Here is a 72089-nt window from a genome sequence, read left to right on the forward strand (position 1 = left end):
AGTAGATTCTAATAGATAAATTGTAAAAGACAGTAGATTGTAAAATACAGTAGATTGTAAAATACATTAGATTGTAATAGATAGATTGTAAAATACAGTAGATTGTAAAATACATTAGATTGTAATAGATAGATTGTAAAATACAGTAGATTGTAATATACAGTAGATTGTAATATACAGTAGATTGTAATAGATAGATTGTAAAAGACAGTAGATTGTAATAGATAGATTGTAAAATACAGTAGATTGTAATATACAGTGGATTGTAAAAGACAGTAGATCTTAATACTGCGTTCATCCACCTCTGGCCTGCTCGCCTCCCTACCTCTGAGGAAGTACAGTTCCCGCTCAGCCCAGTCAAAACTGTTCGCTGCTCTGGCACCCCAATGGTGGAACAAACTCCCTCACGACGCCAGGTTCAGCGGAATCAATCACCACCTTCCGGAGACACCTGAAACCCCACCTCTTTAAGGAATACCTAGGATAGGATAAAGTAATCCTTCTAACCCCCCCCCCCCCCCCTTAAAAGATTTAGATGCACTATTGTAAAGTGTCTGTTCCACTGGACACAAGGTGAATGCACCAATTTGTAAGTCGCTCTGGATAAGAGCGTCTGCTAAATGACTTAAATGTAAATGTAATGTAAATGTAATAGATAGATTGTAAAAGACAGTAGATTGTAATAGATAGATTGTAAAAGACAGTAGATTGTAATAGATAGATTGTAAAATACAGTAGATTGTAAAAACTAGATTACAATAGTTAGATTACAGTAGATAGATTACAATAGATAGATTACAGTAGATAGATTACAATAGATAGATTACAGTAGATAGATTACAATAGATAGATGACAGTAGATAGATTACAATAGACTCCAATCCAAATGATTGAGTTTACAGGGAGACGTTATGGAAACGATTTCAACAGGCACTAGAAGAGCCAGCTGGATGTAAGTCATATCTGGACAACAATGTGTAAATAAACAAATAATAAACATTGATTAGTTCTGATGAGGCGCTTATTGATCAGAGTGGTGTGTGATTTCTATCAGATATTCATCAGTCAAAATAACAGCTTGAAGCTGAGCAGGCTCACAGTGCTGACATAGATAACACACACACACGCGCACCAGCGCACGCACGCACACACACACACACACACACACACACACACACACACACACACACACACACACACACACACACACACACACACACACACACACACACACACACACACACACACACACGCACGCACACACACACGGAGGAGCAGAGAGAGAAGCGTTCAGTGCAGCAGAAGCAAACAAAGAGGGATCAGATTCACTGACCCCTGCAACCTTGTACCCCTGTCGAGGTCAGCCACCACAGCACTCACTCCCTCTCTCCCTCACTACCTCACGCCCTCCCTTCCTCCCTCTCTCTCTCTCTCTCCTTACCTCCCTCCCTCTCTCCTACCCTGTGGTAACACTAGACTGACCAGCGAGGGTCCGTTGCCATGGCAGCTGTTCCCCAGAGCCACCTAGAGCCGGTCCCTCTCTCTCCCGTCAGTGTGGCCTGGCAGCTCTTCGGGGCAAAGAGATGAGATGCTCCACAGCAACACACACACACACACACAACCACACATACAGAAACACACACTGGTGAGTTTTGAGAAGCTGGGTGGATGCTGGGAAGGCAGAGGTCCTCTGTGGGCTGGTTGGAGAAATGCAAAGGGATGGAGGGATGGATGGAGGAGGATTCAGCTCCCTCCCACCCTGGGGGTTTCCACTCTGTCTGCATTAATTATTCAGCCCTGGGGCGCAGGCAAGCAGGCAAATAAAAGCTGCTCCTAACTTCAACCTCCATGTATTCTATTTATGGAGCTCTGAAAGTAACAAATACACAGTCTCTCTCTCTCTCTCTGCTGAAAATAAAAGAATTATATTACATGACCCTGGGAGGGCTTCGGCACCTACTAGACCTGTTTCTAGGAAAGGACACAGAGACAGAAGGAAGGGGTGAGAGAGTCTGGCTCAGTGGCAACTCTACTTTCTTTCTGTCTGTTTCTCTCTTTCTGTCTGGAGGCTCCAAACGTTGAGATAAGTGAGAGGGGAACAAGTTAACCCCTATCCTCTGGTATGTTCTCGCACCAAATCACGGTATGCCTCTTCTCAACCACTAGATATGATACACACACAAACATGACAACTCATTTTAGTGGTGAGTACTAGGGGTGTACCGACATCACCATACTCATATTCGTATCTTTTAGGAAACGTTGAATTATTTCGTTTTTTTCATGTGTTATTTCTTACAATGTTAGCCCGGGAAATGTTTTGTGTTACTACAAACAGCCGGGAAAAACTTTTGGATATCAGAGCGACGGTAACTCACCAGCATTACCAGCATTACGACCAGGTATACGACTTTCCCGAACCGGATCCGCTGTTCGTACCCGACAGGGCAATTGAACTGATTCCAGAGGCTGGTCCAAGACGCCACCGGCAGAGAAGAAGTACTCAGAGGGGACTTCTAGTCCTACTCAGGAAGCGCACATACCACCCAACACTTCTGAGTATATTACTCGTTAATGTTCAGTCTCTGGATAATAAAGTTGACAAGCTCAGAGCGAGGATCTCCTTCCAGAGCTACATCAGGGATTGTAACATACTCTGTTACACGGAAACATGGCTCTCTCGGGACATACTGTCTGAGTCCGTTCAGCCAGTTGGGTTCTCATTTCATCACGCAGACAGGAATAAATATCTCTCATTAGGAAGAAGAATGATGGGGGTGTATGTGTCATGATTAACCGCTCATGGTATGATTGTGATAACATTAAGGAACTCAAGTCCTTTAATTCACCCGAACTAGAATACGTCACAATCAAATGCCGACCATATTACCTCCCAAGAGGATTTTCTTCGGTTATAGACACAGCCGTGTATATTCCCCCTCAAGCCGATACCATGACAGCCCTCAAGGAACTTCACTGGACTTTATGCAAACTGTAAAACATATATACTGAGGCTGCATTTATTGTAGTTGGGGATTTTAGCAATGCAAATTTGAGGAAAACGCTACCGAAGTTCCATCAACATATTGACTGTAGTACTCGCACTGCTAAAACACTCGACCACTGCTACTCCAACTTCCTGGATGCCTATAATGCCCTCCCCCGACATCCCTTCGGTAAATCTGATCACGACTCCATTTTTCTCCTCCCTTCCTATAGGCAGAAACTCAAACAGGAAGTGGCAGCATTTGCCAAAGTGCGAACCATCGCATTTAACCATGGCAAGGTGATTGGGAATATGGCTGAATGCAAACAGTGTAGCTTTTCCCTCCGTAAGGCAATCAAACAGGCAAAACGTCAGTATAGAGTCAAAGTGGAGTCGCAATTCAACGGCTCAGACATGAGATGTATGTGGCAGGGTCTACAGACAATCACGGACTACAAAAGTAAAACCAGCCACGGATCGGACACCGACGTCTTGTTTCCGGACAACCTAAACACCTTCTCCGCCCACTTTGAGGACAACACAGTGCCACCAACGCAGCCCGCTAGCAAGAACTGTGCTCTCCTTCTCCGTGGCCAATGTGAGTAAGACATTTAAGCACGTTCATCCACGCAAGGCCGCCGGCCCAGATGGCATCCCTAGCCGCGTCCTCAGAGCACGCGCAGACCAGCTAGCTAGAATGTTTACAGACATATTCATTCTATCCCTATCCCAGTCTCCTGTCCACACATGTTTCAAGATGTCCATCATGTTTTGTCAGTGTAGTTGTTGAGTAGATAAGCAATTTTGTTTTTGTTTTTCTTGTTTATGCATTGTCTTTATTGGGTGTAGCGATAAGTCGTATTACATACAGCCGGGAAGAACTATAAGAGCAACGTCTATTTACCAACATTATGACCAGGAATATGACTTTCCCGAAGCGGATCCTCTGTTTGGACCACCACCCAGGACAATGGACCTAATCCCAGTAGACGACCCAAAACAATGACACCGCAGAAGGGGTAGACGGAGCGGCCTCCTGGTCAGGCTCCATAGACGTGCACATTGCTCACCGCTCCCGAGTATACAACTCGCCAATGTCCAGTCTCTTCACAACAAGGTTAACGAAATTCGAGTAATACTCTCGACCACTGCTACTCTAACTTCCGCGATGCATACAAAGACCTCCCCCGCCCTCCCTTCAGCAAATCCGACCACAACGCCATCTTGCTCCTACCGTCTTATAGGCAGAAACTCAAACAGGATGTACCAGTGACGAGAACCATTCAACGCTGGTCTGACCAATCGGAAACCACGCTTCAAAATTGTTTTGATCACGCAGACTGGAATATGTTCCGGTCAGTCTCAGAGAACAACATCGACCTATACGCTGACTCTGTGAGGGAGTTTATAAAGAAGTGCATTGGAGATATTGTACCCACTGTGACTACTAACCAGAAACCGTGGATGGATGGCGGCATTGGCGCAAAACTGAAAGCCTAAACCACCGCATTTAACCATGGAAAGAGGTCTGGAAATATGGCTGAACATAAACAGTGTAGTTATTCCCTCCGCAAGGCAATCAAACAAGCGAAATGCCGGTACAGGGACAAGGTGGAGTCGCAATTCAACGGCTCAGACACAAGACGTATGTGGCAGGGTCTACAGGAAATCTCGGACGACAAAAAGAAAACAAGCCACGTCACGGACACCAACGTCACGCTTCCAGACAAACTTAACACCTTCTTTACCTGCTTTGAGGATAATACAGTGCCACCGTTGCGGCTCGCTAACAAGGACTACGAATCCCCCCCCCCCCCCTCCTTCTCAGTGGCTGACATAAGTAAAACATTTAAACATGTTAACCCTCGCAAGGCTGCTGGCCCAAACAGCATCCCTAGCCGCGTCCACGAACATGTGCAGACCAGCTGGCTGGTGTGTTTATGGACATATTCAATTAATTTACTATTTAGCAGTCTTATGGCTTGGGGGTAGAAGCTGTCTAGAAGCCTGTTGTTCTGAGAGCTAATGCTTCGGTACAATTTCCCCGGGAAGTAGCAGAGTGAACAGTCTTTGGCTTGGGTGGCTGGAGTCTTTGGAAATTTTACAGACCTTCCTCTGACACCGCCTGATAGAGGTCCTTAATGGCAGGGAGCTCGGCCTCAGTGATGTACTGGGCTGACCGCACCACCGTCTAACACTTTGCGGTCAAGGGCGGTGCATTTGCCATACCAAGCGATGTTGCATCCAGTCAGGATGTTCTCGATGGTGCCGCTGGATCTGAGGGCCTTGGTCAGGGTGAAGGGCCTTGGTCAGGGACCTACCTTACCTGACATCCTAGAGACCCACATCAATTTGCTTACCAATAAATCCACAGACAATACAAACACCATCACACTGCACACTGCTCTATCCCATCTGGACAAGAGGAATACCTATGTAAGAATGCTGTTCATTGACTATAGCTACAGTCAATGAACAGCATTGACTGTAGCTATAGGTCATTTTGTAGCTAGAGGTCATTTTGCAGGGCTCTGGCAGTGCACCTCCTTGCACTAAGGCGGAGGTAGCGGTCCTGCTGCTGGGTTGTTGCCCTCCTACGGCCTCCTCCACGTCTCCTGATGTACTGGCCTGTCTCCTGGTTGCGCCTGCATGCTCTGGACACTACGCCGACAGACACAGCAAACCTTTTTGCCCCAGTTCGCATTGATGTGCCATCCTGGATGAACTGCACTACCTGAGCCACTTGTGTGGGTTGTAGACTCCGTTTCATGCTACCACTAGAGTGAGAACACCGCCAGCATTCAAAAGTGACCAAAACATCAGCCAGGAAGCATAGGAACTGAGAAGTGGTCTGTGGTCACCACCTGCAGAATCACTCCTGTTTTGGGGGGTGTCTTGCTAATTGCCTATAATTTCCACCTTTTGTCTATTCCATTTGCACAACAGCATGTGAAATTTATTGTCAATCAGTGTTGCTTCCTAAGTGGACAGTTTGATTTCACAGAAGTGTGATTGACTTGGAGTTACATTGTGTTGTTTAAGTGTTCCCTTTATTTTTTTGAGCAGTGTATTATTGTTAGATATTACTTGTTACATATTACTTCACTGTTGGAGCTCGAAACACAAGCATTTTGCTACACCCGCAATAACATCTGCTAAACACATGTAAGTGACAAATACAATTTTATTTGAAGTTGACAGTTGATCGTCGGATTGGATGATACTCGTGATCAGAAAAAAAACTGTTTTAAATATGCTTAAATAGATGTTGACAAACTACCTCCCTGCAAAAAAAGGTGCCGATTAGGAGCAGCGTTCAGTGAGATCAGTGTGAGTCTGTGTCCTCAACTTGCAGCGGGCAGCCAAGTTTGCTGTCACTCAGTCAGAATGCGGATCCGTGTTTCATTTCTTTCCCCCTCCTAACCTTGCCCCCCCACTTGTTAGATATTATGCACATTAATAGCTTGGTATCAAACGTCCTCACCGTGTGATTTATCGTAGTATCCCGGGAAAAGTGATGAAATGATGAAGCGAGTCGGGCCGGAGAAAAACAGATTCTATCCAATCAGAGCAGCAGCTAATTTGCCTGTCTGTTTACAGAGTTATTTAGGCGACGTACTCAAAGACATCACGGTTTTACAATCTGTGTGACTGACTGGCACGAGAAAGATGCTTGCTGGAACCCGGAAATCCGATTCACGGATAATTACAAAACATACTCTGATCATAATCACATCCAGAAAACTGCCCGTATCCGTTTACGATACTTGTTTTGTCCGACTACTCGACACACCTCTAGTGAGAACAGAACTCTGTGTGCCGGGCTTGCTGGCTGGGCTGGGCTTGTTTCAGTACTTTGTCTAATTTCTTTAGCCAGTAAATAAAACCTGATAGCAGGGCCAGGCTAACCGCTGGGATGGGGCTAATTGGTTAATGCTTTGAGTGGCACGGCCACTCACATCGCATAGCAGACACTCACACCCTCACATCGCATAGCAGACACTCACACCCTCACATCGCATAGCAGACACTCACACCCTCACATCGCATAGCAGACACTCACACCCTCACATCACATAGCAGACACTCACACCATCACATCACATAGCAGACACTCACAACCTCACATCACATAGCAGACACTCACACCCTCACATCACATAGCAGACACTCACACCCTCACATCACATAGCAGACACTCACACCCTCACAACACATAGCAGACACTCAAACCCTCACATCACATAGCAGACACTCACACCCTCACAACACATAGCAGACACTCACACCCTCACATCGCATAGCAGACACTCAAACCCTCACATCGCATAGCAGACACTCAAACCCTCACATCGCATAGCAGACACTCACACCCTCACATCGCATAGCAGACACTCAAACCCTCACATCGCATAGCAGACACTCACACCCTCACATCACATAGCAGACACTCACACTCTCACATCACATAGCAGACACTCACACCCTCACATCACATAGCAGACACTCACATCACATAGCAGACACTCACACCCTCAAATTATTCTCACATCTCCAAACAGGAAGGGGGGGGGGGGGGGGGGGGGGGTGTGTGTGTGTGTGTGTGTGTGTGTGTGTGTGTGTGTGTGTGTGTGTGTGTGTGTGTGTGTGTGTGTGTGTGTGTGTGTGTGCGTGTGTGCGTGCGTGTGTGTGCGTGTGTGTACTCTAGCTCCCTCTACCTGTTTGAATGACATGTCTCAACATGATATTATACATATCTCCGTAAGCGGATAGTTCAGCAGCTCAATAACACAGTGAGGCCACCTTCTCTCGCTCTCACACACACACACACACACACACACACACAAACAAAGACACAGACAGACCACTGTGTGTATCTTTTACAGTGTTTCTATGCATTAAGACTCTCGGTGTTCTCACCGAGAAGCTCTGATGCTGTGAAACCTGGCATCTTTTGATTCTGCCCACTTTCAGTGACATCTGACCTGTGTGGTCAATAGCAGAGCTGTGTGTAAACAAACAAATCCCTCTCACCACACACACACACTCACAAATCCCTCCCTGTCTCAACGCCCACGCCACAGACGCTCAATTCAAAGGCCTCGATCAGCCGTTGCTATGGCCGATCCATTATTTCTCTCCGTGCTCTGCACCGTTTCTTTCATTCTTTTTCTCCTTCTTTCTTGTGTAAGAGCTCACAACCCCTCCACCCCACGGCTTTTGGTCTGTCGGACAAAGAGGAAGTAGGAATCAACAGTGTTTGTTGGACGGTGCTGTAAAGAAATGAGAACACATAGAAACAGATGAAGGAAGGCCAGCCGGTGTTTTCCCCTAGCGCCGGCTGTCGGCTCTACACACATTTTCAGTCGGGTATTTTTTTACACTTAAAAAATGAACTAGGCTACATTTTTACATTTCGCAAGTCAGAAGAAAAAAAAGTCAACAGAGCCTTCTCCGGTTAGAATGAACGATATGCATCTCCTAGCGATCTACTGATAGGACAGGAGCCTGTCAGTCACAAAGTGAGGGATGACAGGGAAACACTGCTGGTTTGACAGTCTGCTGTCTGTCCCGCCTCCGGGTACCTGGGTGTGTACTCTGTGGGAGAGAGCATGATGCTCCTTCATCGTCTATGTGAATTCATTTTCCAAGTCCCATATGTGGTAACGATGAACCGGAATCCACATAATCTATTTTTTTTCTGGAACATTCATTATTAAAACAATTGTTTGGTATAAATAAATATAAATACATATGTGTATATATGTGACGTTGCATGCAGAGGCAGTTTGGAAGTCAGTCGCGAGTGTTGCAACCCGAGAACAGACGATTTCAACGCTCTACCCGCTTCAGCACTCGCATTCTGTGAGCTTGTGTGGCCTGCCACCTCGCAGCTGAGCCGTTGTTGCTCCTTTTCACTTCCCAATAACAGCACTTATAGTTGACAGGGGGCAGCTCTAGCAGGGCAGAAATTTTATGAACTTGTTGGAAAGTTGGCATCCTATGACGGTGCCGCGTTGAAAGTCACTGAGCTCTTCAGCAAGACCATTCTACTGCCAATGTTTGTCTATGGAGATTGCATGGCTGTGAGAAATATATTAATTGGATTTCCGTGGGTCCGCGGAATTTGTAGGCTAAAGGGTTCAAAGGAAGCTTGAAGGCTGTGGAAGTCTGTAGGCTCTTACAAAATTCTTTAGGAGGAAATCTGTGTGTCATTTGTTCAATATGTATTTTTTTAAAGACACACATACTGCAATTTACAGAGAGAGTTGCAAACACTTGTTGAAATTCTTTCACTAATTTACCATATGTTGTTCTCTCTTTTCTCTTCAAGGAAAAGTCACCCCAAAAAACGATCTTTTGGTATTCGTTTCATTGGTCCATTGTTGACATAGTTCCAAAATGTTTTGCTTGTCAGCAATCAAATTTACAAGATATGTAACTTTCAAACTACAGAAATCATTCCTGTTCTGTTTCTGAAAAAGTGCCCATCAAACACTGTTTGATTTTAAATGTAATCTTTAATTTTTAAAATGATGTATTCAATCATTTCACTGTGTAGTTCGTATGGAATCAAGGCATTATAATGTACGAGAGGGCACCAAAATAGAGCTTGTGTCACGTTCCTGACCTGTTTTCTGTTGTTTTTGTATGTGTTTAGTTGGTCAGGGCGTGAGTTGGGGTGGGCATTCTATGTTATGTGTTTCTATGTTGGGTTAAATGTGTTGCCTGATATGGTTCTCAATTAGAGGCAGGTGTTTGACGTTTCTTCTGATTGAGAACCATATTAAGGTAGGCTGTTCTCACTGTTTGTTTGTGGGTGATTGTTTCCTGTCTCTGTGTTTGTGGTCTGCACCAGATAGGACTGTCTCGGCTTTCACTTTTGTTATTTGTTAATGTTCACCGTTTATCGTCTTATTAAACGTGTTGAACAATAACCGCGCTGCATTTTGGTCCTTGGGGGGGAGGGGGGGGGGGGGGGGGGCGACATGGCATGAATCCTGTGTGATAAGTGTATTAGAGGGGGAGGCCAGGAGAGTCACTGATCACTTCTGTCTCTTATTACGGGAACTGCATTTGGACCGGAGAAGGACTTCCAAGGCTTTGTTCTATTAAAACTGCTCACCTGATTTCTAGGATTTAGTCTTAAAACACCTTTAGTCGTTCACCGCAAAAAAAATGATGTGTATATATAATTAAAAAAATATTGAATATACATTTGAGTTCCTGTGATTACATATTGTTTTAATTACATCAATCTAATAGGAGTGAAACTGCAGTATTTTGTTTTTGACTTTATTCAGGAAACCCAGTTACCTGGTTTGATTAAAAGGGGACCTTGAAATGTTGGTGTTTCAAATAACTTTGCATCTTTACAACATCTATCCCAGTACGCACAAAACTGGTTGAAATCACCACAGTTTTTCAACCAGTTCCACCCCACTGAGAAGGTATTTAATACGAAAGTTAATTTAAGACAATTTGTCTTATTACTAATATATTATAGGATATGTTATCAATCGTGATATGTCAAGGTAAATTACTTTGATAATTACCTTTGGTAATATTAATTATTTGGTCTCCATGGCAACAGCACATGGCAAGTTGTTTTTCGTGAAAGGTTTTATTTATTTTGGTTCTATTTGTTTCTCCCACTTCTCTGACAACTTGCTATCAGTCTGCCAGCCAGCTTCTCCCTCTCTCCTGCTTTCCTCCGCATGCCATTCACTGTCTGCATGGTTTGAGGTCTCTGCCTGGCGGTGCCTGTTCACCAGAGGCCTCTCTCTCTCTCTCTCTATATATATATATATTTTTTTTTATGTATGTGAATAAGATGCGTATCATTGGTTTATGTTCAGTATCAAATACTCTCTTCCGCATTCATATGTTTAATATTTTGATAACATTAAAATAAATTACCCACAAGCTCCAGAGTCTTCTTTTGCTGTTACAGTAAGTTACTGTCTGGTTAATATTACTGTCTGGTTAATATTACTGTCTGATTTATATTACTGTCTGATTTATATTACTGTCTGGTTAATATTACTGTCTGATTTATATTACTGTCTGGTTAATATTACTGTCTGATTTATATTACTGTCTGGTTAATATTACTGTCTGATTTATATTACTGTCTGATTTATATTACTGTCTGGTTAATATTACTGTCTGGTTAATATTACTGTCTGGTTAATATTACTGTCTGATTTATATTACTGTCTGATTTATATTACTGTCTGGTTAATATTACTGTCTGGTTAATATTACTGTCTGATTTATATTACTGTCTGGTTAATATTACTGTCTGGTTTATATTACTGTCTGGTTAATATTACTGTCTGGTTAATATTACTGTCTGGTTAATATTACTGTATGGTTAATATTACTGTCTGGTTAATATTACTGTCTGGTTAATATTACTGTCTGATTTGTATTACTGTATGGTTATTATTACTATACTTTATATGGCCGTCACTGCTCTTCTATGCGACCGTGAACGGTCGTTGGTGTGTAAGAGTGTATGGTGTGTGTGTGAGTGTGTGTCGTCGGTGTGTAAGCGTGTATGGTGTGTGTGTAACGTGTATGGTGTTTGTGAACGAGAGTGAATATTTTGTGTGTCTGTCTACTGCCCCTAGGTCACTGTCGCTCTGTGACTACTGTGTAATTTCATAGTTTTGTTGTCTTCACTATTATTCTACAATGTAGAAAATAGTAAAAATAAAGAAAAACCCTTGAATGAGTAGGTGTGTCCAAGGCGAGCTCAGGAATATAAGCTTCCCACACACTCAACCTGTCTTTTCAAACTTCCGGGTAGTTAGCCATGAAAGAAAAATAACTTTGACTGCTACTGTATGTATGTTGTGTGTCTAATCTCTGTGTTTCTCTCTCCAGGTGAGAGAGGCGGCCCAGGCCCTGCTTCTGGCTGAGCTGCGAAGGATTGGTCAGTCAGGCAGGAAGGACAACATCGACCTGTGGGTCCCATACCTGCCCCAGTACGTGGACCAAGTCAGCTCACGTAAGGCTACGCTGTGTGTGTGTGTTTGCCTGCGTACATAATCTTTTAAGAAAGATGCTATTTCAAGCCAGATCTATGAGCCTGTGTGTTTATGTGTGGGAATACAGCCAGTCACATTCATATTCTATAGCAAACCTCAGTCAGAGCTGCCCAGTGTTGTCTACAAGCACATAGAAAATGTAGCCAGCCAGTATCCCAGGACCCGGGATAAGAATCTTTTGCCAAACAAGCTGTAACGGCTTTCTTCCTGGGATGAACTCCTAAGAAACTATTTGTTGCCTTCAACAGCATTAGCCCACTTTATTCCAATATGTGTGTCATTCAGTGCTATTTATTCCCACAGTAATTTATTATGGATCCATCCAGTAGTGGTTAGAAAACAGTGCATGTGTTGGGCTATGATGGGATGTTAACAGCCTAGTAACAGGCGCTGCCTAGCAACCCTCAAGAGAGTTAGTGCAGTAGTGCGTGTCAATGCCGCCTCAGCATTACGGCTACATTTCATACTAAGCCGTAGGCAGAACTTTACCACAATCATGACTAGGTCGCTTGGCGGAAATAAAAGTACAGGCTTTGTTACCAGCGACCCCTATCAGATAAAAGAAAAGGCGGGCAAAAAGTTGGCGGTATGGTAAAGTTGGCGGTATGGTAAAGTTGGCGGTATGGTAAAGTTGGCGGTATGGTAAAGTTGGCGGTATGGTAAAGTTGGCGGTATGGTAAAGTTGGCGGTATGGTAAAGTTGGCGGTATGGTAAAGTTGGCGGTATGGTAAAGTTGGCGGTATGGTAAAGTTGGCGGTATGGTAAAGTTGGCGGTATGGTAAAGTTGGCGGTATGGTAAAGTTGGCGGTATGGTAAAGTTGGCGGTATGGTAAAGTTGGCGGCTACACGTCTTGGTACATAAGGGTTATAAGCCCTTTTATGTTCCTTAAATGGCTGTGTGACAGTCGTAATGGCTGTGTGACAGTCGTAATGGCTGTGTAACATTATTTATTTCTCCACAGCCCTCCTCAAACAACAATCTGCTGCATGCTTTGCCTCTTACCACGCTGCTCAGAACACACACACAATGTCCCCCATGGCACCCTATTCCCTTTGTATATTCTGGTATAAAGTAGTGCCCTAAATAGGGAAAAGGGTGCCAATTTGGGACGCACCCCAAACAAGCCTTTATCTTGGCACCGGATTTAAAAGAACGACTCCATTAAAGAACATTTAATAACACAAGCGTTGAACAGTTTTCACAACCCGTTCAGATCAATAGAGCAGGAAACGAGCGGAGGAAGGAGAATCAACCCGTTCAGATCAATAGAGCAGGAAACGAGCGGAGGAGAATCAACCCGTTCAGATCAATAGAGCAGGAAACGAGCGGAGGAAGGAGAATCAACCCGTTCAGATCAATAGAGCAGGAAACGAGCGGAGGAGAATCAACCCGTTCAGATCAATAGAGCAGGAAACGAGCGGAGGAAGGAGAATCAACCCGTTCAGATCAATAGAGCAGGAAACGAGCGGAGGAGAAACAACCCGTTCAGATCAATAGAGCAGGAAACGAGCGGAGGAAGGAGAATCAACCCGTTCAGATCAATAGAGCAGGAAACGAGCGGAGGAGAAACAACCCGTTCAGATCAATAGAGCAGGAAACGAGCGGAGGAGAATCAACCCGTTCAGATCAATAGAGCAGGAAAACGAGCGGAGGAAGGAGAATCAACCCGTTCAGATCAATAGAGCAGGAAACGAGCGGAGGAGAAACAACCCGTTCAGATCAATAGAGCAGGAAACGAGCGGAGGAGAATCAACCCGTTCAGATCAATAGAGCAGGAAACGAGCGGAGGAGAAACAACCCGTTCAGATCAATAGAGCAGGAAACGAGCGGAGGAAGGAGAATCAACCCGTTCAGATCAATAGAGCAGGAAACGAGCGGAGGAGAAACAACCCGTTCAGATCAATAGAGCAGGAAACGAGCGGAGGAGAATCAACCCGTTCAGATCAATAGAGCAGGAAACGAGCGGAGGAGAAACAACCCGTTCAGATCAATAGAGCAGGAAACGAGCGGAGGAAGGAGAATCAACCCGTTCAGATCAATAGAGCAGGAAACGAGCGGAGGAAGGAGAATCAACCCGTTCAGATCAATAGAGCAGGAAACGAGCGGAGGAAGGAGAATCAACCCGTTCAGATCAATAGAGCAGGAAACGAGCGGAGGAAGGAGAATCAACCCGTTCAGATCAATAGAGCAGGAAACGAGCGGAGGAAGGAGAATCAACCCGTTCAGATCAATAGAGCAGGAAACGAGCGGAGGAAGGAGAATCAACCCGTTCAGATCAATAGAGCAGGAAACGAGCGGAGGAGAATCAACCCGTTCAGATCAATAGAGCAGGAAACGAGCGGAGGAGAAACAACCCGTTCAGATCAATAGAGCAGGAAACGAGCGGAGGAGAAACAACCCGTTCAGATCAATAGAGCAGGAAACGAGCGGAGGAGAAACAACCCGTTCAGATCAATAGAGCAGGAAACGAGCGGAGGAGAATCAACCCGTTCAGATCAATAGAGCAGGAAACGAGCGGAGGAAGGAGAATCAACCCGTTCAGATCAATAGAGCAGGAAACGAGCGGAGGAAGGAGAATCAACCCGTTCAGATCAATAGAGCAGGAAACGAGCGGAGGAAGGAAAATCAACCCGTTCAGATCAATAGAGCAGGAAACGAGCGGAGGAGAAACAACCCGTTCAGATCAATAGAGCAGGAAACGAGCGGAGGAAGGAGAATCAACCCGTTCAGATCAATAGAGCAGGAAACGAGCGGAGGAGAAACAACCCGTTCAGATCAATAGAGCAGGAAACGAGCGGAGGAGAAACAACCCGTTCAGATCAATAGAGCAGGAAACGAGCGGAGGAAGGAGAATCAACCCGTTCAGATCAATAGAGCAGGAAACGAGCGGAGGAGAAACAACCCGTTCAGATCAATAGAGCAGGAAACGAGCGGAGGAGAAACAACCCGTTCAGATCAATAGAGCAGGAAACGAGCGGAGGAAGGAGAAACAACCCGTTCAGATCAATAGAGCAGGAAACGAGCGGAGGAAGGAGAAACAACCCGTTCAGATCAATAGAGCAGGAAACGAGCGGAGGAAGGAGAATCAACCCGTTCAGATCAATAGAGCAGGAAACGAGCGGAGGAAGGAGAAACAACCCGTTCAGATCAATAGAGCAGGAAACGAGCGGAGGAAGGAGAATCAACCCGTTCAGATCAATAGAGCAGGAAACGAGCGGAGGAGAAACAACCCGTTCAGATCAATAGAGCAGGAAACGAGCGGAGGAGAAACAACCCGTTCAGATCAATAGAGCAGGAAACGAGCGGAGGAGAAACAACCCGTTCAGATCAATAGAGCAGGAAACGAGCGGAGGAAGGAGAAACAACCCGTTCAGATCAATAGAGCAGGAAACGAGCGGAGGAGAAACAACCCGTTCAGATCAATAGAGCAGGAAACGAGCGGAGGAGAAACAACCCGTTCAGATCAATAGAGCAGGAAACGAGCGGAGGAGAATCAACCCGTTCAGATCAATAGAGCAGGAAACGAGCGGAGGAAGGAGAATCAACCCGTTCAGATCAATAGAGCAGGAAACGAGCGGAGGAGAATCAACCCGTTCAGATCAATAGAGCAGGAAACGAGCGGAGGAAGGAGAAACAACCCGTTCAGATCAATAGAGCAGGAAACGAGCGGAGGAAGGAGAAACAACCCGTTCAGATCAATAGAGCAGGAAACGAGCGGAGGAGAAACAACCCGTTCAGATCAATAGAGCAGGAAACGAGCGGAGGAGAATCAACCCGTTCAGATCAATAGAGCAGGAAACGAGCGGAGGAGAAACAACCCGTTCAGATCAATAGAGCAGGAAACGAGCGGAGGAAGGAGAATCAACCCGTTCAGATCAATAGAGCAGGAAACGAGCGGAGGAAGGAGAATCAACCCGTTCAGATCAATAGAGCAGGAAACGAGCGGAGGAGAAACAACCCGTTCAGATCAATAGAGCAGGAAACGAGCGGAGGAAGGAGAATCAACCCGTTCAGATCAATAGAGCAGGAAACGAGCGGAGGAGAAACAACCCGTTCAGATCAATAGAGCAGGAAACGAGCGGAGGAGAAACAACCCGTTCAGATCAATAGAGCAGGAAACGAGCGGAGGAAGGAGAATCAACCCGTTCAGATCAATAGAGCAGGAAACGAGCGGAGGAAAAACAACCCGTTCAGATCAATAGAGCAGGAAACGAGCGGAGGAGAAACAACCCGTTCAGATCAATAGAGCAGGAAACGAGCGGAGGAAGGAGAAACAACCCGTTCAGATCAATAGAGCAGGAAACGAGCGGAGGAAGGAGAATCAACCCGTTCAGATCAATAGAGCAGGAAACGAGCGGAGGAAGGAGAATCAACCCGTTCAGATCAATAGAGCAGGAAACGAGCGGAGGAGAAACAACCCGTTCAGATCAATAGAGCAGGAAACGAGCGGAGGAAGGAGAAACAACCCGTTCAGATCAATAGAGCAGGAAACGAGCGGAGGAAGGAGAAACAACCCGTTCAGATCAATAGAGCAGGAAACGAGCGGAGGAAGGAGAAACAACCCGTTCAGATCAATAGAGCAGGAAACGAGCGGAGGAGAAACAACCCGTTCAGATCAATAGAGCAGGAAACGAGCGGAGGAAGGAGAATCAACCCGTTCAGATCAATAGAGCAGGAAACGAGCGGAGGAGAAACAACCCGTTCAGATCAATAGAGCAGGAAACGAGCGGAGGAGAAACAACCCGTTCAGATCAATAGAGCAGGAAACGAGCGGAGGAAGGAGAATCAACCCGTTCAGATCAATAGAGCAGGAAACGAGCGGAGGAGAAACAACCCGTTCAGATCAATAGAGCAGGAAACGAGCGGAGGAGAAACAACCCGTTCAGATCAATAGAGCAGGAAACGAGCGGAGGAAGGAGAAACAACCCGTTCAGATCAATAGAGCAGGAAACGAGCGGAGGAAGGAGAAACAACCCGTTCAGATCAATAGAGCAGGAAACGAGCGGAGGAAGGAGAATCAACCCGTTCAGATCAATAGAGCAGGAAACGAGCGGAGGAAGGAGAAACAACCCGTTCAGATCAATAGAGCAGGAAACGAGCGGAGGAAGGAGAATCAACCCGTTCAGATCAATAGAGCAGGAAACGAGCGGAGGAGAAACAACCCGTTCAGATCAATAGAGCAGGAAACGAGCGGAGGAGAAACAACCCGTTCAGATCAATAGAGCAGGAAACGAGCGGAGGAGAAACAACCCGTTCAGATCAATAGAGCAGGAAACGAGCGGAGGAAGGAGAAACAACCCGTTCAGATCAATAGAGCAGGAAACGAGCGGAGGAGAAACAACCCGTTCAGATCAATAGAGCAGGAAACGAGCGGAGGAGAAACAACCCGTTCAGATCAATAGAGCAGGAAACGAGCGGAGGAGAATCAACCCGTTCAGATCAATAGAGCAGGAAACGAGCGGAGGAAGGAGAATCAACCCGTTCAGATCAATAGAGCAGGAAACGAGCGGAGGAGAATCAACCCGTTCAGATCAATAGAGCAGGAAACGAGCGGAGGAAGGAGAAACAACCCGTTCAGATCAATAGAGCAGGAAACGAGCGGAGGAAGGAGAAACAACCCGTTCAGATCAATAGAGCAGGAAACGAGCGGAGGAGAAACAACCCGTTCAGATCAATAGAGCAGGAAACGAGCGGAGGAGAATCAACCCGTTCAGATCAATAGAGCAGGAAACGAGCGGAGGAGAAACAACCCGTTCAGATCAATAGAGCAGGAAACGAGCGGAGGAAGGAGAATCAACCCGTTCAGATCAATAGAGCAGGAAACGAGCGGAGGAAGGAGAATCAACCCGTTCAGATCAATAGAGCAGGAAACGAGCGGAGGAGAAACAACCCGTTCAGATCAATAGAGCAGGAAACGAGCGGAGGAAGGAGAATCAACCCGTTCAGATCAATAGAGCAGGAAACGAGCGGAGGAGAAACAACCCGTTCAGATCAATAGAGCAGGAAACGAGCGGAGGAGAAACAACCCGTTCAGATCAATAGAGCAGGAAACGAGCGGAGGAAGGAGAATCAACCCGTTCAGATCAATAGAGCAGGAAACGAGCGGAGGAAAAACAACCCGTTCAGATCAATAGAGCAGGAAACGAGCGGAGGAGAATCAACCCGTTCAGATCAATAGAGCAGGAAACGAGCGGAGGAAGGAGAATCAACCCGTTCAGATCAATAGAGCAGGAAACGAGCGGAGGAAGGAAAAACAACCCGTTCAGATCAATAGAGCAGGAAACGAGCGGAGGAGAAACAACCCGTTCAGATCAATAGAGCAGGAAACGAGCGGAGGAAGGAGAAACAACCCGTTCAGATCAATAGAGCAGGAAACGAGCGGAGGAAGGAGAATCAACCCGTTCAGATCAATAGAGCAGGAAACGAGCGGAGGAAGGAGAATCAACCCGTTCAGATCAATAGAGCAGGAAACGAGCGGAGGAGAAACAACCCGTTCAGATCAATAGAGCAGGAAACGAGCGGAGGAAGGAGAAACAACCCGTTCAGATCAATAGAGCAGGAAACGAGCGGAGGAAGGAGAAACAACCCGTTCAGATCAATAGAGCAGGAAACGAGCGGAGGAGAAACAACCCGTTCAGATCAATAGAGCAGGAAAACGAGCGGAGGAAGGAGAATCAACCCGTTCAGATCAATAGAGCAGGAAACGAGCGGAGGAGAATCAACCCGTTCAGATCAATAGAGCAGGAAACGAGCGGAGGAAGGAGAATCAACCCGTTCAGATCAATAGAGCAGGAAACGAGCGGAGGAAGGAGAATCAACCCGTTCAGATCAATAGAGCAGGAAACGAGCGGAGGAAGGAGAATCAACCCGTTCAGATCAATAGAGCAGGAAACGAGCGGAGGAAGGAGAAACAACCCGTTCAGATCAATAGAGCAGGAAACGAGCGGAGGAGAAACAACCCGTTCAGATCAATAGAGCAGGAAACGAGCGGAGGAGAAACAACCCGTTCAGATCAATAGAGCAGGAAACGAGCGGAGGAAGGAGAATCAACCCGTTCAGATCAATAGAGCAGGAAACGAGCGGAGGAGAAACAACCCGTTCAGATCAATAGAGCAGGAAACGAGCGGAGGAAGGAGAAACAACCCGTTCAGATCAATAGAGCAGGAAACGAGCGGAGGAGAAACAACCCGTTCAGATCAATAGAGCAGGAAACGAGCGGAGGAGAAACAACCCGTTCAGATCAATAGAGCAGGAAACGAGCGGAGGAGAAACAACCCGTTCAGATCAATAGAGCAGGAAACGAGCGGAGGAAGGAGAAACAACCCGTTCAGATCAATAGAGCAGGAAACGAGCGGAGGAAGGAGAAACAACCCGTTCAGATCAATAGAGCAGGAAACGAGCGGAGGAGAAACAACCCGTTCAGATCAATAGAGCAGGAAACGAGCGGAGGAAGGAGAAACAACCCGTTCAGATCAATAGAGCAGGAAACGAGCGGAGGAAGGAGAATCAACCCGTTCAGATCAATAGAGCAGGAAACGAGCGGAGGAGAAACAACCCGTTCAGATCAATAGAGCAGGAAACGAGCGGAGGAGAAACAACCCGTTCAGATCAATAGAGCAGGAAACGAGCGGAGGAAGGAGAATCAACCCGTTCAGATCAATAGAGCAGGAAACGAGCGGAGGAAGGAGAAACAACCCGTTCAGATCAATAGAGCAGGAAACGAGCGGAGGAGAATCAACCCGTTCAGATCAATAGAGCAGGAAACGAGCGGAGGAGAATCAACCCGTTCAGATCAATAGAGCAGGAAAACGAGCGGAGGAAGGAGAATCAACCCGTTCAGATCAATAGAGCAGGAAACGAGCGGAGGAGAAACAACCCGTTCAGATCAATAGAGCAGGAAACGAGCGGAGGAAGGAGAAACAACCCGTTCAGATCAATAGAGCAGGAAACAAGCGGAGGAAAAACAACCCGTTCAGATCAATAGAGCAGGAAACGAGCGGAGGAAGGAGAATCAACCCGTTCAGATCAATAGAGCAGGAAACGAGCGGAGGAGAATCAACCCGTTCAGATCAATAGAGCAGGAAACGAGCGGAGGAAGGAGAAACAACCCGTTCAGATCAATAGAGCAGGAAACGAGCGGAGGAGAAACAACCCGTTCAGATCAATAGAGCAGGAAACGAGCGGAGGAAGGAGAATCAACCCGTTCAGATCAATAGAGCAGGAAACGAGCGGAGGAGAAACAACCCGTTCAGATCAATAGAGCAGGAAACGAGCGGAGGAAGGAGAAACAACCCGTTCAGATCAATAGAGCAGGAAACGAGCGGAGGAAGGAGAATCAACCCGTTCAGATCAATAGAGCAGGAAACGAGCGGAGGAAGGAGAAACAACCCGTTCAGATCAATAGAGCAGGAAACGAGCGGAGGAGAAACAACCCGTTCAGATCAATAGAGCAGGAAACGAGCGGAGGAGAAACAACCCGTTCAGATCAATAGAGCAGGAAACGAGCGGAGGAAGGAGAAACAACCCGTTCAGATCAATAGAGCAGGAAACGAGCGGAGGAGAATCAACCCGTTCAGATCAATAGAGCAGGAAACGAGCGGAGGAGAATCAACCCGTTCAGATCAATAGAGCAGGAAACGAGCGGAGGAGAATCAACCCGTTCAGATCAATAGAGCAGGAAACGAGCGGAGGAGAAACAACCCGTTCAGATCAATAGAGCAGGAAACGAGCGGAGGAGAAACAACCCGTTCAGATCAATAGAGCAGGAAACGAGCGGAGGAGAAACAACCCGTTCAGATCAATAGAGCAGGAAACGAGCGGAGGAGAAACAACCCGTTCAGATCAATAGAGCAGGAAACGAGCGGAGGAAGGAGAAACAACCCGTTCAGATCAATAGAGCAGGAAACGAGCGGAGGAGAAACAACCCGTTCAGATCAATAGAGCAGGAAACGAGCGGAGGAAGGAGAATCAACCCGTTCAGATCAATAGAGCAGGAAACGAGCGGAGGAGAAACAACCCGTTCAGATCAATAGAGCAGGAAACGAGCGGAGGAGAAACAACCCGTTCAGATCAATAGAGCAGGAAACGAGCGGAGGAAGGAGAAACAACCCGTTCAGATCAATAGAGCAGGAAACGAGCGGAGGAAGGAGAATCAACCCGTTCAGATCAATAGAGCAGGGAACGAGCGGAGGAAGGAGAATCAACCCGTTCAGATCAATAGAGCAGGAAACGAGCGGAGGAAGGAGAATCAACCCGTTCAGATCAATAGAGCAGGAAACGAGCGGAGGAGAATCAACCCGTTCAGATCAATAGAGCAGGAAACGAGCGGAGGAGAATCAACCCGTTCAGATCAATAGAGCAGGAAACGAGCGGAGGAGAATCAACCCGTTCAGATCAATAGAGCAGGAAACGAGCGGAGGAGAAACAACCCGTTCAGATCAATAGAGCAGGAAACGAGCGGAGGAAGGAGAAACAACCCGTTCAGATCAATAGAGCAGGAAACGAGCGGAGGAAGGAGAATCAACCCGTTCAGATCAATAGAGCAGGAAACGAGCGGAGGAAGGAGAATCAACCCGTTCAGATCAATAGAGCAGGAAACGAGCGGAGGAAGGAGAATCAACCCGTTCAGATCAATAGAGCAGGAAACGAGCGGAGGAGAAACAACCCGTTCAGATCAATAGAGCAGGAAACGAGCGGAGGAGAAACAACCCGTTCAGATCAATAGAGCAGGAAACGAGCGGAGGAAGGAGAAACAACCCGTTCAGATCAATAGAGCAGGAAACGAGCGGAGGAGAAACAACCCGTTCAGATCAATAGAGCAGGAAACGAGCGGAGGAGAATCAACCCGTTCAGATCAATAGAGCAGGAAACGAGCGGAGGAAGGAGAATCAACCCGTTCAGATCAATAGAGCAGGAAACGAGCGGAGGAGAATCAACCCGTTCAGATCAATAGAGCAGGAAACGAGCGGAGGAGAAACAACCCGTTCAGATCAATAGAGCAGGAAACGAGCGGAGGAGAAACAACCCGTTCAGATCAATAGAGCAGGAAACGAGCGGAGGAAGGAGAATCAACCCGTTCAGATCAATAGAGCAGGAAACGAGCGGAGGAAGGAGAAACAACCCGTTCAGATCAATAGAGCAGGAAACGAGCGGAGGAGAAACAACCCGTTCAGATCAATAGAGCAGGAAACGAGCGGAGGAGAAACAACCCGTTCAGATCAATAGAGCAGGAAACGAGCGGAGGAAGGAGAATCAACCCGTTCAGATCAATAGAGCAGGAAACGAGCGGAGGAGAAACAACCCGTTCAGATCAATAGAGCAGGAAACGAGCGGAGGAAGGAGAAACAACCCGTTCAGATCAATAGAGCAGGAAACGAGCGGAGGAGAAACAACCCGTTCAGATCAATAGAGCAGGAAACGAGCGGAGGAGAAACAACCCGTTCAGATCAATAGAGCAGGAAACGAGCGGAGGAGAAACAACCCGTTCAGATCAATAGAGCAGGAAACGAGCGGAGGAAGGAGAAACAACCCGTTCAGATCAATAGAGCAGGAAACGAGCGGAGGAAGGAGAAACAACCCGTTCAGATCAATAGAGCAGGAAACGAGCGGAGGAGAAACAACCCGTTCAGATCAATAGAGCAGGAAACGAGCGGAGGAAGGAGAAACAACCCGTTCAGATCAATAGAGCAGGAAACGAGCGGAGGAAGGAGAATCAACCCGTTCAGATCAATAGAGCAGGAAACGAGCGGAGGAGAAACAACCCGTTCAGATCAATAGAGCAGGAAACGAGCGGAGGAGAAACAACCCGTTCAGATCAATAGAGCAGGAAACGAGCGGAGGAAGGAGAATCAACCCGTTCAGATCAATAGAGCAGGAAACGAGCGGAGGAAGGAGAAACAACCCGTTCAGATCAATAGAGCAGGAAACGAGCGGAGGAGAATCAACCCGTTCAGATCAATAGAGCAGGAAACGAGCGGAGGAGAATCAACCCGTTCAGATCAATAGAGCAGGAAAACGAGCGGAGGAAGGAGAATCAACCCGTTCAGATCAATAGAGCAGGAAACGAGCGGAGGAGAAACAACCCGTTCAGATCAATAGAGCAGGAAACGAGCGGAGGAAGGAGAAACAACCCGTTCAGATCAATAGAGCAGGAAACAAGCGGAGGAAAAACAACCCGTTCAGATCAATAGAGCAGGAAACGAGCGGAGGAAGGAGAATCAACCCGTTCAGATCAATAGAGCAGGAAACGAGCGGAGGAGAATCAACCCGTTCAGATCAATAGAGCAGGAAACGAGCGGAGGAGAAACAACCCGTTCAGATCAATAGAGCAGGAAACGAGCGGAGGAAGGAGAATCAACCCGTTCAGATCAATAGAGCAGGAAACGAGCGGAGGAGAAACAACCCGTTCAGATCAATAGAGCAGGAAACGAGCGGAGGAAGGAGAAACAACCCGTTCAGATCAATAGAGCAGGAAACGAGCGGAGGAAGGAGAATCAACCCGTTCAGATCAATAGAGCAGGAAACGAGCGGAGGAAGGAGAAACAACCCGTTCAGATCAATAGAGCAGGAAACGAGCGGAGGAGAATCAACCCGTTCAGATCAATAGAGCAGGAAACGAGCGGAGGAGAATCAACCCGTTCAGATCAATAGAGCAGGAAACGAGCGGAGGAGAATCAACCCGTTCAGATCAATAGAGCAGGAAACGAGCGGAGGAGAAACAACCCGTTCAGATCAATAGAGCAGGAAACGAGCGGAGGAGAAACAACCCGTTCAGATCAATAGAGCAGGAAACGAGCGGAGGAGAAACAACCCGTTCAGATCAATAGAGCAGGAAACGAGCGGAGGAGAAACAACCCGTTCAGATCAATAGAGCAGGAAACGAGCGGAGGAAGGAGAAACAACCCGTTCAGATCAATAGAGCAGGAAACGAGCGGAGGAGAAACAACCCGTTCAGATCAATAGAGCAGGAAACGAGCGGAGGAAGGAGAATCAACCCGTTCAGATCAATAGAGCAGGAAACGAGCGGAGGAGAAACAACCCGTTCAGATCAATAGAGCAGGAAACGAGCGGAGGAGAAACAACCCGTTCAGATCAATAGAGCAGGAAACGAGCGGAGGAAGGAGAAACAACCCGTTCAGATCAATAGAGCAGGAAACGAGCGGAGGAAGGAGAATCAACCCGTTCAGATCAATAGAGCAGGGAACGAGCGGAGGAAGGAGAATCAACCCGTTCAGATCAATAGAGCAGGAAACGAGCGGAGGAAGGAGAATCAACCCGTTCAGATCAATAGAGCAGGAAACGAGCGGAGGAAGGAGAATCAACCCGTTCAGATCAATAGAGCAGGGAACGAGCGGAGGAAGGAGAATCAACCCGTTCAGATCAATAGAGCAGGAAACGAGCGGAGGAAGGAGAATCAACCCGTTCAGATCAATAGAGCAGGAAACGAGCGGAGGAGAATCAACCCGTTCAGATCAATAGAGCAGGAAACGAGCGGAGGAGAATCAACCCGTTCAGATCAATAGAGCAGGAAACGAGCGGAGGAGAATCAACCCGTTCAGATCAATAGAGCAGGAAACGAGCGGAGGAGAAACAACCCGTTCAGATCAATAGAGCAGGAAACGAGCGGAGGAAGGAGAAACAACCCGTTCAGATCAATAGAGCAGGAAACGAGCGGAGGAAGGAGAATCAACCCGTTCAGATCAATAGAGCAGGAAACGAGCGGAGGAAGGAGAATCAACCCGTTCAGATCAATAGAGCAGGAAACGAGCGGAGGAAGGAGAATCAACCCGTTCAGATCAATAGAGCAGGAAACGAGCGGAGGAGAAACAACCCGTTCAGATCAATAGAGCAGGAAACGAGCGGAGGAGAAACAACCCGTTCAGATCAATAGAGCAGGAAACGAGCGGAGGAAGGAGAAACAACCCGTTCAGATCAATAGAGCAGGAAACGAGCGGAGGAGAAACAACCCGTTCAGATCAATAGAGCAGGAAACGAGCGGAGGAGAATCAACCCGTTCAGATCAATAGAGCAGGAAACGAGCGGAGGAAGGAGAATCAACCCGTTCAGATCAATAGAGCAGGAAACGAGCGGAGGAGAATCAACCCGTTCAGATCAATAGAGCAGGAAACGAGCGGAGGAGAAACAACCCGTTCAGATCAATAGAGCAGGAAACGAGCGGAGGAGAAACAACCCGTTCAGATCAATAGAGCAGGAAACGAGCGGAGGAAGGAGAATCAACCCGTTCAGATCAATAGAGCAGGAAACGAGCGGAGGAAGGAGAAACAACCCGTTCAGATCAATAGAGCAGGAAACGAGCGGAGGAGAAACAACCCGTTCAGATCAATAGAGCAGGAAACGAGCGGAGGAGAAACAACCCGTTCAGATCAATAGAGCAGGAAACGAGCGGAGGAAGGAGAATCAACCCGTTCAGATCAATAGAGCAGGAAACGAGCGGAGGAGAAACAACCCGTTCAGATCAATAGAGCAGGAAACGAGCGGAGGAAGGAGAAACAACCCGTTCAGATCAATAGAGCAGGAAACGAGCGGAGGAGAAACAACCCGTTCAGATCAATAGAGCAGGAAACGAGCGGAGGAGAAACAACCCGTTCAGATCAATAGAGCAGGAAACGAGCGGAGGAGAAACAACCCGTTCAGATCAATAGAGCAGGAAACGAGCGGAGGAAGGAGAAACAACCCGTTCAGATCAATAGAGCAGGAAACGAGCGGAGGAAGGAGAAACAACCCGTTCAGATCAATAGAGCAGGAAACGAGCGGAGGAGAAACAACCCGTTCAGATCAATAGAGCAGGAAACGAGCGGAGGAAGGAGAAACAACCCGTTCAGATCAATAGAGCAGGAAACGAGCGGAGGAAGGAGAATCAACCCGTTCAGATCAATAGAGCAGGAAACGAGCGGAGGAGAAACAACCCGTTCAGATCAATAGAGCAGGAAACGAGCGGAGGAGAAACAACCCGTTCAGATCAATAGAGCAGGAAACGAGCGGAGGAAGGAGAATCAACCCGTTCAGATCAATAGAGCAGGAAACGAGCGGAGGAAGGAGAAACAACCCGTTCAGATCAATAGAGCAGGAAACGAGCGGAGGAGAATCAACCCGTTCAGATCAATAGAGCAGGAAACGAGCGGAGGAGAATCAACCCGTTCAGATCAATAGAGCAGGAAAACGAGCGGAGGAAGGAGAATCAACCCGTTCAGATCAATAGAGCAGGAAACGAGCGGAGGAGAAACAACCCGTTCAGATCAATAGAGCAGGAAACGAGCGGAGGAAGGAGAAACAACCCGTTCAGATCAATAGAGCAGGAAACAAGCGGAGGAAAAACAACCCGTTCAGATCAATAGAGCAGGAAACGAGCGGAGGAAGGAGAATCAACCCGTTCAGATCAATAGAGCAGGAAACGAGCGGAGGAGAATCAACCCGTTCAGATCAATAGAGCAGGAAACGAGCGGAGGAAGGAGAAACAACCCGTTCAGATCAATAGAGCAGGAAACGAGCGGAGGAGAAACAACCCGTTCAGATCAATAGAGCAGGAAACGAGCGGAGGAAGGAGAATCAACCCGTTCAGATCAATAGAGCAGGAAACGAGCGGAGGAGAAACAACCCGTTCAGATCAATAGAGCAGGAAACGAGCGGAGGAGAAACAACCCGTTCAGATCAATAGAGCAGGAAACGAGCGGAGGAGAAACAACCCGTTCAGATCAATAGAGCAGGAAACGAGCGGAGGAAGGAGAAACAACCCGTTCAGATCAATAGAGCAGGAAACGAGCGGAGGAAGGAGAATCAACCCGTTCAGATCAATAGAGCAGGAAACGAGCGGAGGAAGGAGAAACAACCCGTTCAGATCAATAGAGCAGGAAACGAGCGGAGGAGAAACAACCCGTTCAGATCAATAGAGCAGGAAACGAGCGGAGGAGAAACAACCCGTTCAGATCAATAGAGCAGGAAACGAGCGGAGGAAGGAGAAACAACCCGTTCAGATCAATAGAGCAGGAAACGAGCGGAGGAGAATCAACCCGTTCAGATCAATAGAGCAGGAAACGAGCGGAGGAGAATCAACCCGTTCAGATCAATAGAGCAGGAAACGAGCGGAGGAGAATCAACCCGTTCAGATCAATAGAGCAGGAAACGAGCGGAGGAGAAACAACCCGTTCAGATCAATAGAGCAGGAAACGAGCGGAGGAGAAACAACCCGTTCAGATCAATAGAGCAGGAAACGAGCGGAGGAGAAACAACCCGTTCAGATCAATAGAGCAGGAAACGAGCGGAGGAGAAACAACCCGTTCAGATCAATAGAGCAGGAAACGAGCGGAGGAAGGAGAAACAACCCGTTCAGATCAATAGAGCAGGAAACGAGCGGAGGAGAAACAACCCGTTCAGATCAATAGAGCAGGAAACGAGCGGAGGAAGGAGAATCAACCCGTTCAGATCAATAGAGCAGGAAACGAGCGGAGGAGAAACAACCCGTTCAGATCAATAGAGCAGGAAACGAGCGGAGGAGAAACAACCCGTTCAGATCAATAGAGCAGGAAACGAGCGGAGGAAGGAGAAACAACCCGTTCAGATCAATAGAGCAGGAAACGAGCGGAGGAAGGAGAATCAACCCGTTCAGATCAATAGAGCAGGGAACGAGCGGAGGAAGGAGAATCAACCCGTTCAGATCAATAGAGCAGGAAACGAGCGGAGGAAGGAGAATCAACCCGTTCAGATCAATAGAGCAGGAAACGAGCGGAGGAGAATCAACCCGTTCAGATCAATAGAGCAGGAAACGAGCGGAGGAGAATCAACCCGTTCAGATCAATAGAGCAGGAAACGAGCGGAGGAGAATCAACCCGTTCAGATCAATAGAGCAGGAAACGAGCGGAGGAGAAACAACCCGTTCAGATCAATAGAGCAGGAAACGAGCGGAGGAAGGAGAAACAACCCGTTCAGATCAATAGAGCAGGAAACGAGCGGAGGAAGGAGAATCAACCCGTTCAGATCAATAGAGCAGGAAACGAGCGGAGGAAGGAGAATCAACCCGTTCAGATCAATAGAGCAGGAAACGAGCGGAGGAAGGAGAATCAACCCGTTCAGATCAATAGAGCAGGAAACGAGCGGAGGAGAAACAACCCGTTCAGATCAATAGAGCAGGAAACGAGCGGAGGAGAAACAACCCGTTCAGATCAATAGAGCAGGAAACGAGCGGAGGAAGGAGAAACAACCCGTTCAGATCAATAGAGCAGGAAACGAGCGGAGGAGAAACAACCCGTTCAGATCAATAGAGCAGGAAACGAGCGGAGGAGAATCAACCCGTTCAGATCAATAGAGCAGGAAACGAGCGGAGGAAGGAGAATCAACCCGTTCAGATCAATAGAGCAGGAAACGAGCGGAGGAGAATCAACCCGTTCAGATCAATAGAGCAGGAAACGAGCGGAGGAGAAACAACCCGTTCAGATCAATAGAGCAGGAAACGAGCGGAGGAGAAACAACCCGTTCAGATCAATAGAGCAGGAAACGAGCGGAGGAAGGAGAATCAACCCGTTCAGATCAATAGAGCAGGAAACGAGCGGAGGAAGGAGAATCAACCCGTTCAGATCAATAGAGCAGGAAACGAGCGGATGAAGGAGAATCAACCCGTTCAGATCAATAGAGCAGGAAACGAGCGGAGGAGAAACAACCCGTTCAGATCAATAGAGCAGGAAACGAGCGGAGGAGAATCAACCCGTTCAGATCAATAGAGCAGGAAACGAGCGGAGGAGAAACAACCCGTTCAGATCAATAGAGCAGGAAACGAGCGGAGGAGAAACAACCCGTTCAGATCAATAGAGCAGGAAACGAGCGGAGGAAGGAGAAACAACCCGTTCAGATCAATAGAGCAGGAAACGAGCGGAGGAAGGAGAATCAACCCGTTCAGATCAATAGAGCAGGAAACGAGCGGAGGAGAAACAACCCGTTCAGATCAATAGAGCAGGAAACGAGCGGAGGAGAAACAACCCGTTCAGATCAATAGAGCAGGAAACGAGCGGAGGAAGGAGAAACAACCCGTTCAGATCAATAGAGCAGGAAACGAGCGGAGGAAGGAGAAACAACCCGTTCAGATCAATAGAGCAGGAAACGAGCGGAGGAAGGAGAAACAACCCGTTCAGATCAATAGAGCAGGAAACGAGCGGAGGAAGGAGAATCAACCCGTTCAGATCAATAGAGCAGGAAACGAGCGGAGGAAGGAGAAACAACCCGTTCAGATCAATAGAGCAGGAAACGAGCGGAGGAAGGAGAAACAACCCGTTCAGATCAATAGAGCAGGAAACGAGCGGAGGAGAAACAACCCGTTCAGATCAATAGAGCAGGAAACGAGCGGAGGAGAAACAACCCGTTCAGATCAATAGAGCAGGAAACGAGCGGAGGAGAAACAACCCGTTCAGATCAATAGAGCAGGAAACGAGCGGAGGAAGGAGAATCAACCCGTTCAGATCAATAGAGCAGGAAACGAGCGGAGGAGAAACAACCCGTTCAGATCAATAGAGCAGGAAACGAGCGGAGGAGAAACAACCCGTTCAGATCAATAGAGCAGGAAACGAGCGGAGGAAGGAAAAACAACCCGTTCAGATCAATAGAGCAGGAAACGAGCGGAGGAAGGAGAATCAACCCGTTCAGATCAATAGAGCAGGAAACGAGCGGAGGAGAAACAACCCGTTCAGATCAATAGAGCAGGAAACGAGCGGAGGAGAAACAACCCGTTCAGATCAATAGAGCAGGAAACGAGCGGAGGAGAAACAACCCGTTCAGATCAATAGAGCAGGAAACGAGCGGAGGAAGGAGAATCAACCCGTTCAGATCAATAGAGCAGGAAACGAGCGGAGGAGAATCAACCCGTTCAGATCAATAGAGCAGGAAACGAGCGGAGGAGAAACAACCCGTTCAGATCAATAGAGCAGGAAACGAGCGGAGGAAGGAGAAACAACCCGTTCAGATCAATAGAGCAGGAAACGAGCGGAGGAAGGAGAATCAACCCGTTCAGATCAACAGAGCAGGAAACGAGCGGAGGAGAAACAACCCGTTCAGATCAATAGAGCAGGAAACGAGCGGAGGAGAAACAACCCGTTCAGATCAATAGAGCAGGAAACGAGCGGAGGAGAAACAACCCGTTCAGATCAATAGAGCAGGAAACGAGCGGAGGAGAAACAACCCGTTCAGATCAATAGAGCAGGAAACGAGCGGAGGAAGGAGAATCAACCCGTTCAGATCAATAGAGCAGGAAACGAGCGGAGGAGAAACAACCCGTTCAGATCAATAGAGCAGGAAACGAGCGGAGGAGAAACAACCCGTTCAGATCAATAGAGCAGGAAACGAGCGGAGGAAGGAGAATCAACCCGTTCAGATCAATAGAGCAGGAAACGAGCGGAGGAGAAACAACCCGTTCAGATCAATAGAGCAGGAAACGAGCGGAGGAAGGAGAATCAACCCGTTCAGATCAATAGAGCAGGAAACGAGCGGAGGAAGGAGAATCAACCCGTTCAGATCAATAGAGCAGGAAACGAGCGGAGGAAGGAGAATCAACCCGTTCAGATCAATAGAGAACTTTCATTATCTCCTCAAACCAAAAGAACCATTCTGAATCAATATACTGTACAATGTATTGGAGACAGATACTATATAATAATACCATGTATCAGAGACAGATACTATATAATAATACTATGTATTGGAGACAGATACTAGATAATAGTACTATGTATCGGAGACAGATACTATATAATAATACTATGTATCGGAGACAGATACTATATAATAGTACTATGTATTGGAGACAGATACTAGATAATAATACTATGTATCGGAGACAGATACTATATAATAATACTATGTATCGGAGACAGATACTAGATAATAATACCATGTATTGGAGACAAATACTATATAATAATACTATGTATTGGAGACAGATACTAGATAATAGTACTATGTATTGGAGACAGATACTATATTATTATTATAATAAAATAGTATATAGCCACAAAGAAGGCAACATACTGTGTTTGTTTTATTTGCTAAAATCTGAGGTAATCAAACGGACCATTTGCAAAAAATATAACAACATTGAATATTTTTAATTGTCTCTAATTTTATTCTGTTTGTTTTGTGAAACCATTTGCCACGTACAGCCAGTAAAATAAACAAGTGGCATTTGGATTGACATGTCAGCGCCTAAACTCACACACATTACATTGGATTAGAGAGGGAAAAGGCAGAAGCTATTAGCATATGAATGAGCGGAGGGCCCTTATGGCCAGAGTGTCGGAACAATGTGAGGATGACAGTGATTTAGCAGGTCACTACAGGACACTTCCTCCCAATTAGAATAAGCACATGGTATGCATTAAGTGAAAACCAATGAGTCCAGGCACTTTTATGGTGTAACAATGGGCTCTGAACGCTAATGGTGGACACGTGTGGTGTGTGTCTGGGTAAACGTTGTTGTTTGTTCAACTGGCTTTTGTCCGGATGGACACGACATCTCCATGGAGACCAGTACATACACAGTTGAAGTAGGACGTTTACATACACCTTAGCCAAATACATTTAAACTCAGTTTTTCACAATTCCTGACATTTAATCCTAGTAAAAACTCCCTGTCTTAGGTCAGTTAGGATCACCACTTTATGTTAAGAATGTGAAACAGAATAATAGTAGAGAGAATTATTTATTTCAGCTTGTATTACTTTCATCACATTCCCAGTGGGTCAGAAGTTTACATACACTCAATTAGTATTTGGTAGCATTGCCTTTAAATTGTTTAAATTGTAGACTTCCACAAGCTTCCCACAATAAGTTGGGTGAATTTTGGCCCATTCCTCCTGACAGAGCTGGTGTAACTGAGTCAGGTTTGTAGGCCTCCTTACTTTTTCAGTTCTGCCCACACATTTTCTATAGGATGGGGTCAGGGCTTTGTGATGGCCACTCCAATACCTTGACTTTGTTGTCCTTAAGCCATTTTGCCACAACTTTGGAAGTATGCTTGGGGTCATTGTCCATTTGGAAGAACCATTTGCTACCAAGCGTTAACTTCCTAACTGATGTCTTGAGATGTTGCTTCAATATATACACATCATTTTCCATCCATTTTGTGAAGTGCACCAGTCCCTCCTGCAGCAAAGCACCCCCACAACATGATGCTGCCACCCCAGTGCTTCATGGTTGGGATGGAGTTCTTCGGCTTACAAGCTTCCCCCTTTTTCCTCCAAACAGTTCTATTTTTGTTTCATCAGACCAGAGGACATTTCTCCAAAAAGTACAATCTTTGTCCCCATGTGCAGTTGCAAACCATAGTCTGGCTCTTTTATGGCAGTTTTGGATCAGTGGCTTCTTCCTTGCTGAGTGGCCTTTCAGGTTATGTCGATATAGGACTCGTATCTATATCCATATAGATACATTTGTACATGTTTCCTCCAGCATCTTCACAAGGTCCTTTGCTGTTGTTCTGGGATTGATTTGCACTTTAGGAGACAGAACGCGTCTCCTTCCTGAGCGGTATGATGGCTGTGTGGTCCCATGGTGTTTATACTTGCGTACTATTGTTTGTACAGATGAACGTGGTACCTTCAGGCGTTTGGAAATTGCTCCCAAAGATGAACCAGACTTCTGGAGGTCTACATACAGACTTCTGGAGGTCTTGACTGATTTCTTTTGATTTTCCCATAATGTCAAGCAAAGAGACAGAGTTTGAAGGTAGGCCTTGAAATACATCCACAGGTACACCCCCAATTGACTCAAATGATGTCAAATGATCTGTCTGTAAACAATTGTTGGAAAAATGACTTGTGTCATGCACAAAGTAGATGTCCTAACCGACTTGCCAAAACTATAGTTTGCTAACAAGAAATGTGTGGAGTGGTTGAAAATCAAGTTTTAATAACTCCAACCTAAGTGTGTCACGACTTCCGCCGAAGTCGGTCCCTCTCCTTGTTCGGGCGGCGTTCGGTGGTCGAGGTCACCGGTCTTCTAGCCATCGCCGATCCACTTTTCATTTTCCATTTGTTTTGTCTTTGCCTTACACACCTGGTTTCTATTCCCCAATTATTGTTCATTATATAACCCTCTGTTCCCCCATGTTTGTTTTTGAGTAATTGTTTGTATGTATTGTATTGTATGCGTGCGTGCGTGCGTGCGTGGGTGCGTGCGTGCACTGACAGATAGCACAGTTAGATGTCAGTGGGATCGTCATTAGTTAAGAATGTTGTTGATACACATCCAATTAAGGTTATTTCTATATTAAATGGTAATATGTTATGATAGGACAGACCTGACAAGCAAGGCCATGATCAGGCAAGACTGTGAACCATATATAGAGTTAATACAATTTATTAATATGATGTTAAGTAATTAATAAGGAAGGCCTCCTCATCCGCAAATTAACATTTTTCTGCAATCTTCTCACGTTAACAAAATTCTTAAGAGATCAAATATACAGTACATTACATGTTGGAAATATTTTAGAGGGTAAATTAAAAAATAATAATCTTAATAATAATAATAATTGATTTATTTTATTACCTCAAAGATGCTTTAATAGAGTAGAGTAGACATTATAATCAAACATTTTCATACAATGAGTGTACAGAACATTAGGAACACCTTCCTAATATTGAGTTACACCTCCCCTTTCGCCCTCAGAACAGCCTCAATTCGTCGGGGCATGGACTCTACAAGGGATCGATAGTGTTCCACAGGGATGCTGGCCCCTGTTGATTCCAATGCTTCCCACATTTGTGTCAAGTTGCCTGATGTCCTTTGGGTGGTGGACCGTTCTTGATACACACGAGAAACTGTTGAGTGTGAAAAACCCAGCAGCGTTGCAGTTCTTGACACACTCAAACCGGTGTGCCTGGCACCTACTATCATACTCCGTTCAAAAGCACTTAAATCTTTTGTCTGGCCCATTCACCCTCTGAATGGCACACATACACAATCCATGTCTCAATTGTCTCAAGGCTTCAAAATCCTTATTTAACCCGTCTCCTCCCCTTCATCTACACTGATTGAAGAAGGTTTAACAAGTGACATCAATAAGGTGATCATATCTTTCACCTGGAGTCACCTGGTCAGTCAATGTCATGGAAAGAGCAGGTGTTCCTAATGCTTTGTCCACTCGGTGTATGTTTAAGTGCTATTAAAAAGTAATTAATTTTATGTACTGTATGGTGTATCTTCCTTTTTTAACCATGTATAAAATGGGTGTATCAAATGTGCTCACGTGATGCTATGATGACATTGCCTGATCCATTGTAATGTGTAGGTACAATATTATTCCATATATGGTGTCACCTTCGTCATAGCGATGAGACCAAAGCGCAGCGGGATTTGAATGCATCTTATTTTAATAAAAAAAGAACACGGAATAAACTATACAAAAACAACAAAACGAACGTGAAGTTATATAATCATAGTGCTGACACAAGTAACTAAACATAGACATAGATAATCACCCACGAAATACTCAAGGAATATGGCTGCCTAAATATGGTTCCCAATCAGAGACAACGATAAACAGCTGCCTCTAATTGAGAACCAATCTAGGCAACCATAGACATACAAAACCCCTAGACTGGTGCAAACCCCATAAACATACAAAACCCCTAGACTGGTGCCAACCCCATAAACATACAAAACACCTAGACTGGTGCCAACCCCATAAACATACAAAACACCTAGACTGGTGCCAACCCCATAAACATACAAAACACCTAGACTGGTGCCAACCCCATAAACATACAAAACACCTAGACTGGTGCCAACCCCATAAACATACAAAACACCTAGACTGGTGCCAACCCCATAAACATACAAAACACCTAGACTGGTGCCAACCCCATAAACATACAAAACCCCTAGACAGGGTTAAAACATATAATCCCCCATGTCACACCCTGACCGAACCAAAATAATACAGAAAACAAAGAATACTAAGGTCAGGGTGTGACATATGGACACACCGCCCAAACTGATGTGAATCACCTATTTAGCAATGGTGGGAAAAGTACCCAATCGTCATACTTGAGTAAAAGTAAAGATACCTTAATAGGAAATGACTCAAGTAAAAGTGAAAGTCACCCGGTAAAATACTACTTGAGTAAAAGTCTAAAAGTATTTGGTTTGAAATATACTTAAGTATCAAAAGTAAAAATACATATCATTTCAAATTCCTTATTTTAATGACCCCCAGATGGGGTCATTTTCTTGTTTTTGTTATTTAGGGAAAGCAAATGGGCACACTCAAACATATTTTACAAACAAAACATTTGTGTTTAGTGAGTTCGCCAGATCAGAGGCAGTAGGGATGACCAGGGATGTTCTCTGTTTAGTGAGTCCTCCAGATCAGAGGCAGTAGGGATGCCCAGGGATGTTCTCTGTTTAGTGAGTCCTCCAGATCAGAGGCAGTAGGGATGACCAGGGATGTTCTTTTGATAATTGTGTGAATTTGACAATTTTCCTGTTCCGCTAAGCATTCAAAATGTAACAAGTACTTTTGGGTGTCAGGGAAAATGTATGGAGTAAAAAGTACACAATGTTCTTTAGGAATGTAGTAAAATAAAAGTGAAAGTTGTCAAAAATATAAATAGTAAAGTACAGATACCCCCAAAAACTACTTAAGTAGTACTTTAGAGTATTTTTACTGTAGTACTTTACACCACTGCTATTTAGATAGTGAACAACCCTTGACTTGAGTCAGCGATAAGGCTAGACAGGTAGACAGCAGGGTCAACCTAACAGGTCAACCTAACAGGTCAGTCAACAGGTCAATCTAACAGGTCAACCTAACAGGTCAGTCAACAGGTCAGTCAACAGGTCAACCTAACAGGTCAACCTAACAAGTCAACGTAACAGATCAACGTAACAGGTCAACCTAACAGGTCAACCTAACAGGTCAGCCTAACAGGTCAACGTAACAGGTCAACCTAACAGGTCAACCTAACAGGTCAACCTAACAGGTCAACCTAACAGGTCAACCTAACAGGTCAACCTAACAGATCAACGTAACAGGTCAATCTAACAGGTCAACCTAACAGATCAACGTAACAGGTCAATCTAACAGGTCAACCTAACAGGTCAACCTAACAGATCAACGTAACAGGTCAATCTAACAGGTCAACCTAACAGGTCAACCTAACAAGTCAACCTAACAAGTCAACCTAACAGATCAACGTAACAGGTCAACCTAACAGGTCAACGTAACAGGTCAATCTAACAGGTCAACCTAACAGATCAACGTAACAGGTCAGTCAACAGGTCAACCTAACAGGTCAACCTAACAGGTCAACCTAACAGGTCAACCTAACAGGTCAACCTAACAGGTCAACCTAACAGTAGTGACTAAGTGGCTCTGGATAAGAGCATCTGATAAATAGCACAGATTGCAATATAAATGCAGACAGACAGAACTGCTGTGGCGCACAGATGCCTGGCTAGGTTAAGTAAAGTTAGCTGCACTGTAAATGTACCACGTTGTCGACTAAAGTGCTCTGTCCCCTTAGTTTAGTGCTGTGGGTAATGACTATGAGGTACTCTAGGGGCTGGGTCCCAGACGGCATCCTATTCCCTACATAGTGCACTACTTTTGACCAGAGCCCTATGGAACCCTATTCCCTATATAGTGCACTACTTTAGACCAGAGCCCTATGGGACCCTATTCCCTATATAGTGCACTACTTTAGACCAGAGCCCTATGGAACCCTATTCCCTATATAGTGCACTACTTTTGACCAGAGCCCTATGGAACCCTATTCCCTATATAGTGCACTACTTTTGACCAAAGATAGGATTGCAAAATCATGGTAACTTTGCAAAAATTCCCTGGTTTTCCACACATCCTAGTTGGAGGATCCCCGTATTTTCTCCTTATTCCCTCGTAATTCCAGGAACATTCCCACCATGATTTCTGGAAAAACAGGGAATTTGGGGCCAGAATGATGCAACCTTAACCAGAGCCCATACCTATTCCCTATATAGGGCTCTGGTCAAAAGTAGTGCACTATATAGGGTTCCATAGGGCTCTGGTCTAAAGTAGTGCACTATATAGGGAATAGGGTTCCATAGTGCTTTGGTCAAACGTAGTGCACTATATAGGGAATAAGCTGCCATTTGGGACTCACACTGAGATTGACAGGTCAGGAGGAGGCCTCTCATTGATCTCTGAGGCTCACAGGGCCTGACTGTACATCAGTGGTTCTCCCAGTACGGCCCAGAGGGGAAAACAGTCCGTTTGTAGTTACCTTGTTTGATCTGTCCCTGCACGGCCGGACTGGAGACCTGAGGCGGTACTGCAGTCTTTTTGGGGGTCTCAGGGGCTCCGGGTCTAGGAGGCCTGAAGAACAGAACACCACAAAGACGGCATCAAATATTTAACAGAGAGAAGCTTGAAATGCTGTCTCCGTGTGCTGTGTAGAATCAACAAGTTTAGCGGTGGGGGGGGGGGGGGGGGGGGGTCGTTTGTGTGTGTGTGTGTGTGTGTGTGTGTGTGTGTGTGTGTGTGTGTGTGTGTGTGTGTGTGTGTGTGTGTGTGTGTGTGTGTGTGTGTGTGTGTGTGTGACAGAGAGGTTATGAATAACAACAAATCATTACTATCAGTGCTTTCCCAATGTGCATTTAGCAGCGGCGGAACGTTTAAAGGGATAGTGCGAGATTTTGGGAACTAAGCCCTTTTATCAACTTACAACAGAATCAGATTAACTCATGGATACCCTGTTTATGTCTCTGCGTGCAGTTTGAAAGAAGTTGCGACCTAGCGTTAACACAATGACTGGAAGTCTATGGGGAAACTTCCAGCATGCTAGCAGTTCCCTTAGACTTCCAGTCATTGTGCTAACGCTAGGTAGAAATGGCTTGTGAAAAACTACCTTTCAACTTCCTTCAAACTGCACGCAAAGACATAATGGTATCCATGAGTAAATCTGACACTGGGGGTGAAGTAGAAAAAAACGTGCTTAATTGCCCAAATCGCATAGTATTCCTTTAAGATCAGAGTGACAAGGTATATTTGTAGCACACAGAGCGGAGGAGTGGTGTGAATGAGAGCCACGAGCGAACAGACACTGCTGGCTCCTCTTGGCGAGCATCAGTTATGTTTCGGACGGTGTCAACATAATTACATTTTCATAAATTTTAGAATAGAATGGCTTTTAAAAAAGTCCTCCAGAAGTGACATTTTCAGTCGTCGTTCAGAAAACAAATCTCCCAGGGGGCCATTTGCCCAGATCTCTCCAAGCCACCGCTGCTGAAAAAAAAAAATCCTAAAGGAAACACAGATTATACAAACTTTCTCAATTCCCCTTCTCATTTCGGGTAAGTACATGTTCGGATGTGGACTGTTCTGTTGTATCTATCTATTAGTTGAAATGAAGAAAGATATTTTTTTCTCGGCCCACAATGTTAAAGAAGGAGCCCAATCATTACTGCCTATAACTAAAGCTCTTTGTTTTGGTTGATCGTGTCCCATGACCTGGATTCTAACCTTTATTTTAAGTTTTTTACAGGAATTTGTTTTTCAATTATATATATATTTTTTTTACAATTGTCAGAGGATGGTGCTGGACAATCTGACAAAAAATAAAAGGGGAAAGTTTGATGAAAAAGCTTTAAATAAAAGTAAAAAATCCAGGTTATGTGATAGGATGAACCAAAGCACAGAGCCCTACCCATAACACCTACAGCTCTCCCGAACTGGAGTGCTCATCCTACCAGGGTTTCCCCCCTTCCTGACTGAATCACCAGGGCCAGATACACCTTAACACACATACAGACCCATTGTAGTCAAGAAACGGGATTTCCAGTGTTATATACATACATTATTTCCACACTATGAGGTTGGAATAATACTGTGGAAATGATGATAATACCCTTTTAGTGTAAGAGCTGTTTGAAAAAGACCACCTGAAATGTTTACCTGTTTTGGTGGGATGGAGTTTGGACCTGCCTGGTGACATCACCATCATCACCAGTTAATAGACCAATAAGAGAATTCCAAACCTCTCTGCCAATAACAGCTAGTTTTCAGTTGACCCCTCCCCACTCAGACCACCCACAGACAGTCCAAGCTAAATTCTTGCTTGAAAAACTTGCTCTTTTCTGAAAAACTATTTTTGTTTCTTTTTGACCATTTTGATTGAAAACAATGAATCAATGAATCAATCAAATGTATTTATAAAGCCCTTCTTACGTCAGCCGATGTCACAAAGTGCTGTACAGAAACGCAGCCTAAAACCCTAAACAGCAAGCAATGCAGATGTAGAAGCACGGTGGCTAGGAAAAACTCCCTAGAAAGGCCAGAACCTAGGAAGAAACCTAGAGAGGAACCAGGCTATGAGGGGTGGCCAGTCCTCTTCTGGCTGTGCCGGGTGGAGATTATAACAGAACATTGCCAAGATGTTCAAATGTTCGTCACAGTAAGGTACTTAATTGTTACCCAGAAATGAGTTAATATTAAGATAATCACGTCTGCATTGGATCTTTAACTGTTAGCCTCCCCTGTGAACCTTACAGCCCACAGTCTCCCCTTTGAAAACTGCTCACCGCCCGTTCCATTCTGCCGACTGCACCTGTTGCATTTGGACTAATGAAGCGAATGAAGAGTATAGCAGATCTCTCTTGTTAGCTAAAGCCTTGATACAAGTAGACTATATGTGCTACTGAGTCTAACATCTAACACTAACAGGTTGCCTGTGATCCTGGGATATTACAATTCCTGTGTCGAGGGAAAAAACGTTGAAACGTTTTCTCTGACAAACAAGTTATTCTCTCGGGAGAGTAAAGAGCAGAGCAAAGTTAATGAGAGTGAAGTTTGGCACAGAAAGAGAAGTCTGTGGTCTTTAATGTTAAAGGCAGCTACTGTGGTTCTGTGGTTGCCATGGCGCCATGAGGCAGCCTAAACAGAGAGCTTTGTACATTTAGTACATATTATTTTTATTATTATTATTTTTATTATTTTTATTATTAGTAGTAGTAGTATCAGTATTAGTATTATTATTATTATTATTATTAGCTCATTGTAGATTAGTAGATTGAATATACCTGTAACGTGGTCCTCCTCCTCTTCAACAGAAAAGGAGGAGTAGTGATGGAACCAAGGCGCAGCGGGTTGTGAACACATAATTTATTTAAAGAAAACACGAAAACACGAACTTGACTATAAACTAACAAAACAACAAACGGTGTAGACAGACCTGGACGACGAACTCACATAAACACGAAGAACGCACGAACAGGGAAAAATAGACTAAACAAAATGACGATGTACAAAACAAACCGAACAGTCCCGTATGGTGCGACAAACACTGACACAGGAGACAACCACCCACAACAAACACTGTGAAACAACCTACCTAAATATGACTCTCAATTAGAGGAACGCCAAACACCTGCCTCTAATTAAGAGCCATACCAGGCAACCCTAAACCAACATAGAAACAGACAACATAGAATGCCCACCCAAACTCACGTCCTGACCAACTAACACATACAACAAACTAACAGAAATAGGTCAGGAACGTGACATAACCCCCCCCCCCCCTAAGGTGCGAACTCCGGGCGCACCAGCACAAAGTATAGGGGAGGGTCTGGGTGGGCATCTGACCACGGTGGTGGCTCAGGCTCTGGGCGAGTTCCCCACCCCACCATAGTCAATCCCAGCTTACATCTCCCCCTACAAATGACCACCCTCATATTACACCCACTTAATACTTTGGGTAACATCGACACAAGGGGCAGCCCCGGGATAGAGGGATAGCTCAGGACAGAGGGATAGCTCAGGACATAGGGATAGCTCAGGATAGAGAGGTAGCTCAGGATAGAGGGGCAACTCCGGACTGAAAGGCAGCTCCGGACAGAGAGACAGCTCTGGACTGAGGGGCAGTTCTGGATAAATAGCCGCTCTGGGCTGAGGGACAGCTCATGACTGGCTGACGGCTCTGGGCGCTCATGGCTGGCTGACGGTTCTGGACGCTCATGGCTGGCTGACGGCTCTGGACGCTCATGGCTGGCTGACGGCTCTGGACGCTTATGGCTCACTGACGGCTCTGGCAGATCCTGTCTGGTTGGCGGCTCTGGCAGATCCTGTCTGGTTGGCGGCTCTGGCAGATCCTGTCTGGTTGGCGGCTCTGGCAGATCCTGACTGACGAATGGCTCTAGCGGCTCCTGACTGACTAACGGCTCTGACGGCTCGGGACAGACGGGCGGCTCTAATGGCTCGGGACAGACGGATGGCTCAGACGGCGCTGGGGAGACGGATGACTCAGATGGCGCTGGGGAGACGGATGGCTCAGGTGGCGCTGGGGAGACGGATGGCTCAGATGGCGCTGCGGAGATGGATGGCTTAGATGGCGCTGCGGAGACGGATGGCTCAGACTGATCCTGTCTGGCGGAAGGCTTTGGCTGCTCCTGTCTGGCGGAAGGCTCTGTAGGCTCATGGCAGACGGGCAGTTCATGCGGCGCTTGGCAGACGGACAGTTCAGGCGCCGTTGGGCAGACGGCAGACTCTGGCCGGCTGAGACGCACTGTAGGCCTGGTACGTGGTGCCGGAACTGGAGGCACCGGACTGGAGACACGCACTGCAAGCCTAGTGCGGGGAGCAGGGACAGGGCACACTGGACTCTCAAAACGTACTATATGCCTGGTGCGTGGTACCGGCACTGGTGGCACCGGGCTGAGTGCACGCACCTCAGGACGAGTACGGGGAGAAGGAACAGTGTGTACAGGGCTCTGGAGACGCACAGGTGGCTTAGTGCGTGGTGCCGGAACTGGAGGCACCGGACTGGAGACACGCACCATAGAGAGAGTGCGTGGAGGAGGAACAGGGCTCTGGAAACGCACTGGAAGCCTGGTGCGTGGTGTAGGCACTGGTGGTACTGGGCTGGGGCGGGGAGGTAGCGCCGGAAATACCGGATCGTGCAGGCGTACTGGCTCCCTTGAGCACCGAGCCTGCCCAACCTTACCTGGTTGAATGCTCCCCGTCGCCCGACCAGTGCGGGGAGGTTGAATAACCCGCACCGGGCTATGTAGGCGAACCGGGGACACCATGTGTAAGGCTGGTGCCATGTAAGCCGGCCCAAGGAGACGTACTGGTGGCCAGATATGTAGGGCCGGCTTCATGACATTTGGCTCAATGCCCAATCTAGCCCTACCAGTGCGGGGAGGTGGAATAACCCGCACTGGGCTATGCACACGTACAGGGGACACCGTGCGCTCTACTGCGTAACACGGTGTCTGCCCGTACTCCCGCTCTCCACGGTTAGCCTGGGAAGTGGGTGCAGGTCTCCTACCTGCCCTTGGCCCACTACCTCTATGCCCCCCACCCCCCAAGAAATTTTTGGGTGGTACTCACGGGCTTTTCGGGCTTCCGTGCTAGACGCGTCCCCTCATAACTCCGGTTCCCTTCTCCGGTTGCCTCTGCTCTCCTCAGTGCCCCCAGCTGTTCCCATGGGAGGCGATCCCTTCCAGCCAGGATCTCCTCCCATGTGTAGCAACCTTTCCCGTCCAAAACATCCTCCCAAGTCCATTCCTCCTTCTTGCGCTGTCCCTTACTCCGATTTCCTCGCTGCTTGATTCTGGATTGGTGGGTGGTTCTGTAACGGTGGTCCTCCTCCTCTTCAACCGAAAAGGAGGAGTAGTGATGGAACCAAGGCGCAGCGGGTTGTGAACACACAATTTATTTAAAGAAAACACGAAAACACGAACTTGACTATAAACTAACAAAACAACAAACGGTGTAGACAGACCTGGACGACGAACTCACATAAACACGAAGAACGCACGAACAGGGAAAAATAGACTAAACAAAATGACGATGTACAAAACAAACCGAACAGTCCCGTATGGTGCGACAAACACTGACACAGGAGACAACCACCCACAACAAACACTGTGAAACAACCTACCTAAATATGACTCTCAATTAGAGGAACGCCAAACACCTGCCTCTAATTAAGAGCCATACCAGGCAACCCTAAACCAACATAGAAACAGACAACATAGAATGCCCACCCAAACTCACGTCCTGACCAACTAACACATACAACAAACTAACAGAAATAGGTCAGGAACGTGACATAACCCCCCCCCCCCCTAAGGTGCGAACTCCGGGCGCACCAGCACAAAGTATAGGGGAGGGTCTGGGTGGGCATCTGACCACGGTGGTGGCTCAGGCTCTGGGCGAGTTCCCCACCCCACCATAGTCAATCCCAGCTTACATCTCCCCCTACAAATGACCACCCTCATATTACACCCACTTAATACTTTGGGTAACATCGACACAAGGGGCAGCCCCGGGATAGAGGGATAGCTCAGGACAGAGGGATAGCTCAGGACATAGGGATAGCTCAGGATAGAGAGGTAGCTCAGGATAGAGGGGCAACTCCGGACTGAAAGGCAGCTCCGGACAGAGAGACAGCTCTGGACTGAGGGGCAGTTCTGGATAAATAGCCGCTCTGGGCTGAGGGACAGCTCATGACTGGCTGACGGCTCTGGGCGCTCATGGCTGGCTGACGGTTCTGGACGCTCATGGCTGGCTGACGGCTCTGGACGCTCATGGCTGGCTGACGGCTCTGGACGCTTATGGCTCACTGACGGCTCTGGCAGATCCTGTCTGGTTGGCGGCTCTGGCAGATCCTGTCTGGTTGGCGGCTCTGGCAGATCCTGTCTGGTTGGCGGCTCTGGCAGATCCTGACTGACGAATGGCTCTAGCGGCTCCTGACTGACTAACGGCTCTGACGGCTCGGGACAGACGGGCGGCTCTAATGGCTCGGGACAGACGGATGGCTCAGACGGCGCTGGGGAGACGGATGACTCAGATGGCGCTGGGGAGACGGATGGCTCAGGTGGCGCTGGGGAGACGGATGGCTCAGATGGCGCTGCGGAGATGGATGGCTTAGATGGCGCTGCGGAGACGGATGGCTCAGACTGATCCTGTCTGGCGGAAGGCTTTGGCTGCTCCTGTCTGGCGGAAGGCTCTGTAGGCTCATGGCAGACGGGCAGTTCATGCGGCGCTTGGCAGACGGACAGTTCAGGCGCCGTTGGGCAGACGGCAGACTCTGGCCGGCTGAGACGCACTGTAGGCCTGGTACGTGGTGCCGGAACTGGAGGCACCGGACTGGAGACACGCACTGCAAGCCTAGTGCGGGGAGCAGGGACAGGGCACACTGGACTCTCAAAACGTACTATATGCCTGGTGCGTGGTACCGGCACTGGTGGCACCGGGCTGAGTGCACGCACCTCAGGACGAGTACGGGGAGAAGGAACAGTGTGTACAGGGCTCTGGAGACGCACAGGTGGCTTAGTGCGTGGTGCCGGAACTGGAGGCACCGGACTGGAGACACGCACCATAGAGAGAGTGCGTGGAGGAGGAACAGGGCTCTGGAAACGCACTGGAAGCCTGGTGCGTGGTGTAGGCACTGGTGGTACTGGGCTGGGGCGGGGAGGTAGCGCCGGAAATACCGGATCGTGCAGGCGTACTGGCTCCCTTGAGCACCGAGCCTGCCCAACCTTACCTGGTTGAATGCTCCCCGTCGCCCGACCAGTGCGGGGAGGTTGAATAACCCGCACCGGGCTATGTAGGCGAACCGGGGACACCATGTGTAAGGCTGGTGCCATGTAAGCCGGCCCAAGGAGACGTACTGGTGGCCAGATATGTAGGGCCGGCTTCATGACATTTGGCTCAATGCCCAATCTAGCCCTACCAGTGCGGGGAGGTGGAATAACCCGCACTGGGCTATGCACACGTACAGGGGACACCGTGCGCTCTACTGCGTAACACGGTGTCTGCCCGTACTCCCGCTCTCCACGGTTAGCCTGGGAAGTGGGTGCAGGTCTCCTACCTGCCCTTGGCCCACTACCTCTATGCCCCCCACCCCCCAAGAAATTTTTGGGTGGTACTCACGGGCTTTTCGGGCTTCCGTGCTAGACGCGTCCCCTCATAACTCCGGTTCCCTTCTCCGGTTGCCTCTGCTCTCCTCAGTGCCCCCAGCTGTTCCCATGGGAGGCGATCCCTTCCAGCCAGGATCTCCTCCCATGTGTAGCAACCTTTCCCGTCCAAAACATCCTCCCAAGTCCATTCCTCCTTCTTGCGCTGTCCCTTACTCCGATTTCCTCGCTGCTTGATTCTGGATTGGTGGGTGGTTCTGTAACGGTGGTCCTCCTCCTCTTCAACCGAAAAGGAGGAGTAGTGATGGAACCAAGGCGCAGCGGGTTGTGAACACACAATTTATTTAAAGAAAACACGAAAACACGAACTTGACTATAAACTAACAAAACAACAAACGGTGTAGACAGACCTGGACGATGAACTCACATAAACACGAAGAACGCACGAACAGGGAAAATAGACTAAACAAAATGACGATGTACAAAACAAACCGAACAGTCCCGTATGGTGCGACAAACACTGACACAGGAGACAACCACCCACAACGAACACCGTGAAACAACCTACCTAAATATGACTCTCAATTAGAGGAACGCCAAACACCTGCCTCTAATTAAGAGCCATACCAGGCAACCCTAAACCAACATAGAAACAGACAACATAGAATGCCCACCCAAACTCACGTCCTGACCAACTAACACATACAACAAACTAACAGAAATAGGTCAGGAACGTGACAATACCGTATCTGGTTGCTTTTACCCACAGAGCTGTAGGACTGATGGAGGTTGGCTTGTTTGGTTTGGCTAGCTAATGTCTGCATTTAAAAAGAGACATCTCAGCACCGGCTGCTTCTTGATCAATGAGAACTGACTGCATTGTGGAAATGGCATGGAGCGTGCAGCGAGCATGACTACTGCTCTGGACTGATGTGTGGTGAGCTTTTAACGCTGTAGCAGCTGCAGAGGTATCACCCAAGTGGGTGCTAAGTTGTGGAGAAGTACTACAGGCTACAAAGAAGCAGTGGTGGAAAAAAAGTACCTAATTGTCATACTTGAGTAAAAGTAAAGAAACCTTAATAGAAAATGAAAAAGTAAAAGTGAAAGTCATCCAGTAAAATACCACTTGAGTAAAAAGTCTACAAGTATTTGGTTTTAAATATACTTAAGTATCAAAAGTAAAAGTATGAATATATTAAGCAAACCAGACGGCACAATTTTTTATTTATGGATAGCCAGGGGCACACTCCAACAATCAGACATAATGTATGGATAGCCAGGTTCACACTCCAACACTCAGATATAATGTATGGATAGCCAGGGGCACACTCCAACACTCAGACATAATTTACAAACAAAGCATTTGTGTTTAGTGAATTTGCCAGATCAGAGGCAGTAGGGATTACCAGGGATGTTCTTTTGATAAGTGTGTAAATTGGACCGTTTTCTGTCCTGCTAAACATTTAAAATGTAACAAGTACTTTTGGGTGTCAGGGAAAATGTATGGAGTAAAAAGTACACTTTGTTCTTTAGGAATGTAGTGAAGTAAAAGTAAAAGTTGTCAAAAATATAAATAGTACAGTACAGATACCCCCAAAAACTACTTAAGTAGTACTTTAAAGTATTTTTACTGAAGTACTTTACCCCACTGCAGAGTAGTTGAGCTGAGGACGACATCATAACTGCTTCACCAATATCTGGCATCACCATCATCTCACTCAGTTTAGGAGTAAAAGTTCAGATCACTGATCTACTGAGGGAGTCCCGCTCTATAGCTAAGACAATGTCTATCTGTAGCAGACAGCCATGTATATTATTGAATTTTTTATTTTACCTTAATTTATACAGGTTTTTTCTCATTGTGATAATATCTCTTTTCCAAGAGAGACCTGGTCCAATAGCCAAGTATAGTCTGGGCAGCCTCTGAGGCTAGCTAGCTGTAGTAGACAGCCAAGTATAGTCTATCTAACCAGCCTGTGAGACTAGCTCGTTGTAGTAGACAGCCACGGGCAGTGTTTCTCTGAGGCTAGCTAGCTGTAGTAGACAGCCACGGGCAGTGATTCTCTGAGGCTAGCTAGCTGTAGTAGACAGCCATGGGCAGTGTTTCTCTGAGGCTAGCTAGCTGTAGTAGACAGCCAAGGGCAGTGTTTCTCTGAGGCTAGCTAGCTGTAGTAGACAGCCACGGGCAGTGTTTCTCTGAGGCTAGCTAGCTGTAGTTGACAGCCACGGGCAGTGTTTCTCTGAGGCTAGCTAGCTGTAGTAGACAGCCAAGGACAGTGTTTCTCTGAGGCTAGCTAGCTGTAGTAGACAGCCACGGGCAGTGTTTCTCTGAGGCTAGCTAGTTGTAGTAGACAGCCAAGGACAGTGTTTCTCTGAGGCTAGCTAGCTGTAGTAGACAGCCAAGGACAGTGTTTCTCTGAGGCTAGCTAGCTGTAGTAGACAGCCACGGGCAGTGTTTCTCTGAGGCTAGCTAGTTGTAGTAGACAGCCACGAGCAGTGTTTCTCTGAGGCTAGCTAGCTGTAGTAGACAGCCAAGGGCAGTGTTTCTCTGAGGCTAGCTAGCTGTAGTAGACAGCCATGGGCAGTGTTTCTCTGTGGCTAGCTAGCTGTAGTAGACAGCCAAGGGCAGTGTTTCTCTGAGGCTAGCTAGCTGTAGTAGACAGCCACGGGCAGTGTTTCTCTGAGGCTAGCTAGCTGTAGTAGACAGCCAAGGGCAGTGTTTCTCTGAGGCTAGCTAGCTGTAGTAGACAGCCACGGGCAGTGTTTCTCTGAGGCTAGCTAGCTGTAGTAGACAGCCACGGGCAGTGTTTCTCTGAGGCTAGCTAGCTGTAGTAGACAGCCAAGGACAGTGTTTCTCTGAGGCTAGCTAGCTGTAGTAGACAGCCAAGGGCAGTGTTTCTCTGAGGCTAGCTAGCTGTAGTAGACAGCCAAGGGCAGTGTTTCTCTGAGGCTAGCTAGCTGTAGTAGACAGCCAAGGGCAGTGTTTCTCTGAGGCTAGCTAGCTGTAGTAGACAGCCAAGGGCAGTGTTTCTCTGAGGCTAGCTAGCTGTAGTAGACAGCCAAGGGCAGTGTTTCTCTGAGGCTAGCTAGCTGTAGTAGACAGCCAAGGGCAGGGTTTCTCTGAGGCTAGCTAGCTGTAGTAGACAGCCAAGGGCAGTGTTTCTCTGAGGCTAGCTAGCTGTAGTAGACAGCCACGGGCAGTGTTTCTCTGAGGCTAGCTAGCTGTAGTAGACAGCCACGGGCAGTGTTTCTCTGAGGCTAGCTAGCTGTAGTAGACAGCCAAGGGCAGTGGTTCTCTGAGGCTAGCTAGCTGTAGTAGACAGCCACGGGCAGTGTTTCTCTGAGGCTAGCTAGCTGTAGTAGACAGCCAAGGAAAGTGTTTCTCTGAGGCTAGCTACCTGTAGTAGACAGCCACGGGCAGTGTTTCTCTGAGGCTAGCTAGTTGTAGTAGACAGCCACGGGCAGTGTTTCTCTGAGGCTAGCTAGCTGTAGTAGACAGCCACGGGCAGTGTTTCCCTGAGGCTAGCTAGCTGTAGTAGACAGCCAAGGGCAGTGTTTCTCTGAGGCTAGCTAGTTGTAGTAGACAGCCAAGGGCAGTGTTTCTCTGAGGCTAGCTAGCTGTAGTAGACAGCCAAGGGCAGTGTTTCTCTGAGGCTAGCTAGCTGTAGTAGACAGCCACGGGCAGTGTTTCAATGAGGCTAGCTAGCTGTAGTAGACAGCCACGGGCAGTGTTTCTCTGAGGCTAGCTAGCTGTAGTAGACAGCCAAGGGCAGTGTTTCTCTGAGGCTAGCTAGCTGTAGTAGACAGCCAAGGGCAGTGTTTCTCTGAGGCTAGCTAGCTGTAGTAGACAGCCACGGGCAGTGTTTCTCTGAGGCTAGCTAGCTGTAGTAGACAGCCAAGGGCAGTGGTTCTCTGAGGCTAGCTAGCTGTAGTAGACAGCCACGGGCAGTGTTTCTCTGAGGCTAGCTAGCTGTAGTAGACAGCCAAGGAAAGTGTTTCTCTGAGGCTAGCTACCTGTAGTAGACAGCCACGGGCAGTGTTTCTCTGAGGCTAGCTAGTTGTAGTAGACAGCCACGGGCAGTGTTTCTCTGAGGCTAGCTAGCTGTAGTAGACAGCCACGGGCAGTGTTTCCCTGAGGCTAGCTAGCTGTAGTAGACAGCCAAGGGCAGTGTTTCTCTGAGGCTAGCTAGTTGTAGTAGACAGCCAAGGGCAGTGTTTCTCTGAGGCTAGCTAGCTGTAGTAGACAGCCAAGGGCAGTGTTTCTCTGAGGCTAGCTAGCTGTAGTAGACAGCCACGGGCAGTGTTTCAATGAGGCTAGCTAGCTGTAGTAGACAGCCACGGGCAGTGTTTCTCTGAGGCTAGCTAGCTGTAGTAGACAGCCAAGGGCAGTGTTTCTCTGAGGCTAGCTAGCTGTAGTAGACAGCCAAGGGCAGTGTTTCTCTGAGGCTAGCTAGCTGTAGTAGACAGCCACGGGCAGTGTTTCTCTGAGGCTAGCTAGCTGTAGTAGACCGCCATGGGCAGTGTTTCTCTGAGGCTAGCTAGCTGTAGTAGACAGCCAAGGGCAGTGTTTCTCTGAGGCTAGCTAGCTGTAGTAGACAGCCACGGGCAGTGTTTCTCTGAGGCTAGCTAGCTGTAGTAGACAGCCAAGGGCAGTGTTTCTCTGAGGCTAGCTAGCTGTAGTAGACAGCCACGGGCAGTGTTTCTCTGAGGCTAGCTAGCTGTAGTAGACAGCCACGGGCAGTGTTTCTCTGAGGCTAGCTAGCTGTAGTAGACAGCCACGGGCAGTGTTTCTCTGAGGCTAGCTAGCTGTAGTAGACAGCCAAGGGCAGTGTTTCTCTGAGGCTAGCTAGCTGTAGTAGACAGCCAAGGGCAGTGTTTCTCTGAGGCTAGCTAGCTGTAGTAGACAGCCACGGGCAGTGTTTCTCTGAGGCTAGCTAGCTGTAGTAGACAGCCACGGGCAGTGTTTCTCTGAGGCTAGCTAGCTGTAGTAGACAGCCAAGGGCAGTGGTTCTCTGAGGCTAGCTAGCTGTAGTAGACAGCCACGGGCAGTGTTTCTCTGAGGCTAGCTAGCTGTAGTAGACAGCCAAGGAAAGTGTTTCTCTGAGGCTAGCTACCTGTAGTAGACAGCCACGGGCAGTGTTTCTCTGAGGCTAGCTAGTTGTAGTAGACAGCCACGGGCAGTGTTTCTCTGAGGCTAGCTAGTTGTAGTAGACAGCCACGGGCAGTGTTTCCCTGAGGCTAGCTAGCTGTAGTAGACAGCCAAGGGCAGTGTTTCTCTGAGGCTAGCTAGCTGTAGTAGACAGCCAAGGGCAGTGTTTCTCTGAGGCTAGCTAGCTGTAGTAGACAGCCACGGGCAGTGTTTCTCTGAGGCTAGCTAGATGTAGTAGACAGCCAAGGGCAGTGTTTCTCTGAGGCTAGCTAGCTGTAGTAGACAGCCACGGGCAGTGTTTCTCTGAGGCTAGCTAGTTGTAGTAGACAGCCTTGGGCAGTGTTTCTCTGAGGCTAGCTAGCTGTAGTAGACAGCCACGGGCAGTGTTTCCCTGAGGCTAGCTAGCTGTAGTAGACAGCCAAGGGCAGTGTTTCTCTGAGGCTAGCTAGTTGTAGTAGACAGCCAAGGGCAGTGTTTCTCTGAGGCTAGCTAGCTGTAGTAGACAGCCAAGGGCAGTGTTTCTCTGAGGCTAGCTAGCTGTAGTAGACAGCCACGGGCAGTGTTTCAATGAGGCTAGCTAGCTGTAGTAGACAGCCACGGGCAGTGTTTCTCTGAGGCTAGCTAGCTGTAGTAGACAGCCAAGGGCAGTGTTTCTCTGAGGCTAGCTAGCTGTAGTAGACAGCCAAGGGCAGTGTTTCTCTGAGGCTAGCTAGCTGTAGTAGACAGCCACGGGCAGTGTTTCTCTGAGGCTAGCTAGCTGTAGTAGACCGCCATGGGCAGTGTTTCTCTGAGGCTAGCTAGCTGTAGTAGACAGCCAAGGGCAGTGTTTCTCTGAGGCTAGCTAGCTGTAGTAGACAGCCAAGGGCAGTGTTTCTCTGAGGCTAGCTAGCTGTAGTAGACAGCCAAGGGCAGTGTTTCTCTGAGGCTAGCTAGCTGTAGTAGACAGCCACGGGCAGTGTTTCTCTGAGGCTAGCTAGCTGTAGTAGACAGCCACGGGCAGTGTTTCTCTGAGGCTAGCTAGCTGTAGTAGACAGCCACGGGCAGTGTTTCTCTGAGGCTAGCTAGCTGTAGTAGACAGCCAAGGGCAGTGTTTCTCTGAGGCTAGCTAGCTGTAGTAGACAGCCAAGGGCGGTGTTTCTCTGAGGCTAGCTAGCTGTAGTAGACAGCCACGGGCAGTGTTTCTCTGAGGCTAGCTAGCTGTAGTAGACAGCCACGGGCAGTGTTTCTCTGAGGCTAGCTAGCTGTAGTAGACAGCCAAGGGCAGTGGTTCTCTGAGGCTAGCTAGCTGTAGTAGACAGCCACGGGCAGTGTTTCTCTGAGGCTAGCTAGCTGTAGTAGACAGCCAAGGAAAGTGTTTCTCTGAGGCTAGCTACCTGTAGTAGACAGCCACGGGCAGTGTTTCTCTGAGGCTAGCTAGTTGTAGTAGACAGCCACGGGCAGTGTTTCTCTGAGGCTAGCTAGTTGTAGTAGACAGCCACGGGCTGTGTTTCCCTGAGGCTAGCTAGCTGTAGTAGACAGCCAAGGGCAGTGTTTCTCTGAGGCTAGCTAGCTGTAGTAGACAGCCACGGGCAGTGTTTCTCTGAGGCTAGCTAGCTCTAGTAGACAGCCAAGGGCAGTGTTTCTTTGAGGCTAGCTAGCTGTAGTAGACAGCCACGGGCAGTGTTTCTCTGAGGCTAGCTAGCTGTAGTAGACAGCCACGGGCAGTGTTTCTCTGAGGCTAGCTAGCTGTAGTAGACAGCCAAGGGCAGTGTTTCTCTGAGGCTAGCTAGCTGTAGTAGACAGCCACGGGCAGTGTTTCTCTGAGGCTAGCTAGCTGTAGTAGACAGCCACGGGCAGTGTTTCTCTGAGGCTAGCTAGCTGTAGTAGACCGCCACGGGCAGTGTTTCTCTGAGGCTAGCTAGCTGTAGTAGACCGCCATGGGCAGTGTTTCTCTGAGGCTAGCTAGCTGTAGTAGACAGCCAAGGGCAGTGTTTCTCTGAGGCTAGCTAGCTGTAGTAGACAGCCAAGGGCAGTGTTTCTCTGAGGCTAGCTAGCTGTAGTAGACAGCCACGGGCAGTGTTTCTCTGAGGCTAGCTAGCTGTAGTAGACAGCCACGGGCAGTGTTTCTCTGAGGCTAGCTAGCTGTAGTAGACAGCCACGGGCAGTGTTTCTCTGAGGCTAGCTAGCTGTAGTAGACAGCCACGGGCAGTGTTTCTCTGAGGCTAGCTAGCTGTAGTAGACAGCCACGGGCAGTGTTTCTCTGTGGCTAGCTAGCTGTAGTAGACAGCCAAGGACAGTGTTTCTCTGAGGCTAGCTAGCTGTAGTAGACAGCCACGGGCAGTGTTTCTCTGAGGCTAGCTAGCTGTAGTAGACAGTCAAGGACAGTGTTTCTCTGAGGCTAGCTAGCTGTAGTAGACAGCCACGGGGAGTGTTTCTCTGAGGCTAGCTAGCTGTAGTTGACAGCCACGGGCAGTGTTTCTCTGAGGCTAGCTAGCTGTAGTAGACAGCCAAGGGCAGTGTTTCTCTGAGGCTAGCTAGCTGTAGTAGACAGCCACGGGCAGTGTTTCTCTGAGGCTAGCTAGCTGTAGGGGAAAGTGTGGCTGACCAGCCTGAGGCTGAATTGCTATTCATCACGGTATGGACACATTTATTAAAAAAAAAATTGGGGATAGAAACCTTTTAGAGCGATCAGGGTTTATTGGTCCTGTCTGTATAAAAGAGCTTGTTCAATGCTTCGCTAGGAGAGAGCTGCAAAATACTTCTATCAGACCGTAGATTTAATTTAGGGCTCGTCCACTGTTTATCACACAGAAGCCAGGCCAGACAGAGTGATGCATCCTAAATGGCACCCTATTCCATATTCAGTGCACTACTTTTGACCAGGGCCCATAAGGCTACATAGTGCACTATGTAGGAAATAAGGTGCCATTTTGGACGCAAACAGGGAAATGCACTCCTCTAACACCGACCATCTTAAAGGGTGGAAAGTCCATCAAAATCTAAGCTGTTAAGATATGATGTGTACCAGTCCTACTAAGATATGATGTGTACTAGGCCTACTAAGATATGATGTGTACTAGGCCTACTAAGATATGACGTGTACTAGGCCCACTAAGATAAGATGTGTACTAGGCCTACTAAGATAAGATGTGTACTAGGCCTGCTAAGATAAGATGTGTACTAGGCAGGCCTAATAAGATAAGATGTGTACTAGGCAGGCCTAATAAGATAAGAGGTGTACTAGGCCTACTAAGATATGATGTGTACTAGGCCTACTAAGATAAGATGTGTCCTAGGCCTACTAAGATAAGATGTGTACTAGGCCTACTAAGATAAGATGTGTACTAGGCAGGCCTAATAAGATAAGATGTGTACTAGGCCTACTAAGATATGATGTGTACTAGGCCTACTAAGATAAGATGTGTACTAGGCCTACTAAGATATGATGTGTACCAGTCCTACTAAGATATGATGTGTACTAGGCCTACTAAGATATGATGTGTACTAGGCCTACTAAGATAAGATGTGTACTAGGCCTACTAAGATATGATGTGTACTAGGCCTACTAAGATATGATGTGTACTAGGCCTACTAAGATATGATGTGTACTAGGCCTAATAAGATAAGATGTGAACTACAATGTGCACGAAGTCTACTGACTTAAACTAATTCATGCCAGTGGGTTGTTATTAAAGCTACTATTTATATGGACAGATGTGTGTTTGAAAGCATTAGGCCATGGCTGGGGGTTAATGCATTGTATAATGGGCTTTCTGGAAGTTGGAAGACCTGTGACATCAAGTTCTGGAACTTCTTCTTTAATTCTAACTAGTCGGGAAGGAACACGGAATCTATTCTAGAAGGAATCTATTCTAGAAGGAATCTGTTTCTAGAACATAAATCTACGATGGCGACATGAAAAAAACAATGATTTGAAATATTGTAGGACTGGCTTGGACCAATTATATGGCTGGCAGAGAATAAGTTTTGTGTGGACTTTTCTCAGTCCGCCCCTCTATCTGTACCCACTTTCTTTTACATGAAGTGAGTCTGTCTTTTCGTCCGCTCCCCTGTTTTATGTACGATGATAACACAAACACATGAAAGGGCGCCGGGACGGCCGTCGACAGACTTCATGTTAAATCATTCAGCTCCCTACGGGACTTAGACATCTTACAATCAGACCACATCCTCTCCTCTCTCTGCTCTCTGTACAAATAGCAAACTAAGTCTGGAAAACTCCTCAGTACTGCCCAGAAAGACCCCCAGCCTGTGGAGCAATCTTCCCCAACTCAAGGTACCCCACACCAGGCCAAGGGCCCACAGCAGCCATGGGGCCTGGATGTATTATAGACTGGGCTCCAGCCCCTACAGTAGGTTTCTGAGGAGACATACAGGTAAACAATAGACCACCAGGCTAAGATCCACCCATTATGCGTAGGACTCTTTCAGGATCTGTATACAAGGCGGTGTCAGAGGAAGGCCCTAAAAATTGTCAAAGACTCCAGCCACCCAAGCCGTAGCCTGCCAAGCGGTACCGAATAACAAGTCAGGACCCTGAACAGCTTCTACCTCCAAGCCAAAAGACTGCTAAATAGTTAGTTAAATACTTAAATAGTTAACCAGTTAACCAAATAGCTACCCAGACTATCTGCATTGACGCTTTTTGCACTTACGTTGCTGCTAGGGTTTATTATCTATCCTATTCCCTAGTCACTTTATCCATACCTACAGTATATGTACATATCTACCTCAATTACCTCCTACCCCCGCACATCGACTCAGTACTGGTACCCCTGCACATCGACTCAGTACTGGTACCCCTGCACATCGACTCAGTACTGGTACCCCTGCACATCGACTAGCTACTGGTACCCCTGCACATCGACTCAGTACTGGTACCCCTGCACATCGACTAGCTACTGGTACCCATGCACATCGACTCAGTACTGGTACCCCTGCACATCGACTAGCTACTGGTACCCCTGCACATCGACTAGCTACTGGTACCCCTGCACATCGACTAGCTACTGGTACCCCTGCACATCGACTCAGTACTGGTACCCCTGCACATCGACTAGCTACTGGTACCCCTGCACATCGACTCAGTACTGGTACCCCTGCACATCGACTCAGTACTGGTACCTCTGCACATCGACTCAGTACTGGTACCCCTGCACATCGACTCAGTACTGGTACCCCTACACGTCGACTCAGTACTGGTACCCCTGCACATCGACTCAGTACTGGTACCCCTGCACATCGACTCAGTACTGGCCAGAAGTAGAGCCTTCTACAAGGAGCAGGAAGAGTCTGGCCAGAAGTAGAGCCCTCTACAAGGAACAGAAAGACTCTGGCCAGAAGTAGAGTCCTCTACAAGGAACAGGAAGACTCTGGCCAGAAGTAGAGCCCTCTACAAGGAACAGGAAGACTAGCCAGAAGTAGTGCCTTCTACAAGGAACAGGAAGACTCTGGCCAGAAGTAGAGCCCTCTACAAGGAACAGGAAGACTCTGGCCAGAAGTAGAGCCTTCTACAAGGAACAGGAAGACTCTGGCCAGAAGTAGAGTCCTCTACAAGGAACTGGAAGACTCTGGCCAGAAGTAGAGCCCTCTACAAGGAACAGGAAGACTCTAGCCAGAAGTAGAGTCCTCTACAAGGAACAGGAAGACTCTGGCCAGAAGTAGAGCCCTCTACAAGGAACAGGAAGACTCTAGCCAGAAGTAGTGCCTTCTACAAGGAACAGGAAGACTCTGGCCAGAAGTAGTGCCTTCTACAAGGAACAGGAAGACTCTGGACAGAAGTAGTGCACTATACAGGACATAGGGTGCCATTCCAGTCACAACCTAGCAGGACCAACTATCCATCCCTCCGTCACCTGTTTGAAGATCTTGTTGGCGAGGAAGGACCCTCCCTTGTCAGCTGCTCCCTGGGCCTTCTGGAGGGTCTCAGGGGAGACCAGGGTGGGGTTGGGCCGCTGGGCCTCCTCCGTCAGCAGCTGGATGATCACGACTTCACGTCGAAGAACAAGACATGCATGTCAGAGTCTGTCAGATTGGTCTTCTGACTCCAGACTGTTGTTGGAGTACTTCTGCAGGTTGCCCTGGGAAACACAAAGACCGATGTATTGATAAGGAGAAGGGACACCTTCACATTAATGTCTTAACTAAGACATGACCAGATATCTTCCACAAGGAATTATGGGTACTGTAGTACATCATGCTACAGAGAGATTAAAGGATGGATTTGGAAGACGGATGGATTCTATGACATTCTGACATAGGTTCTCTAATTAATGTTGGATAATAAATAGCAGAAAACTCAGATATACTGTATTTTCCGTGTAACAAATGTGGAATAATGTTATATTGTCTTTTTTCTTCAACCTGGATATGTGCATATTCATAAACTCTTTGACATAGCCTCGCTATCTCAATAATCCCCATATTTCCCTTCCATTCACTGTGGCTGGATTCAGGAGCAAAATGCCCCCACTCCTCAGTCAGTCTCATTGTCCTTCTGTTTTAGATTCAGGTTTAGTCATCACGGTCTGTAACAACCTGGCATATTTCACCTCCAATGTCCCCAAGCCTTTCACTGAATCTCATTCTGTTTTCTAACCACAGCAAGTCTCATTTGCAAACATGCTAATCCCTATTCAATTGTAATTCAATTTGAAGGCCCCATGCACTACACACTTTGCATAGGTAAGGATGTTAACATAGAAATGAACCAGATCTGCAATGACTGGACCCTCTGAACGTCATTTTCCTTCTTTCTACCGGGAGGGAGAAAGAGAAAGAGAAAGAGAGAGAGAGAGAGAGAGAGAGAGAGAGAGAGAGAGAGAGAGAGAGAGAGAGAGAGAGAGAGAGAGAGAGAGAGAGAGAGAGAGAGAGAGAGAGAAAGAGAAAGAGAAAGAGAAAGAGAGAGAAAACAATTAGGCAACAGCAAATTCAATCCCTTTTAGACAACTTCCTGGGTAAAACGTTCCACTGCATTAGTGAAGGTGTAAACTTGGCAGCAGAAAATCTTAACAGTATATTTGACCTCTCAGCTTCCCTATCAAATCTAAAAATCTCAAATAGAAAACCGAAGAAAATGAACAACAATGACAAATGGTTTGATAAAGAATGCAAAAATCTAAGAAATAAATTGAGAAACCTGTCCAACCAAAAACATAGAGACCCGGAAAACCTGAGTCAACGCCTTCACTATGGTGAATCACTAAAACAATACAGAAATACACTACGGAAAAAGAAGGAACAGCACGTCAGAAATCAGCTCAATGTAATTGAAGAATCCATAGACTCTAACCAATTCTGGGAAAATTGGAAAACACTAAACAAACAACAACACGAAGAATTATCTATCCAAAATGGAGATGTATGGGTAAACCACTTCTCCAATCTTTTTGGCTCTATAACAAAGAATAAACAGCAAAAACACATACATGATCAAATACAAATCCTAGAATCAACTATTAAAGACTACCAGAACCCACTGGATTCTCCAATTACCTTGAATGAGTTACAGGACAAAATAAAAACCCTCCAACCCAAAAAGGCCTGTGGTGTTGATGGTATCCTTAATGAAATGATCAAATATACAGACAACAAATTCCAATTGGCTATATTAAAACTCTTTAACATCGTCCTTAGCTCTGGCATCTTCCCCAATATTTGGAACCAAGGACTGATCACCCCAATCCACAAAAGTGGAGACAAATTTGACCCCAATAACTACCGTGGAATATGCGTCAACAGTAACCTTGGGAAAATACTCTGCATTATCATTAACAGCAGACTCGTACATTTCCTCAATGAAAACAATGTACTGAGCAAATGTCAAATTGGCTTTTTACCAAATTACCGTACAACAGACCATGTATTCACCCTACACACCCTAATTGACAACCAAACAAACCAAAACAAAGGCAAAGTCTTCTCATGCTTTGTTGATTTAAAAAAAGCCTTCGACTCAATTTGGCATGAGGGTCTGCTATACAAATTGATGGAAAGTGGTGTTGGGGGTAAAACATACGACATTATAAAATCCATGTACACAAACAACAAGTGTGCGGTTAAAATTGGCAAAAAACACACACATTTCTTCACACAGGGTCGTGGGGTGAGACAGGGATGCAGCTTAAGCCCCACCCTCTTCAACATATATATCAACGAATTGGCGCGGGCACTAGAACAGTCTGCAGCACCCGGTCTCACCCTACTAGAATCCGAAGTCAAATGTCTACTGTTTGCTGATGATCTGGTGCTTCTGTCACCAACCAAGGAGGGCCTACAGCAGCACCTAGATCTTCTGCACAGATTCTGTCAGACCTGGGCCCTGACAGTAAATCTCAGTAAGACCAAAATAATGGTGTTCCAAAAAAGGTCCAGTCGCCAGGACCACAAATTCCATCTAGACACCGTTGCCCTAGAGCACACAAAAAACTATACATACCTCGGCCTAAACATCAGCACCACAGGTAGCTTCCACAGAGCTGTGAACGATCTGAGAGACAAGGCAAGAAGGGCATTCTATGCCATCAAAAGGAACATAAATTTCAACATACCAATTAGGATCTGGCTAAAAATACTTGAATCAGTCATAGAGCCCATTGCCCTTTATGGTTGTGAGGTCTGGGGTCCGCTCACCAACCAAGATTTCACAAAATGGGACAAACACCAAATTGAGACTCTGCATGCAGAATTCTGCAAAAATATCCTCCGTGTACAACGTAGAACACCAAATAATGCATGCAGAGCAGAATTAGGCCGATACCCACTAATTATCAAAATCCAGAAAAGAGCCGTTAAATTCTACAACCACCTAAAAGGAAGCGATTCCCAAACCTTCCATAACAAAGCCATCACCTACAGAGAGATGAACCTGGAGAAGAGTCCCCTAAGCAAGCTGGTCCTAGGGCTCTGTTCACAAACACAAACACACCCCACAGAGCCCCAGGACAACAGCACAGTTAGACCCAACCAAATCATGAGAAAACAAAAAGATAATTACTTGACACATTGGAAAGAATTAACAAAAAAACAGAGCAAACTAGAATGCTATTTGGCCCTAAACAGAGAGTATACAGTGGCAGAATACCTAACCACTGTGACTGACCCAAACTTAAGGAAAGCTTTGACTATGTACAGACTCAGTGAGCATAGCCTTGCTATTGAGAAAGGCCGCCGTAGGCAGACATGGCTCTCAAGAGAAGACAGGCTATGTGCTCACTGCCCACAAAATGAGGTGGAAACTGAGCTGCACTTCCTAACCTCCTGCCCAATGTATGACCATATTAGAGAGACATATTTCCCTCAGATTACACAGATCCACAAAGAATTCGAAAACAAATCCAATTTTGATAAACTCCCATATCTACTGGGTGAAATTCCACAGTGTGCCATCACAGCAGCAAGATTTGTGACTTGTTGCCACCAGAAAAGGGCAACCAGTGAAGAACAAACACCATTGTAAATACAACCCATATTTATGTTTGTTTATTTTAACTTGTGTGCTTTGGCCATTTGTACGTTGTTGCAACACTGCATATATATATAATATGACATTTGTAATGTCTTTATTGTTTTGGAACTTCTGTGTGTGTAATGTTTGCTGTTCATTTTTATTGTTTATTTGACTTTTGTATGTTGTCTACCTCACTTGCTTTGGCAATGTTAACACATGTTTCCCATGCCAATAAAGCCCCTTGAATTGAATTGAATTGAGAGAGAGAGAGAGAGAGACAGAGAGAGAGAGAGAGAGAGAGAGAGAGGAGAGAGAGAGAGAGAGAGAGAGAGAGAGAGAGAGAGAGAGAGAGAGAGAGAGAGAGAGAGAGAGAGAGAGAGAGAGAGAGAGAGAGAGAGAGAGAGAGAGAGAGAGAGAGAGAGAGAGGCAACATTTGTGACCTGTTGCCACAAGAAAAGGTCAACCAGTGAAGAACTAACACCATTGTAAATACAACCCATATTTATGCTGATTTATTTTCCCTTTTGTACTTTAACCATTTGTAGATCATTACAACACTGTATAATATGATATTTGTAATGTCTTTAATATTTTGGAACTTCTGTGAGTGTAATGTTTACTGTTCATTTTTATTGTTTATATCCCTTTTGTATATTATCTACTTCACTTGCTTTGGCAATGTTAACATATGTTTCCCATGCCAATAAAGCCCCTTGAATTGAGAGAGAGACAGAGATACAGAGAGAGAGACAGCGAGAGCGAAAGAGACAGAGAGAGTGAAAGAGAGACAGACAGACAGACAGACAGGGAGAAAGTGGCTGCTGTTGCTGGGTCCCCTAGCCCCTTCAAACAACCCTCTCGCCCCCCTCCTTCCTCCCCATCCTGCATCTGCTCCGTCCGGGAGGGAGGGCTCAATAGACATCACAGTAAGGTCTATCTCTGACAATTAGCACACTGAGGGTCAGTACTGTCCCCGTGCTCAATGGTATTTAAGGGGCTTCAATGGGCGCTGCTGTGTATGCAACAGTGATCACAGAGTAGACCGGAGTAAGGCTGGGCCCGGCGTATAGGGGAGAGGAGGGGTAGACGGAGGGAGCCCTAACAGCGTACAGCAGGCTGGACTTATCTGCTACAGGAGAGAAGAGGACACATGGTTAACAGACTAACTAGTTTACACCTCCCAATGACAAAGCCACGGACAGACAGACAGACAGACAGACAGACAGACAGACAGACAGACAGACAGACAGACAGACAGACAGAAAAAGACAGACAGAGCGAGAGAGAGAGAGCGCCTTAGCTCATAGGAGCAGGAATTGTTTCTGTAGTGAGACAGCTTGATGTACCAGGACACCCCCTGGACAGGACACTAGTCTATCTCCTGTTTCTGTAGTGAGAGACAGCTTGATGTACCAGGACACCCCCTGGACAGGACACTAGTCTATCTCCTGTTTCTGTAGTGAGAGACAGCTTGATGTACCAGGACACCCCCTGGACAGGACACTAGTCTATCTCCTGTTTCTGTAGTGAGACAGCTTGATGTACAGTACACCCTCCTGTTACTGTAGTGAGGCAGCTTGGTGTACCAGTACATTTACATTACATTTAAGTCATTTAGCAGACGCTCTTATCCAGAGCGACTTACAAATTGGAAAGTTCATACATATTCACCCTGGTCCCCCCGTGGGGAATGAACCCACAACCCTGGCGTTGCAAGCGCCATGCTCTACCAACTGAGTACACCCCCTGGACAGGACACTAGTCTATCTCCTGTTTCTGTAGTGAGACAGCTTGATGTACCAGGACACCCCCTGGACAGGACACTAGTCTATCTCCTGTTTCTGTAGTGAGGCAGCTTTATGTACCAGGACACCCCCTGGACAGGACACTAGTCTATCTCCTGTTTCTGTAGTGAGACAGCTTGATGTACAGGACACCCCCTGGACAGGACACTAGTCTATCTCCTGTTTCTGTAGTGAGACAGCTTGGTGTACCAGGACACCCCCTGGACAGGACGCTAGTCTATCTCCTGTTACTGTAGTGAGACAGCTTGATGTACCAGGACACCCCCTGGACAGGACACTAGTTTATCTCCTGTTTCTGTAGTGAGACAGCTTGATGTACCAGGACACCCCCTGGACAGGACACTAGTCTATCTCCTGTTTCTGTAGTGAGACAGCTTGATGTACAGGACACCCCCTGGACAGGACACTAGTCTATCTCCTGTTTCTGTAGTGAGACAGCTTGATGTACCAGTACACCCCCCTGGACAGGACACTAGTCTATCTCCTGTTTCTGTAGGGAGACAGCTTGATGTACCAGTACACCCCCCTGGACAGGACACTAGTTTATCTCCTGTTTCTGTAGTGAGACAGCTTGATGTACCAGGACACCCCCTGGACAGGACACTAGTCTATCTCCTGTTTCTGTAGTGAGACAGCTTGATGTACAGGACACCCCCTGGACAGGACACTAGTCTATCTCCTGTTTCTGTAGTGAGACAGCTTGATGTACCAGTACACCCCACTGGACAGGACACTAGTCTATCTACTGTTTCTGTAGTGAGGCAGCTTGATGTACAGTACACTACCTGGACAGGACACTAGTCTATCTCCTGTTACTGTAGCGTGAGGAAGCTTGATGTACCAGGACACCCCCTGGACAGGACACTAGTCTATCTCCTGTTACTCTAGTGAGGCAGCTTGATGTACCAGGACACCCCCTGGACAGGACACTAGTCTGTCTCCTATTACTGTAGTGAGACAGCTTGATGTACCAGGACACCCCCTGGACAGGACACTAGTCTATCTCCTGTTACTGTAGTGAGACAGCTTGATGTACCAGGACACCCCCTGGACAGGACACTAGTCTATCGCAGGGTCTATATGCCAGAGATGATGTATTACGGGACTGCCAACATTAAGTAGCACATTGTAAGATTGAGATGTACATGGTGAAAAAAAACAGTCATCGGAAACTATTTGTTTTGAGTATAAAATTCAGTATTTACAGTAATATTGTTTGATTTTAAAGGGTAGTCAACGTGGTGGGTTGGTGGTGTTTTCTGAGTTGTTTTAACCGGTTATGAAGGGCCTTGTGTGGCTGACTTCACCACGAGGGACGTGACTCCTAACACCTGCATGCCAGCAGCCCTGCTCCTTTGTCCTACTGGTGGTCCAACCATCAGCTTTACTGTCCGTTTGATGAGGGAACAGCCAATCAAAGCCACAGACCGGGCGCCGTGCTCAATTGTTCGACAGCTGTCTGCTTCTCCAGGCAGCCGTGAGACGCCTGTGTGTGTGTGTGTGTGTGTGTGTGTGTGTGTGTGTGTGTGTGTGTGTGTGTGTGTGTGTGTGTGTGTGTGTGTGTGTGTGTGTGTGTGTGTGTGTGTGTGTGTGTGTGTGTGTGTGTGTGTGTGTGTGTGTGTGTGTGTGTGTGTGTGTGTGTGTGTGTGTCACTGGATATTTCCTCTGCTGGTGCTGGCTACTGAAGGAAGCTACAGCCAAGATACAGCTACGCCCTTACAATCACAGTGTGTGTGGGCCCCAGACCAGCTCACAGCTTCCCTGTTCAGTAATTAGCCTTTATGGTGTCCTGGCTGATGGTGAGACACTGCACTTGCACCTGTGATACACACACACACACACACACACACACACACACACACACACACACACACACACACACACACACACACACACACACACACACACACACACACACACACACACACACACACACACACACACACACACACACACACAGCAGAGAAGGTGCACAAATATCCCTGGACAATGCATCCTGCAGCAGCAGTACTGATATGCTCTGATCAGTGAGGCTTAATTAGGCTTTCTCTCTTTGAACTGCTTCTTCGTGAAAATAGATGTCTGGACAGCAGTGTTACTGCAGTTGTAGTGGAGGAATGCTGCCCTCTACAGGGCAACGGCTGCTACAACAACAAGACAAAGGGACCCTTCCCAGACCCAGCTTCCCTAACCCTGTTTACCTCCCTCCATCTTCCCCTAACCCTGTCCACCTCCCCCATCTTCCCCTAACCCTGTCCACCTCCCCCATCTTCCCCTAACCCTGTCCACCTCCCCCATCTTCCCCTAACCCTGTCCACCTCCCTCCATCTTCCCATAACCCAGTCCACCTCCCTCCATCTTCCCCTAACCCTGTCCACCTCCCCCCATCTTCCCCTAACCCAGTCCACCTCCCTCCATCTTCCCCTAACCCTGTCCACCTCCCTCCCTCCATCTTCCCCTAACCCAGTCCACCTCCCTCTATCTTCCCCTAACCCAGTCCACCTCCCTCCCTCCATCTTCCCCTAACCCAGTCCACCTCCCCCAGCTTCCCCTAACCCAGTCCACCTCCCTCCATCTTCCCCTAACCCAGTCCACCTCCCTCCATCTTCCCCTAACCCAGTCCACCTCCCTCCATCTTCCCCTAACCCTGTCCATCTCCCTCCATCTTCCCCTAACCCTGTCCATCTCCCTCCATCTTCCCCTAACCCAGTCCACCTCCCTCCATCTTCCCCTAACCCAGTCCACCTCCCTCCACCTTCCCCTAACCCTGTCCACCTCCCTCCATCTTCCCCTAACCCAGTCCACCTCCCTCCATCTTCCGCTAACCCAGTCCACCTCCCTCCACCTTCCCCTAACCCAGTCCACCTCCCTCCATCTTCCCCTAACCCAGTCCACCTCCCTCCACCTTCCCCTAACCCAGTCCACCTCCCTCCTCCACCTTCCCAACAACCCAGTCCACCTCCCTCCATCTTCCCCTAACCCAGTCCACCTCCCTCCATCTTCCCCTAACCCAGTTCACCTCCCCCCATCTTCCCCTAACCCTGTCCACCTCCCTCCATTTTCCCCTAACCCTGTTCACCTCCCCCCATCTTCCCCTAACCCTGTCCATCTCCCTCCATCTTCCCCTAACCCTGTCCACCTCCCTCCATCTTCCCCTAACCCTGTTCACCTCCCTCCATCTTCCCCTAACCCTGTCCACCTCCCTCCCTCCATCTTCCCCTAACCCTGTCCACCTCCCCCCATCTTCCCCTAACCCTGTCCACCTCCCTCCATCTTCCCCTAACCCAGTCCACCTCCCTCCATCTTCCCCTAACCCTGTCCACCTCCCTCCCTCCATCTTCCCCTAACCCTGTCCACCTCCCTCCCTCCATCTTCCCCTAACCCTGTCCACCTCCCTCCCTCCATCTTCCCCTAACCCTGTCCACCTCCCTCCATCTTCCCCTAACCCTGTTCACCTCCCCCCCTCCATCTTCCCCTAACCCTGTCCACCCCATCTTCCCCTAACCCTGTTCACCTCCCTCCATCTTCCCCAAACCCTGTTCACCTCCCTCCATCTTCCCCTAACCCAGTCCACCTCCCCCATCTTCCCATAACCCTATCCACCTCCCCCATCTTCCCCAAACCCTGTCCACCTCCCTCCATCTTCCCCTAACCCTGTCCACCTCCCCCATCATCCCCTGTCCACCTCCCCCATCTTCCCCTGTCCACCTCCCCATCTTCCCCTAACCCTGTCCACCTCCCCCATCTTCCCCTGTCCACCTCCCAATCTTCCCCTAACCCTGTCCACCTCCCCCATCTTCCCCAGTCCACCTCCCCCATCTTCTCCTAACCCAGTCCACCTCCCCCAGCTTCCCTTAACCCTGTCCACCTCCCCGATCTTCCCCAGTCCACCTCCCCCATTTACCCCTAACCTTGTCCACCCCCATCTTCTCCTAACCCTGTCCCCCATTCTATCATAGCTGAAGCTACAGGGGTTAACGTCTTTCTATAGGCCCTCATGGGCGAGCACACACACACAGGGGGGAAGGGGGGGGGGGGGGAGACAAGGACTCTCTCTCATTTTCACTCAGTTCCCATTAACCAGGGGTTTAGAGCTGCAGGGTCAAATGCACAGAGGACAGACATATGTCTGATTCTCTACATCAACCACACACACACAGACACGCACCAGGGTTTCCGGAAAATGTTGCGCCGGGACATCTGACCTGCAGCATTTGAATTCACCAGACATCTGAGAAATTTACCAGCTCCATATGCATTGGGTGAATAGCCTGATTAAGAAGTCCACCCACGGTGCTTAGAATGACAGAAAATCACATTTTACATTATGGTAATTCATAATTCAGAACATGCAATTCAAGGATGCAACGAAGCGTGGTCCTTCTTACGGAATTCTGACGTGCACTTTGAAGATGTTAAAATAACCGTCCACGTTTACTTTTCCTCAGCTAACAAGACGAGTAACGAACAGCAAAATCACTAGCCTGTGTCAATCTACAGTGGTTCTTCAATTAAAAGTTGCAAGTTTATACTGCAGCAGATTGACATTGATTGTGGTATACTACGGTACATTACGTCAGAGATTCCAGCGAGGATACGGAGGAGAAAAATGCTGCCCATATTTTCAAGACCTGAGCTATTTAATTTATTTATAAAAATGTAGTTTATTTAGGATATTTAGTTTATTGGTTTAGGCTTGGCCCTATTTAATAAGCTATTTGTCAGCATGAAGCTGAGTGACACAATCATTCGTGGCTTTGGTCCAAAATAAATAAATCACTGACACATTCTGCCTCTTTAACAGATCGTCTTTGATAAAGACCAAGTTAATTGGCTCGTGTTTGTGTGTGTGTGTGTGTGTGTGTGTGTGTGTTCAATTATTTGTGACATTGTGGTTACAATGAAAAATGTAAACCAAATAAATCCTATTCATAATGAAGAATCCAAAACACCTATTAGCCATTAGCGTTTGTATTTCATCAACAATGACAATTTTTCTAATTTAATTTACTGCGGGCCTAAGACCTACGGGTTTATCCTCCTGAATGAATGATTATATTGAGGAAATTAGGTGCCTCATATGATTTCCAAGAGCCGATCCATTGCAATAACATTCATTTATTTAGCCTAGTTGTATTCATGACTTCAGAATAGGCTATTTTTATTCTTTCCGGTATTAAATCATTTGTCTGCGTGTCTATTCAACACTCGGATAAAAAAAGAAACCATGCCATGAATTAAGTACGATATATTTTTATTTTCACAATGCAATGGGGCACGTTGACAACTAAAAATCGCTTTGAAAGTACCTTCTAATAACCGAATCAAACACTATAGTTGACATAACTCAATACATTTACATTTAATATTGTTTAGAAAGTGTAATTTAAACTTAAATAAACAATTCCCAGAATCGAATATAAGCTGAAAGAAATCCTACGTTTATTTAGTAGAGGCCTTCTCAAACGTTTACCATATGGCCTGTGTATGGTCTATGAACTGAAAGACTGAATTAAACAGCAAATAAAGTTGCTAAAACAATAGCTTTAGGCAAAGTGAAAGGTAATTCAATTAGCAAAAATAATCCATTCATCATTTGAACAAAAGCATGAATTAGCCAACAAATAAAGATACTAAAAGAATAACTTCTAAAAAAAACAGTCCATTCATCAATCATATTAAAAAATTTATTATTATTATTATTATTTTTTAAATATCCCAATGCCCCAGGGCAGTGATTGGGGACACTGCCCTGTGTAGGGTGCCGTCTTTCGGATGGGACGTTAAACGGGTGTCCTGACTCTCTGTGGTCACTAAAGATCCCATGGTACTTATAAGAGTAGGGGTGTTAACCCCGGTGTCCTGGATAAATGCCCAATCTGGCCCTCAAACCATCACGGTCACCTAATCATCCCCAGCGTACAATTAGCTCATTCATCCCCCCTCCTCTCCCCTGTAACTAATCCCCAGGTCGTTGCTGTAAATGAGAAATGAGAATTGTATTTTTCTACATTTGTCAGTCCACATGTTAAGTGTAATTCTACAATTTTATTAACCCAAGTTCTCTCTCAACTCCGGGACCACACGCCAGCTGATTTTTTGTTGTTGTTGCAGATGCAGGACTATAGTGCGAGAGGAGAGAGACACTTTGACAGAAACATTCACACCTCCATTAAATTTACAAAAGGATAGTCTAACAACTAGGCTAGGTGTGAAAAATCCACGTGTGAAAAATCCACCAATTTGTGCCACAGTTTAGGCTACCAATAGATTCTGACGGTCAGTCAGAGTTGAGTCCTATTGTAAAGTGCAGCCTAATGGCCAGAAAGGGCAAACTTGCAATGTATTAGAGGGTTACGTCCTGTTATTACTACCTTAATATCACAGACGGAGTTGGATGTTCTGTTTAAGATGCATTAACATCATCTAAATGGGATTTCTGTCATTCTGCACAGTGGGTGGATGCCTTAATGGGTTATGCACCCAATGCATACGGTTCCGGGAAATGTCTTAAATGGCCTGCAAATTAAAATCTTCCCAGTCATGTTGTATGGCGCCACAACTTCCTGGAAGGAGAATTTTATGAGTTACATATTTTTATTTTACAGATGATTTTATCTTTTAATTGAACCTTTATTTAACTAGGCAAGTCAGTTAAGAACAAATTGTTACTTACAATGACGGCCTACCCCGGCAAAACCCGGCCAACGCTGGGCCAATTGTCCGCCGCCCTATGGGGCTCCCGATCACAGCCAGTTGTGATACAGCCCGGGATCGAACCAGGGTCTGTAGTGACACCTCTAGCACTGAGCTGCAGTGCCTTAGACCGTTACGCCACTCGTTACGCCGTTACGCCACTCGATAGGCCGATACGCCACTCGATAGGCCGATAACGGTCCAACCGGAGCATTCATTTTTGTCTACAGAGTAATGGAACACATGGCCATATCATGACTAGCGCGCGTGACTAGGAACTAGCATTCTGCCAGACCACTGACTAAAATAGCTGCCATCCGGCCCCACATCACACTAGAGGCTTCGTTCCACGTTCTACTGACTGTTGACATCTAGTGGAAGGTGTAGGAAGTGCGAACAGATCCATATCTTACTGGGATGTGAATACACAATGAGTTTAACATCAACCAGCCCCAGAATTTCCACGTTTGCCTGCCATATGAGTTCTGTTATACTCACAGACATAATTCAAACAGTTTTAGAAACTTCAGAGTGTTTTCTATCCAATAGTAATAATAATATGCATATATGCATATATTAGCATCTGGGACAGAGTAGGAGGCAGTTCACTATGGGCACGCGATTCATCCAAAGTGAAAATGCTGCCCCCTATCCCAAACAGTTTCTCCCCAAAGCAATGAGTGACGCAACAGAGCAGAATGTTTAGCTTAAAATGTTGATCAACTATTATCACTTCACATTATAAGCGCAGCAATACGCACAAGGCTACTAGGCTACCTGCCACCCCGATACGCACAAGGCTACTAGGCTACCTGCCACCCCGATACGCACAAGGCTACTAGGCTACCTGCCACCCCGATACGCACAAGGCTACTAGGCTACCTGCCACCCCGATACGCACAAGGCTACTAGGCTACCTGCCACCCCGATACGCACAAGGCTACTAGGCTACCTGCCACCCCGATACGCACAAGGCTACTAGGCTACCTGCCACCCCGATACGCACAAGGCTACTAGGCTACATGCCACCCCGATACGCACAAGGCTACTAGGCTACCTGCCACCCCGATACGCACAAGGCTACTAGGCTACATGCCACCCCGATACGCACAAGGCTACTAGGCTACCTGCCACCCCGATACGCACAAGGCTACTAGGCTACATGCCACCCCGATACGCACAAGGCTACTAGGCTACATGCCACCCCGATACGCACAAGGCTACTAGGCTACCTGCCACCCCCGATACGCACAAGGCTACTAGGCTACATGCCACCCCGATACGCACAAGGCTACTAGGCTACATGCCACCCCGATACGCACAAGGCTACTAGGCTACCTGCCACCCCGATACGCACAAGGCTACTAGGCTACCTGCCACCCCGATACGCACAAGGCTACTAGGCTACCTGCCACCCCGATACGCACAAGGCTACTAGGCTACCTGCCACCCCGATACGCACAAGGCTACTAGGCTACCTGCCACCCCGATACGCACAAGGCTACTAGGCTACCTGCCACCCCGATACGCACAAGGCTACTAGGCTACCCTGCCACCCCGATACGCACAAGGCTACTAGGCTACCTGCCACCCCGATACGCACAAGGCTACTAGGCTACCTGCCACCCCGATACGCACAAGGCTACTAGGCTACCTGCCACCCCGATACGCACAAGGCTACTAGGCTACATGCCACCCCGATACGCACAAGGCTACTAGGCTACCTGCCACCCCGATACGCACAAGGCTACTAGGCTACCTGCCACCCCGATACGCACAAGGCTACTAGGCTACCTGCCACCCCGATACGCACAAGGCTACTAGGCTACATGCCAATGTTTGTTCCATAATGCAATTAACAGGAACATACCGTTGTCAAAGGGCATCGCACATACAAGCGGTTTCATGTGACAGATGAAAATAACCATTAGCAATTTTGAAAGAGGGGAGATCTAAAGATGTAACGACTAGCATCGGTTTCTAATGCAGAGTCACTTTAATAACTCTACCTACATGTATATATTACCTCAATTACCTCAACTAACCGGTGCCCCCGCACATTGACTCTGTACTGGTACTCCCCTGTATATAGCCTCGCTATTGTTATTTTACTGCTGCTGTTTAAAGATTTTTTACTTTTATTTATTTTTTAAGATATTGTCTTAAAACTGCATTGTTGGTTGGGGGCTCGTAAATAAGCATTTCACTGTAAGGTCTACACCTGTTGTATTCGGCGCATGTGACAAATACAATTTGATTTGATTTAATATGACTAGGATTGTGCCTTTGGCTAATGGACAATGAAATAAAATACATTTCCTCCACGGATATGGTCTGATTTTGGCTAGGCTAGTTTGAAGCAAGGTAAAACATGGCTCATAATATGAAGTAAAATGTTAAGGTTTAAAACAATGAGGTATATATTTTATATTTTTAAAATGCATATGTGACGGATGTGAAATGGCTAGCTAGTTAGCGGGTACGCGCTAATAGCGTTTCAATCGGTTACGTCACTTGCTCTGGGACTTGAAGTAGGGTTTCCCCTTGCTCTGCAAGGGCCGCGGCTTTTGTGGAGCGATGGGTAACGATACTTCGTGGGTGACTGTTGTTGATGTGTGCAGAGGTTCCCTGGTTTGCGCCCGGGTCGGGGCGAGGGGACGGTTTAAAGTTATACTGTTACACATACTGCCTCCAGCTGTTTAGAAGTAGTGAAATACTTTTTGCAAAGTGGTGTGTTGGCTCCCCCCCCCCCCCCCCCCCCCCCCCCCCACCACCCCCCAAAACAATATACACAGTAACAGTCAAAGTTTGGACACACCTACTCATTCAAAGGTTTTTCTTTATTTTTACTATTTTCTACATAGTAGAATAATAGTGAAGACATCACAACTATGAAATAACACATATGGAATCATGTAGTAACCAAAAAAGTGTTAAACAAATCAAAATATATTTTATATTTGAGATTCTTCAAAGCAGCCACCTGTTGCCTTGGTGACAGCTTTGAAAACTCTTGGCAATACTTTTTGTTGGTTACCACATGCTTTATTTCATAGAGTTGATGTCTCCACTAATATTCTACACTATAGAAAATAGTAAAAATAAAGAAAAACCCTTCAATGAGTAGGTGTGTCAAACTTTTGACTGGTACAGTATGTAAAAAAATATATATATATATTTTTTTTAATTGGCCAAAAGCCAGCACAAGCATACCCTCGTGCATCTTACCCTACCCACATAGAAAAATACATTATCTTATTCCATCCACCTTAACCAACACCTCTACTAACTGCCTGACAAAATGATTGGCAGCAGAGGAAAAGAGGGAGGGATGGAGAGAAAGAAGAGAGTGATGGGGTGAGGGGGCAGGCTGATCTGATGGTAACTAGATGTGTAGAATCAGGTAGATCTGATTCCCTGGTGGTAGCTAGCTGTGTAGAATCAGGTGGATCTGATTCCCTGGTGGTAGCTAGCTGTGTAGAATCAGGTAGATCTGATTCCCTGGTGGTAGCTAGCTGTGTAGAATCAGGTAGATCTGATTCCCTGGTGGTAGATTTGATGGTAACTAGCTGTGTAGAATCAGGTGGATCTGATTCCCTGGTGGTAGCTAGCTGTGTAGAATCAGGTAGATCTGATTCCCTGGTGGTAACTAGCTGTGTAGAATCAGGTGGATCTGATTCCCTGATGGTAACTAGCTGTGTAGAATCAGGTAGATCTGATTCCCTGATGGTAACTAGCTGTGTAGAATCAGGTAGATCTGATTCCCTGGTGCTAGCTCGCTGTGTAGAATCAGGTGGATCTGATTCCCTGATGGTAACTAGCTGTGTAGAATCAGGTAGATCTGATTCCCTGGTGCTAGCTCGCTGTGTAGAATCAGGTAGATCTGATTCCCTGGTGGTAGATTTGATGGTAACTAGCTGTGTAGAATCAGGTGGATCTGATTCCCTGGTGGTAGCTCGCTGTGTAGAATCAGGTGGATCTGATTCCCTGGTGCTAGCTCGCTGTGTAGAATCAGGTAGATCTGATTCCCTGGTGGTAGATTTGATGGTAACT

Source organism: Salvelinus fontinalis, chromosome 2 (genome assembly GCF_029448725.1).
Source record: "Salvelinus fontinalis isolate EN_2023a chromosome 2, ASM2944872v1, whole genome shotgun sequence".
Classification (NCBI taxonomy): Eukaryota; Metazoa; Chordata; class Actinopteri; order Salmoniformes; family Salmonidae; genus Salvelinus; species Salvelinus fontinalis.